The sequence below is a fragment of the Micrasema longulum genome, unplaced genomic scaffold (assembly GCF_059751315.1).
Source record: "Micrasema longulum isolate JH-2025_06_02 unplaced genomic scaffold, ASM5975131v1 h1tg003085l, whole genome shotgun sequence".
Taxonomy (NCBI): Eukaryota; Metazoa; Arthropoda; class Insecta; order Trichoptera; family Brachycentridae; genus Micrasema; species Micrasema longulum.
In genome coordinates, this window is record NW_028280186.1 from 17,445 (window position 1) to 78,719 (window position 61,275).

The 61,275-nt window shown below is 33.6% G+C and overlaps 1 protein-coding gene across 1 annotated transcript; it reads left to right on the plus strand.

The window, feature by feature from the left end:
- Positions 1 to 13,853: 13,853 nt before the first annotated feature.
- On the plus strand, positions 13,854 to 59,946 carry LOC148271122 (uncharacterized; the record flags this gene model as incomplete). Its single annotated transcript, XM_088241808.1, has 6 exons — positions 13,854 to 14,231; positions 46,966 to 47,153; positions 48,758 to 48,978; positions 55,043 to 55,520; positions 58,429 to 58,576; positions 59,723 to 59,946. Coding segments are annotated over exons 1-6 (1,365 nt in total), but the record flags the coding sequence as incomplete, so codon positions are not given.
- Between the last annotated feature and the right edge of the window lie 1,329 nt (positions 59,947 to 61,275).

Consider the following 61,275-nt stretch of genomic DNA (forward strand, 5'->3'; position numbering starts at 1 on the left):
GTTAGGACTTTGAAGTACATTGAACAGAAGTGAGAGGGAGTGATAGTCTCTCCGCTGTCTAATTTTTAGCCATTTCAGTTGCCTACGATAATCAGAAATGTGGCCATATTTCCTAAGACCAAAAATGTACCTTATGCATGTATTTTGAAGTCGTTCAAGTTTATTGAGTTGCTCACAGCTAAAATCAGCGAAATCTAGAATGGGTAGTAGTAATGCTTGTACAAGAGAGCATTTAGTATTAATGGGTAAGAATTTTTGCAACCTTCTAAGTGAGTGTAGACCGAAAAATATTTTGCGGCTCAATTCATTAGTATGAGCTCGCCAGCATAAATATTCATCCATTAGTACTCCTAGATTTTTTTAACGGATTTCCTGTATTGAATATTGGTACTATTGACATTAAGAGTATTGTTAAGTGAAGATACGTCTAGCTTACTAAGCAATATTTGACTACCCACATAATTTGTGTTTTAGATGGGTTTATAAGTAAACCATACTCTTTTGTCCATGTTGACACGCAATTTAGTGTATTAGACATCGATTCTATTGCTTCGCTGGTGCTTTCAGATCTGCAATGAAGATATAGTTGTAAATCATCTGCATAGAGATTTTTTTATTATAATTAATTTTCATAAAGAGTACGTGTTTTTGTAAAATTCTAAACATATCTACTTTTACACATCTAGCAATTGTTTTCACTGTAACTCTCCAAAAAAAGAGACTAACTCTTGTGCTTGGAGAGTGACTTACACTGTTTTAGTTGTTTATTTATAAGAGTTTATATAAATTTAAATACGAGTACATAAAAAATAAAAATAAAAACATAGGATATATAAAGAAAAAACATAAAACAATAATACATTCATACTAATTAAAATTTAATGTTGTTTTTACACGAGTTCAAAAAATTCCTTGGATTAACTTTAAATTTATTTATTGATATATTATTTTCAACAGTTTTTAGTTCATTAGGAAGATTATTATAATTTTTTACACCTTTGAAGACAAAGCTATTTTGACTATGACTTGTATGGAATTTTAATATTATGTTGGTATCTGAAAGACTTCTTCATTTCAAATTCTTTTATTTTTTCTTTTTTATATATTTGTATAATATAATTTATTTTATAAAGAGTGTCTACTGAATGAACCTTAAATATTTTTAAATAGTCTTTCCGTGTTGAATACTGAGGGTTTCTTTAAAATTCCTTTAATAATTAATCTTTGTACTATTTTAAGACGGTTTACTATATTGGCATATGTACCACCCCATCCTACAATACCGTAATTGCAACGAAGATTGTACAATTGAGTAATAATCTATTTTTAAATGATTGATTTTAAAATATTCCTTAATCTAATAAATATGTATTATAGGTATATTTCAGTGGCGAGCCGTGATTTATTTTTTAGGTAATTAAAAAAAATGTTTATTAATTTGTATCAACATCTTCACCAACATCTTTTTTATGTTATTTAATCACATTTGACTGTTTGTTTCTATAAAATAAATAAATAAATATAAAATATTCCAAGTTCCTGTGAAGCTAAAAACATGTTTTGCATTCGAACTCTTATCGAATCTTATCTACATAAACGGAAGGTACCTACTTGAGTTATCAGGATCGTGATAAAAGTCGGGCTGATAAATTAAAAATATGTGTTACGTACCTTACGATGTAAAGTAAGCGAGTGCTCAGTATTTTCACCTACAAAGATTTTTTAAACAAGAAAGTAAATATTTACATTTTTATACCTTGACCGAATATTTGCTGGGCCTATTTATACTTAGAGACATAGAATTAAGAATAGTCCAGAAGGAGCGTAGAATCATATTTGAATACATCGGACTGTGTCCAAAAATTCCCCCACTCCGGCTTACTTTCGCCGCGCGTATTCGTAAAGTCACCGGGTTATGTTGCTTGATGGAAAAAAAAAATCATAACACAAATGTAAAGTAAAAAAAAGTAATCTGTTAATTTCTCTAAAATTTTATTGTGCAGATAAGTAAAGGGTCATTTAATAAGAGTAATAGAATTATTGAACTTTGAACTTAAAATATAAAACAAATTTTATTTGACATAAAACGGATATTTTTATATCATGTTAAATAATATTTGATGTTTTAAAGATATGTCGTTCAAATATCACCCACGGCGTTGTTTAATCCGAGGTCTAATTTTCATTAGTTCTTTTATTAGATGAGCAAAGAAGAGTAAAAAAAAATTCTACCCTGGCAACACTAACGAAATATCCGTTTTGTTTCTTCGACAATCTGACAGATGGAAAAAAAATAATTTAAGTAATGCATTTGTTATATACTTATTAATTTAGGACCTCGTGCAAACGCGCGAATCTTTGACCACGTCGGAGATCAGAATAATTAAAGTCCTTAAAATGTAACATGATTAGAATGACAGTTGTCAGAAAAAGTGACGACATAACTTTGTAGTAACGTCAAAGGAGTTATTTATATTGACACACGAAAAATCCTTTGTATCTGGCGTGTTAATTTATTTATTTATAACGATGCTTGAAACATAAATCAACATTAATATATAAAATCAGTTTTAAAACTAAAAAAAAAAACGAAAATAAACCTAATTATTAACGACGTTCTTACAAGGTTACATCATTTTGCAAAAACGTTAGAGATGGGAGAAATTGATCAATGTAAACTAATCGAATAAAAAAATTATTCGTTTGATGTTGTTGAAATGAAAAAGTAAAAATGTCTCATTTTTTGGTGAACAATTATGTTAAACACACTATAATAGGCTTGTTTTTTCGTTTTTTATATAAATTTTCGGAAACAGAGTTTCATGATTGCATGAAATAACTGATAAAATCGATTTGATCAGTGATCAGTAATTTTACATCACTAATGAAATTAGTTTGACGGCTGTCATTCTAATCAAGCTACATTTTAAGGACTATATAGAGAGGGTAATTATTCATTGGTCCATACTGGAGATGGATTATTCCGGGGAGAAAAAAAATAGAAATGGATGTGAACGTTCACACGCTGCAATAACATTCCCGGGCCTGGTTGACCTTGGGATAAGAGTTAGGTTGGAGTGTGTAGAGTGTATATACTGTGTACGGTATAAATGTATTTATGTATGTCGCTCTGTCTGGAGGTCGCGATACAATCAAATCTACCGTGAATATTGCTAAACAACGCAAAAGCCTTCTTTTCCATTATTATTTATTTTTCACGCCCATACGGCTTTTACATGCATAGAAGTTATTTACAACACGAGTATAGAAACAACATCAAATTTAAAAAATACAATATAAAGAAATCAAAGATAGAAAAAGGGTTTTTTTTTTTTTGAAAAAGAAATATTTGCGTTCTTATGATTTACCCAAATATTTAATTTTGAGGGCCATTTTCAACGAGTTGTAAATAACTCACTATTTGAAAATGGAATCAAGTTGGGGTAGAGTGGGATTCGAACCACAGATCTTTGGTCCGTGAGTCCGAGACACTAGCCACAGGACCACACAACCCGTTTAGAAGTATAGTTGGTATAAAAAAAGAAGCTGTAAGAGATAGAAAAATTTGAATGACATATCAACAAAAAAAATGGATAAACAAATAAAATACAAACATATGAAAGGAATACAGTTTAAAGCAGCTAGGTATATAATAATAATAATAATAATCATGGTTTATTATCAAAAAATTACAACGTCTTTATCTACTACATACATACTTATAGTCCTTAAAATATACCTGGATTAAAATGACAGTTGCCAAACTAATGTCACTAGTGATGGGAAATTACTGATCACCGATTATGTATCGATCATATCGATTTTATCAGTTTTTTTAATGAAAACATGAAACTCTGTTTCCGAAAATTGATATAAAAACGCAAAAACAAGCCTATTTTAGTGTGTTTAAGACAATTATTCACCAAAAAATAAGACATTTATACTTTTTTTCATGAACAACATCAAATGCATTCTTTTTTTATTCGATCAATTTACATTGATCGATTTGTCCATCTCGAACGTTTTTGCCAAAATGATGTAACTTTGTAAGAACGTCGTTAATAATTGAGTTTATTTTATAGTTTTAAAGCTAATTTTATATATTAATGTTGATTTATATGTCAATCATTGTATTAAAAAAATAAATTAACATGCCAGATACGAATGATTTTTCGTGTGTCAAAATAAATCACTCCTTAGACGTTATTACAAAGTTATGTCGTCACTTTTGCTGACAACTGTTATTCTAATCAAGCTATATTTTAAGGACTATAGGATCCTCTGAATTATGTCTAGTCTGCCTAATTAGATACAACCGGTAAGGCAGACATTTTTATGGAAAAATGAACAATAACATGACTACCTATTAGATGTTTTTTTATAGTTATAAAATATTTCAATATACCATTTATTATTTTAGAATGTTTTTGAGTAAGTTTTTCGATTTTTCTCTACCTAAATCCAGTGACCATTTTTTTGCAAATTTATTTAATTGAATTCGGGTCATGGTTTTGTAATGTTCGGGTAACATATTGAATATTTTGGGGCCCGGAAACCTGAAATTTCCTTGCCCGAATTCAGAGTTTGTGGTAGACCCCATGACCCATCCTTTAGTTTGACTTCTGGTAGTGTGGGAGTGTTCGTTTTTGGATTTGGTAGAATAATTTGCTTTCACAAACTTAATTATTCTAGATATATATAATTGCCTTAAGTACAACTAATATATAGAATTTCTCGAACAACCATGCTGGGGTACCTGAAAGGCTTTTTAAATTTATTTTTTTTACTTGAAAATTTATTTATTTACCCTTGCGGATTATTACATTAATTTTACAAAAATGATATAAACGTGTTCAAAATAATATATTTTTTATCTCTTTTGAAAAGTTTGTCTGAGTCTTTTGTTTAGTTTTGTCGGGTGGTTTATTAGTCTGGATTGTCCTTGTCTTGTTTTAGAAAGTTGTATATGATATTTTTCTGATATTCTCGTATTATGTCCATGTTGACCACATTTTTTTACAAATTTTAGTTCTTCGTCTACAATTACATTAGTGGATAATTTATGGATAAATTTTAATGATTCTAGTTGAAAGAGTTCAGTTATATTTAATTGCTTAGTTTGTTGAAAAAGTTCTCTAGTTGCAGTTAGATAGGGAAGGTCATGTAATAACTTTAATATTTTATTTTGTTGTCTTTGTAGTCTGTTTGTCATTTTGAAATCCTGTTCCCCGTAGTAGTTGCGTATAACATATTTTAGTTTTTACATATGCTTCATACGTTAGAATTTTTTGTTTTTGAAACAAAGTTTTTGATTTTTTTTAAATAGACTCGATAATGTCGCCACTTTGCTAATCAAATTGTTGATATAAATTGTCCATGTCAATTGTCTGTCTATTGTTAGTCCTAAGTATTTTAATAATCGATTTTTAAGCAGATTTGAGAGGTTTTAATATTGATTTATTAGTGCCTCTCCATTTTATTATGCCATAAGTTATAATTGAGTTACATAAAATATAATATAGTATCGACTTGAAGATGTGGGAAAGTTTTTTTACCTTTTTGTGTTATATATTCTATGTGTTATGTCCATTTCCAAATATTTTATATGGTGTACTATTCAAGTATTTCAGAGCATATTTTTAATTGAAGGATTTGTTTAGGCTGTCCCACTATACATAATAATATATATATACGATGCTTAAACTTATTAGAAATATCATTATGTCAACTCATTAGTTAGCCTAAAACATAATGATCCTGAAGAAAAAATCATCATCATCATCATCATCAGACCTCTTGCATGGTAGGCAAATGCGCTGACCATTACACCACGAGGCCGACAAAAAAAAATAATTTAATTTAATTTACTCGCATATAATTTTTAATTCTTTTCCCTTCCTCTGTTTTGTATAAATACATGAATTTCTTAATAAAGATACCAGTCTCGAAGATGTCGCGAAAACGATGAAATTGGTTACTGGATATTCTAAATTTGTGGAAAGTATCACTCGTCTTTTATTTATTTAAAAAATGTGTACCCACTTACTTTTATGAAGCATTTTTTTATTTATTTATGTATATCTATAAATCACAGTGGAATTTGATAAATAAAATTATTAAAAAAAAACATCCGTTTATTAGATAAGAACCAACATATTGGCATGCTATACCATGAAATGCTTGAATTTAAATTTTGCGCCTGCATGTAAAAGCCCTCTGGGCGTATATAATAATAAATACATCAATTGAACATAACCATTTTTATGATATACAATTGTTATGGTACAAAGCGTCTTAACTTGTAAAAATTTGAATGTGCCATGTTTATATTGAAGTGAAAGGTGTTGGCATCGTGCCACAAACAAATGCAACAAAAAACATAATATGTAATGAATGCAAATTAAAAATATGAAGAGAAAAAAACAAGGAACGCACGCGTTTAAAAATAGACGCGCTCCAATCGCTGTTTCAAATCGCTTTTAAATTTGTTTCAATATGGTAAGTATAACAGTATTTTTGTGAATGGAGGTTATTTTTAGATTAATATTATAGAATTTTTAAACATTTTTTAAGCTTTGTGACCTCTGGCAATGACGTTTGAACTGTGCAAGTAAACAATCTTCAATACCCACGCAATGAATACATTCGGATCACCTGTCAAATTGCCATACGTGATCGAAATACTCGACTCCGATACTCGTTACAATGTTCTAGACATTAGAACTAAATATAGATAAGCGTATGGATCTGTTTACCGTGCAATATATTTAGAAACACCGCATCCAGATTGGAGAATTTCTAAGCCAGTCGGACGATAACAAGTCAGAATGTCTTCGGGGAACGCGGTCTAATTTCGACCTAGACGTACGCAACACACGACTATATTGAGTAATTTAAACTATGCACAAATGTTGGACTTACCTCTCACGCATCAACGTCTTTGCCGAAGACTTCACTATCATACTGGATACGAAAGCCACCGTCGGACAAAGGGTCCTTCAAACCACAGCCATCTTGAAAGTTAATACCGTCGTGCCAAAAAGTATTTACCACTGCGTCATACCCGAATTCTGTTATATAACTACACGATAAAATGTTATAGGAAACATGTTTGCACTTGTTTCATGCATTCACACTTAAAACTAAACACATTAAATACACTTTTCCGACATTTTTCACTCCATTCTATTTCACACGCACACTACACGGATTTATTACGTACACCGTCGGACCCGCGGCTGCTCTCGTCTAGTGCTACAATCTGCCACGAAGCGCGTAGCGCTGCCGAGCTCGACAGCTCCGCGAAGCGATTTCGAAATAAATGTGTTGCCATACGCACGAGAATATATTCCCGAATCACATTTGTTTGATGTCTGGTAAAATGAAATATTGTGTTGTTTTCTTTTATAGCATTAAAATATGATGAACAATAGTTTTTTTTTTTAGAACGAAATTAAGAAAAAATAAACGAAAAGTAACTAACTTGAGATAAAAATAATAATAATTTGCTTGCTAATGATTTTGAAAATGCTCTCTACTTATGAATATATATCATACTCTAGTTACATTAACAAATTAACGATAAAAAACAAGACTAACAATACTAAAAAACAACCTAAGGAGTACCGCTTTTCCCAGTGATAAACTACTGGTAGTCTTTCTTAATTCTGACCTTTCTCTTCAACAACAACAACAAACCATCACGCCGTTTCCCCGTAGGGGTAGGCAGAGAGGATAGAACGCCATAACACTATATCTTGGCATCCAGACCTCGCTTCCTCTACATTCATGCATCTTCTCATGCACGCACGCCGATTATTCCTACTTTTGACATGTCCATCTTCAAGTATTTGATGGACTCGATTGTGCCATGTATTTCTCGGTCTTCCTCGTTTTCTGCATTCATCAACATTAACTTTCTCTTGACGCTCAAATTAGCAGAACAATCAGCTGAGACAAATTAAATGGGCTGTAGTATAAGTTATCTACAATAATAATAACAATAAGAATACAAAGTTAGTAAATAATACAATTTACCCTTTTCAATAACTATATTATAAAACGCAATACTTTCATAAACAGTACTTGCGTTTTAAATTAAACGTAATAAATTTAATCCAAAAAAAAATATCGGCAAAACACAATGTATTCAATTTTAATGTATTTTAAAATTGTTGTTTCAGTCAACAAAAAGTTGAAACTGGTAATATTTATGCTGCAACGAACTTGTACAGTTGTGAAAACTCTGTTAGTTTGTCACTCCAGAACTCTGCTCTGAATATTTTAAAGAAGTGTACATTCCAGATTGACTATCTGACGGATGTCTTATGCTTAGATCAGATTCATCTATCATAATTCCATGTCCGTTCCCTAATTAAGGCATATGTTGGTCACAAAAACCTCCAGGGCTATCCCAGCTGACAATCCTTACGCATCCTCCTAAGTAAGGTTCGCGTCCCGCAGGGGAGAGCTCTCCCAATAATCGATTATTTGCAGCTTACCATATTTTTTGTCATCGAAAGTAATGTTTTATATTACAATATTATTAGTTAAAAATATATCACAAATATAGTAATAATAATCATACATTGTATTTCTTGAGTTAATCAATTTACATCAATGGAATATGATGTATGGAATAATAGCGAGCAAGCTACACCTCTATAAGCCAAAATTATTACTACCGGATTACAGAAGCTTGCGTGCTCAAAGATAATACATGAAATAAATTGCATCTCCAAACTTCAAATTTCAGATTTACCTTAGAAAAGTTAAGCTTACGATTACAGTAAAATCTTGCAGCTTCCCTAAATCCAATTTAGTATTTGAACACTTATTTATAAGGGCTATTTTTCTTTAAAATAAAACTGCTTCACTTAAGACAGTGCAAGTGAGATAGTATTATACGCACCCGTATAATGTGAAAAGGAGATAACGAGAATTTAGGGATTTTAATTGAATTTTTAAATTTAAATTTTTTTTCTGTTTATTAAATGTTTGTGTTAAATTAGAAAATATTTCAACTGAAACTATTAGCCGCTAGTGTCATTTGTTATTATAAATTATTTATCAAATATAAAATAGTCCAGTTTTTTGCAATTATGTTTATTTTTAAATTATTTTTTTTGTTAATTAAATGTTTGTGTTAAATTAAAAATATTACAACTGAAACTATCAGTAGCTAGTTTCATTTTTTATAGATTATTTATCAAACATAAAATAGTCCAGTTTTTTGCAATTACGGTTTTTAATGCATTTTTTTCAAAATTGATAGTGCGGATTAAATTAGAATATATTTTAACTGAAACAATTAGCCGCAGGTGCCATTTGTTATATTTTATTTATCAAATATAAAATAGATCTTTTTTTATGTGCCAAACTACCGCTATAGACATTTTATCAGAATTTTTGCAGCTTACCAATCTAAAAACTCACCGCTCGCTTTTGGCGTCCCGTAGTTTAGACATAAGCCACCGACAAATTGTCATCAGTGGATGGCCAGGAAATAGAGTTTGTGTGTTAAAATAAATTATTTTTCTTGTTTTAATTATGACAATTTTAGTCTCCAATAATGATAGCCACAACTTATAAATCTAAATTTACAAAGTTAATAGTAATGAAGCTAGTGTGTAACAATGTTCGTAATTTATTCAGTTTTAGATTATAGTTTAATAATGCAACGAAAAAAACGATTTTATTGTTAATTTTATTATTTAAACGATCGGGGAAAACTTTTTAAATACACACCTTAGGGTTTTTATACTACATTTATAATGTAAACGTTCTCTTTCCTAAAAACTATAAACTACAAATTTACTTATATGTGCCAAATTTTTCGTACTTTGGCAACATTATTATCTTTACCTGGAAAACGGGTCGGATAAATATATTCTTTCTCTGTCTACCGAGACAATTCAAAACTATCTTCATCTCTTTTTGTCCCCGTATGGTTTGATTCATATTCGTAATGTGCAACTGAGAAAGAAAATAGTATTTAAATTTCCATCTCTCTCAAGTTAAGTCAAGAGTGCAATTGTAAAAAGGTGTTATTAAGTTTCATATTTCTTAGAAAGAAATAATAAATATGTTGTTAACTTTGCCACTCGGTGTATCATTATTTTGTTGTCGATCCAAGGGTTTACGGGCAGGTGTTAAATAGAAGCGATGAATGAAAGAAACGGCGTATTCAAACATCCTAACCGACGAAAGTTAGAAAAGGAGGTCAAATTTCCAATTTTAAAGATGTACCAACGGAAAAATAACAGAGTTCTATTTTTGGAAACATAAAATGGCGTTTGTTCCTTATAAACGCATTAATTTTATGTCATTGTTTTAGCGATATTTTCACATTTTTTATTTATTTAAAGCAAATAAATCATCAAGCCATTTCCCCCTAGTAGTAGGCAGAGATGAAAGATCTCCAAATCACTCTGTCTTTGCGTACATACCTACTCTGCTTCCTTCACATTCATACACCTCATGCACGCGCGACGATTATTTCGACTTTTGAAATGTCAATCTTTCATTGTTGGATATTTATGGTGATGTCTTTCTCGGTCTTCCTCGATTTCTGCATCCATCAACCTTCGCGTCGTAAATCTTTTCACTCGTTCATCACATTTAAACCAAAATGACAAAAATCCTTACTTGATTATGTCGATAATGCTTAATCTCAGCCTTGCAAAATGCACGAATCTCGACATTTTTTCACCTATCGAATCTACATAGTTTTACAACACATTCGCCTGAGATATCGCATTCCGACAGAATTCAACTTCAATTCATCCTTGTGATTCCAATTCCGCATTATCTTTGTTATTTATTTACTAGTAAATAAACATTTTTGCGACACTTTAACTAAAAAAAAATACCTAATAAAAAATATAATCAAACATTTAAAATATGATCAATTCCATCGCCGTCGCACTTTTAACTGCTACAGATGGTGTATGGGTCACTGGATTGTTATATCAATACTTTTTGTTCAAAATTGTAATTCTTTTCCAGCAATTCTTTTTTGTAATTTTATTATCACCACAAATTGAGAATGGTTAGGCAGAATGTTGAATGTCACACGGTGTGTAAAGCGATCTCTTTGACTAGCCAATAACTGGTCATAAGCCATGTAAATGCGTAGATTTTCACATCCCCAATAATTGCCTTATCTCTGTTGAGGTAATCAATGTTTTTTCTTTCGTGTTGAGAAAAAAACTCAAATCGATCAATTGAAATAAATCGAAATCTACTTGAGTGTAAATAAGTGAAATACATTACGAGAAATAATGTCCGTTCATGTCTGGGTATACTGAAGAACACAGTTCTGTGTGTGAAATACATAGAACAACAAGACAAGAGTTTTCAACTCGATGGGTAAAAAAAAACTTGTATAAAAAATAAAAATCGAATGAATTTTTTTATTCGGTGCTGCAGAATAGCTTTAATTTCAACAGAGAGGGAAAACATTTTGAGAAAGGAATATGGAAGTCTAGGCATTCACAGGGCTGTATGACCTGTCATTGGCTGGTTTAAGTGGCCACTTTTCACACCCCTCTCTGTTGAAATTAATTTAAATATGAATAACTCCCTAGTGAGGAAATCCAGCCAGCATTTGGACATACTCAAACATTGTTGAATTACCTGCTAAAAGAAGAAGTAAAAAAAATGGATAATTGTTTTCAGGCGTTGCTTAGTAGGTGATTTGGTTCAGCCGGATGAATCTAACCCACGTGATAAAGGTTTCAGCTCTTTTACTTTACAAAAGTCAATAGATGGAAGAGTTGAGGAAATGTGGATGTTCAAACATGGGCAGAATGGTGAATGTTACACAGTGTGTAAAGTGGCCACTTAAACCCGCCAATGATAGGTCATAAGCTCTGTAAATGCCTTGACTTCCATATTCCCTTATCAAAATGTTTTCCCTCTCTGTTGAAATTAATTTAAATATGAATAACTCCCTAGGGAGGAAATCTAGCCAGTCTGCAAGCATTTGGACATACTCAAACATTGTTGTAGCTTTACTTTCATTTAAGTAGTAACATTTTTGGAGACACAATTTTTTTTAAATGTTTTTTGTTTTTGTTTTATTTATTCTTATTTTTTCATTTTAAACAATGATTCATAGTAAAAATAATGTCACTTCACTGGGGTTACCCGTGCCGATGACACTTACCAATTAATAAACTTTTTTTTCATATATTTTTACATGTGAGAATATACAAAGAAGACTCAATATGCAGAGATAATAAAAAAATGTTTGACAGTTTTAAACACTGCGTATTTATGTTTATTTTTAATTTATGTGTACCTATATAATTTTTAAATTATAAAACGCACATTAAAAGAACAAAAAAACAACACAAACTACACATTTGTGGAGCAGTTGATTTAATTTTGGGTTGGGCGAATGAAACAATCCATTTTACTTCTTCCCAGCTCCGCTATCCATTTTTTATAGCCTTTTTTACCATTTTCTCGTTTGGACAGTGGAATAAGGTTATAGATATTAATAGCATAATACTCAAAATCCCTTTGTCCGAAAGTGGAATTAGTTTGTATTTGTTTAAGTTGTCTTTGTGTTGAGGATCTAGATCCACTAGTGATTTCGTTATTTGTATGTGTTGTATTGTTGGGGTTATGTCTTTCGTTTGAGTAAGAATAGTTTTTGAATTTGTAAACGAGTATTATTTTAGCGTAATTGCTTTGGTGTCAAAGTTGTGATTTGTGGAATATTTCTTTAGTAGATGTCTGTAGAAATGATAATATGCACACATAAAAAATAATAATATATATTGACATATTACAACAGAGATGAAGAACATTTTAGAGAAGGTTATATAGAAGTCTAGGCATATACAGGGCTTATTACCTGTCATTGGCTGGTTTAAGTGGCCTCTTTACACACGGTATAACATTCACCATTCCGCTTATATTTGACTATCCATATTCCTTCATTTCTTTCATCTGTTGATGTTTGTGAAGTCAAAGAGCTGAAACCTTTATTTATGCGGGTGAGATTCATCTAATTGAATTATTTCACCTACATACTAGGCAACGCCTGAAAAATTTATTTTTTCAATTTCTATACTTCTTCATGGACCAGGTGGATTTATCAACAATATTTTGAGTTTCATACAGACATGACATACATGCATGACAAATCGTAAGCCTTGTAGATGCTTAGATTTCTATATTATATACTATATATTTCTCTAAAATGCTCTTCATCTCTGTTGGAATATGTTAATATTAACAGCTCCCCAGGGAGTTGAATCCAGTCCTCGTCTACAAAAATTTTGACAAACTCAAAATATTGTTGATAATACATATTGGTATGTATTATTTATTGATTCGTTATTAATATGTTTCTTTTTTGGGTGATACCGTGTGTGTTGGATTTGTTCCGACGTTTCAACTCAGTTTACCCTTAAGATGGCTCCTGCAATGGTAGCCGAAACGTCGGAAAAAATCCAACACACGGTATCACCCTAAAAATAAACATATTGATAACAGTGACCGTGAAAACCATCTCACCAATTGATTGGTTATTGTTCGCATGAACTTGTGACGTTTCAAAGCAGTTCATTTTTATTAAAAAAAGTTTTTTTCAGACATTTTTCAGAAACTTTGCTTCAATTTAATGTTCTAATTTTTACCGCGTGCAAGAAAGCATTTTTTCATATCCCTTTTCCCTAGGTACTGAACTTTTATTCAAGGAATAATATCATGTCGAATTCCAAAACTCGAAAAACTCCAGGTAGAAACATCATTGATAAACATGTTATATTGAGCTACGAAGCGTTTCTAAGGATAAAAGCTTTTGGTGGTAAACAATGGGAAATTGAAAATATTTTTTCAGTCAAACGCAGGCCGCCGTCATGGACGCCTGATTTCCCGCGCACTTATACGCCTGCGCACTTCACCGAAAATGGCATTCAAAATGGAACGCTGTCAGTGACATTATAGGTTAAGTCGGCCACCAAAATCATCGAAACATGTCGGCAATTTATTTATTTAACGTCGCAATGACAGTTGTTAAGTGATCCAGTTAAAATTAAATGCTAGTGCATCGCGCGCTGCGGCGAATTTGAACAAATTCATGGGGCTTTTGTGATGTAAATATAATATTATGTGGGGCTGTCATTGTTTCCAAGCGTTTTTTGTTGTGATTCTAGTTTGTTTTCGGCTCTTCCTGAATCCAGTTTCCGCCATTGGGCCCCCGAAGAAACATAAAGGTCTGTCGTTGTTAGTTTATTTGATGTTTTAGCGTTTTGTTGCATGCGTGTCGCGCTAAATAATACCCCATTTCTGTACACGAAAAAATATACGAATCCCTAACTGGAACATTTTTTTTACTTGGGATACATTCCACACAGTACGTAAAAAAAACCGTGTCAAAAAAGTTTAATTCCAGATAGGTTTCCTTGTATAAAAATCAATTCGGGATTAAAAAATAAATTAATTCTTTACTATTATTAATATTCAAAGCATTAACTTTGTGGTCAAATGTTTTACTAAATGTTATTAAATATTTGTTGACGACGAAGAGACTGGTACGTCTCGAAACCGGTAAACATAGAAAAGTCGGTAAGTAGTTGTATACAAATATTGAAAAACATTTAGTCAACTATTTATTGTACCTTTTCGGCCTCGTGATGTCCTGGTCAGCGCGTTTGCCTACCATGCAAGAGGTCTCTGGTTCGATTCCCGATAGAGTTGATATGAAATATTTATTTTTGCTTGTATATGTATTTTTTAATACTTTTGAATTGATTTTTATGCTTTTTCATACTTTTTTAGCTTGTATTGTGTATATGTAATTTTAATACTTTTTTAACCTGTATTGGGTACATATATTTTGTTAATTTTAAAAACTTATTCATTCTTGTAATATTTTAACATTTGCACTCTCATACTCGTTCAGCTTGTATATATACATACAATTAATTTTTAAACTTTTTATATCATTTAATTTTTCTTTTATAAATTGTATTATGTTTATATCATTTTGAATTCATTTCCATGCCTTGCACTATGTTTATTTTGTAATTTTTTAAAACTTTTCATACCCTTTTAATTTGTAGTAAATATAATTTTAATTCTGCTTTTGTAAATAATGTTATACATAGTTTAAAATATAAAATCGTCTGTAAATAAATATTGTTATTTGCATGTCTCTAAATTAGTTTTTTACAAAAACTCTTTGCGAAAATTATATAAAACTATGTATAATATGTTTTCAATTTAAATAAAAAAAAATAAAAAAGGAGTTTTTACACTAGAATAATATTTCAAAGTACCTGAACTGGCACCTGAAGCGTAAGACCGATCATCTTACCTTAAAAAAATGATCAAGGTACTCTGCGATTGGTAAACCAATGTAGTGCTCTATGCATCATTAGGTGCAGAAAAGTAATAATGATGATGATGTTTTTTGTACCTTAGTTTGAAACACTTGAAAATACTATAAAACTCTAACTATCCGGATTAATAAATGCTAGATTTTATTGCTTTTGAAATAATAAAGCTAATTGGAATCACTTTTAAAACTTACTTAAACATGTCCTAAAAAGTTAATTGCACAATAAAATTAAAATTAAAAACTTCTTTATTTTTCATTTCCCTATACCGATCCGGAAATATTGTTAATTCGGATTATTGGAGTGCGGATAAATGGAGTTCTACTGTACTCTAATCCGCAAGAAAGTTTTTTTTTCATTCTACCGTCATAAGCAAAAAGGCAGTTATTTGTGAAAGTCATATTTTAAGATACGACACTTTTCAGTATTCATTAACTTTAATCAAATAAAAAAAAACTGTAAATAATCTAATAATTTTTGTGTACTCACCGGGAATCGAACCCAGAACCTTCCGTGCGTAAATCAAGCGTCTTGACCACTACACCACGGAGGCCGCCATAAATTAAATGATAAATGATAATTTTTTAAAAATAATGCAATAAATTAAAAAAGAAAATTAAGAAAAGCGATTTACAAATGAATGTTGATAAATCGAAAATGTTGGTTTTTGAATGGAATGAAAATATAACTAAATGTGAGATCAGTGTGAACGGAGATATTCTGAATCAGGTAGAAGAATTTGTGTATCTGTTTACTAGGGATGGAAAGACCGAGAAAGATATTGAAAGGAGGGTGAGCGCTGGGAACAGGGTGAACGGTGCTCTGAAATCTACTTTAGCAAACAAATGTTTATCACAGGAGGCTAGGCTAAACTAGCAGTTCAGGTTAAATGCTGTCGAAATGCGATTCTTCAGGCGATTGTGTGGTAAAACAATGTATGAAAGGTGCACAAATGTCGAGATCCGTGAACTGGGTAAGACTGAGATATGCAATATCGACAGAATCAAGAAAGGGGTGCTGCGTTGGTTTGGACATGTAGAGCGAATGGACAACGAAAGAACGGCTAAAAGGATCTACGATGCAAATGTTTATGGATGCAGAAAATGAGGAAGACCGAGAAAGACATGACACGATCAAGTAGATCAATTACTTGAAGATGGACATGTCAAGAGTAGGAAAAATCGGCGCGCGTGCATGAGAAGATGTATGAATGTAGAGGAAGCGAGGTATGTATGCAAAGACAGAGTGATATGGTATTCTATCATCTCTGCCTACCTCTACGGGTAAACGGCGTGATGGTTTGTTTGTTTTAAAAAAAAACAGTTGGTAGCTTGTCTCATATATACACCGCAAGACAAATAAATTTACGAGTTCTCAAAAAAAACTAAAATTGACATATAATGAATTATTCTTGATATTTAATTAGTTTTTTTTATATTGTTTGACATATGTGATGACTACTCGTTATTTCAAGGTTAAAATAAAAAATCTTACTCATGAATTGTACTTAGAAATTGCCATTATATATCAGGTATCAGATTACCCGAACCTTAGAGACCCATAACGGTTCATTTATGGTCGAGTGTTTGTGATGGAATAATAAAAGACATGTTATTTTTTAATTCATATTTAAGAAGTAGGTTCTTATCGCTTTATTTTAAATTAAAGTATTTTACATTTAAACATATTTATAACATTTAAAAATATTTAGTACTTAGTGAATTCACCTTTATTTTTTATAACATGTAAAATTCTATTATTTAGAGAAGCGTAAAGCGAATCTAAAATTTCTGATGTTATTTCTTCTTCCCAAACTTGAATTAAGTTTTTTTTTAATTCCTCAATGTTTTTTGATTTTTTTTTCCCGACTTTTTTTTTCATAATCGCCCATAAATTTTCTATCGGGTTCAAATCAGGGCTATTCCCGGGCCACGTCAACGATTTTAAGCCAATTTTCTCCTTGAATTCATTGATCTATAAAAAAACAATAAATTATTTATCATGTGGTCACAAAATGCATTTAAAAATATATATATTTGTACTCACAGTGCGGGCTCTATGGCACGGCGCAGAATCGTCCTGAAAAATTGGGTCCGCGGTATACTGCGTAATGTCCTCGATTGTTGGAATAATATGTTTTTTTAACACTTTTTTGTACTGAATGGCATTCATCGTACCCTGTACAAAATTTAGAGGTCCTAAACCGTATGCTGTCATGCACCCCCAAATCATCACGTAGGGTGAATGTTTAACGGTTCGAGTGACGCACGACGGATGATATCTTTCCCCACGTTTTCGTCGAACTATCTTTCTGCCGTCTGGACCAAAAAGGTTGAATTTTGATTCATCAGAGAAAACAACATTTTGCCAATCCTCCAAGGTCCAATTCTGGTGCTCTTTCGCCCAATCCAGTCTAGCCTTCTTCATTTTGTCCGTGAGTAATGGTTTCTTGGCGGGACTCCGTGCTTGGAAACCATGCTCTAACAGCCGCCTGGACACTGTTTTTACTGAAAATGTTGATGTGCTGGTAGACTGCACCTCTGCGTGTATTTCAGGTGCCGTTAAAAATCGATCGCGCATAACAATTTTTTTTATTAAGCGATCATCTCGGGCAGATGTCACGCGCCCCCGTCCGCTTCCTTTTTTCCGTTCTATGGATCCAGTTTCTTGGATTTTTTAAAATAAAAACCTCACTGCACCTTCTGAATACCCAACTCGACGAGATATTTCACAATTAGATATGTTTTCTTGCGACAATGTGATTATTTTGGATTTTATCGCAATCGACATTTGCTTTGCACTTTCCATGATTGTTGTGTTATGTTCACTCAAACGCGGGTAAAACAAGACTGTTGAGACATTTTAAAATGTAAATATTGTAGAAAGGTGACACATAGTGTCCTTAATTTTTTAAACAAAAGAAAGAGGTATCGATAAAGGATTTCTTAGAAAAAGGGTTCAGTAAAGTCAAGGGGCGCGGTAGCAGGTAAACTCGTAATTTTTTTTGTCTTGCGGTGTATATTATATTATATCTAAGACTTTTAAATCGATCCGCGGATCCACAGCTCTTCCTACCTCTATCACATCATGGGCTATCTCTTCGTTCAAGTAACGTAACAACCCTTTCAATACCCATTAAACCCATTGAACGCACACCGTGTAACATTCGCCATTCTGCCCATGTTTGAACATCCACATTTCCTCAACTCTTCCATCTGTTGACTTTTGTGAAGTAAAAGAGCTGAAACCTTTATCACGTGGGTGAGATTCATCCGGCCGAACCAAATCACACGAGATGAAAATGTTTTCTACGGCCGCGAGGACGGTTCAGAATAGCACCGCAGGTGTGTGTAAGCGTGGGCATCATTAAAAAGCAAGTGGAAGTTATTATAAATTATCCATCTATGTTGAAATTTTTTGTCAAATATAATAACGCCATGCATATTTCACGAATGTAACTATATGCCGACCTTGCCAACAGTTATTTTTAACCGATTTTCATTGCTGACATTAATCAATTTTCATGGTCACAGCATACTATCCAATTTGGACAATTTCCCATGGCGAAATAACTCATTTTACAATTGGTTTATTGCATTGATTTATTTTTAAAACACTTTTTAAAAAGGGGATATGGGAGTCTAGGCATTTACAGAGTTCATGATCTGTCACTAGCTCAGTTATGCCTAGACTTCTTCTAAAATTGAGGTTTTACCGGTTGTTGCATAAAAAAAACGAAGAGTGATTTTTCAAAGGGTCCTAAGTCGAAATTTATGAATTTCAAAAAAAGAATGCTATTGTAATCACAATTGAACGTAGTTATGCAGAAATCAGCCAATTTACACAACAGTTGAAATGTGTTTGACTTTGCCAAATGTTAAACAATTAATACATTGGTTTATTATATTACAAACAAGAATCTTATTATGTATTTGACCAATTTTGGAAATTTGGAAAAACAATGTATGATAGGTGCCCTAATGTCGAAATTAGAGCAGAATGCAAGGCTGAGTTAAGCATTATCGACAAAATTAAGAAAGGTCTTTTGCGATGGTTCGGTCATGTGGAGCGAATGAATGATGAAAGAACGGCTAAAAAGATTTATGATGCGAATGTGTCTGGTTGTAGAAGTCGAGGAAGGCCGAGAAAGACATGGCATGATCAAGTACAACAAATTCTTGAAAGTGGTCATGTGAAAAGTCGGAATAATCGTTCATGTCCAATTTCTCGTAGCCCATCTAGTAAAAAGGATTCTAAAAGGCGTGATTTCTGTATCGAAATATACGTCCCTTTCATAAGCATCATTAAAAAAAAACAAATTAATTAAAAAAACAGACGAGACCCACCCTATCCTGAACTCCATATAGTGGAAAATTATTTATATTTATAGTTATTATTATGTTAACTTTGTTAAATAGCTAATCTTAGGCATGTTTCACATTTTGTGAAATGTTTCCCTCGGCACGGGACACCCCAGTGTTCTGTATAAATAAATAAAAACAAACCTGCCAGAAGTTAGCTATCAAACTAAAACGTTTTTATTGTAATGCTGACTACCAACATGACCAGAAAAAAATTAGACGCACTTGGGGATACTAGTGATAAATTGTACGATAAACTCGCCGATTTATTTCGGCAGATATGTGAGTAATGTATGAATATAATAATATTGAATAAACACCCGGTCTGAAAGCGTCAAACTGCCATTATTCGCCGTACGACAAAATGTTGTCATAGGACAATAACAGACACCGTCGGATGTCCGACATAATACCGACCGCAGAGTGGACAGTCGGCTTGTTTGGGAGTGGAGGTTTCCCGTTGATGGGATTGATTATAATGTCCATTGTCCGTTGAATAATTACATGCGTAGGTACACAACTTGGGCGACATTTAAAAGCCGTCCTTTATAGTAGTACGCACCAGTAAACCTCAATAGTCTCTCTGCATAATGACATAGATAAATATAGGTGTAACGTTATGCAGAAATTAGTCAAATCCAACAAATATCTCTTAATGTTTCTTCAGGTAGACTCAGAAATAATGAAATTCTGTTCCTCGGTCATCATAAGACTAATGATGGTTTCCATGCGCCTCTACCCGGAATTATTAGATTTGTAAATGAAAATCAAGATCCAAATTAAAATTGTTTATAAAATAACTTCTACATGCGTAGGTACACAACTTGGGCGACATTTAAAAGCCGTCCTTTATAGTAGTACGCACCAGTAAACCTCAATAGTCTCTCTGCATAATGACATAGATAAATATAGGTGTAACGTTATGCAGAAATTAGTCAAATCCAACAAATATCTCTTAATGTTTCTTCAGGTAGACTCAGAAATAATGAAATTCTGTTCCTTGGTCATCATAAGACTAATGATGGTTTCCATGCGCCTCTACCCGGAATTATTAGATTTGTAAATGAAAATCAAGATCCAAATTTAAATTGTTTATAAAATAAATTCTATTATTCAAATTTATGAAGAAGAAAAAATAAAATAATTTGAGATGAATAAGTCAATCAGATACAAACATAATATTAAAATTTCTAAATTCCACACAAGTCATGGTCAAAATAGCTTTGTCTTTAAAGGTGTAATAAATTATAATAATCTTCCTAATGAATTAAAAACTATTAAAAATAATATATCAATAAATAAATTTAAAGTAAATCTAAAGAAATTATTTGAACACGTGTAAAAACTACATTAAATTTTAATTAGTATGAATGTATGATTTTTTTATGATTTTTCTTTATATATCCTATGTTTTTAATTTTTTCTCTTGTACTCGTATTTAAAACTATATAAACTCTTATAAATAAACAACTACAACAGTGTAAGTCACTCTCCAAGCACAAGAGTTGGTCTCTTTTTTTGGTGAGTTACAGTGATAACATTTAGATGTGAAAAAGTAGATATGTAAAGAATTTTATAAAAATATGTACCTTTTATGAAATTTATTAATGACAAAATTAAAAAAAAAATTAAAAAAATATTTTGATTGTAAATGGAGTTTTTTTACAAATAGACTGAAGAAATATTCCCAATAATTTGACCGTATATTTGTAGAATGAACCTGGATTCCATAATGCCTGTCTAATGTATTAACTTGTCTTTGCTTTTCTTTGTTGTATTCCTTCTACTATTGCATGTAATTTTTTTTTTGCACAACAAAAGGCCAGGAGGCCCAATTACAGTTGTGAATTACATCACAGAACTTGAGAAAAATCACATTTATTTTTTTTGTGTTCTCACCGGGAATCGAACTCGGAACCTTTCGTGTGTGTCAAGCGTCTTGACCACTACACCACGGAGGCCGCCTGTATTATTGTTTTTTGTTATATGATTTTTAAAATTGGACATTGTCCGTAAATTTGTTAAATAAATTTATCAACGTTTTTATAATGTGCTAGCATAATGCTAGAAAATTCAGCCCTTCGGGTCTCATGCGATCGACCCTCCGCGGCTGTTTTATCGGCCCAGCGGACCTTAGTTGATTAGGTTCTCGGTTCTCGGACACTTACCGGACGAATACCGATAAAAATTATCTGAAATGGATTTAGAATAATTAATTGTATTTTCAAAATCAATATGGATATTGTGGAGAAATGTTTTCATACATAAATGTAAAAAAGAAATTCAATAAAAATACGTTCGTAGAAAAACGCGACGTGTTTGGTTTTGGTTGTTGTGACAGTATAAAAATAATATCAACTTCTATTTGATATGAAGCGTGTACTTGATTTTTTTTAATTTACAAGACTTACGCTTAAGACATCGATGTTGTTAGCATATTGGTTCGCAAGTACATGCATCCGTCTACTGGCGAATAGGGAAATATCACATACTACGATAAAAGTATATAAAATGGATTATATAATAGAATAATTAATTGTATTTTTAAAATCAATACGGATATTGTGGAGAAATTTTTTCGTCCATTTTTTTTAAAATACGTCACTAGAAAAACGCGACATGTTTGGCCTTGGTTGTTGTGACGTCAAGATTCGTGATAATGTTTTTTTATTTTTTATTTTTATTTTTTTAAATTTTTATTTATTTATAAATCATAGAGCACAAAGTATTTTACAAATATAATACGATGAATTACATTCCCAGAAGTTACAACAACTCAATTCGGGACATAAATAATATTAACATTTAGAAAATAACACATATTGAGAACAACAAAGAAACAAAGCAAGTTTAGCACCTTTATAACTAAATATACAACAACAATATATACGCCTAAAACCTTTTCTTACACAAGCAGAATAAATATATATAAAAAAAGCGCTTTTAAGAATAAAAAAAGTAGTGAATCTACTAAGGGAGATAAGGTCATTAACATCACATGCCATGCAGATGATGCTGCCATAGTGATGATGAGAACATATCCATCTCAGTTAGTAAACATCTGGATGCCTAAGAAATGTCGTATAGTACAATGAACACATTATTATTAGAAAAATAATTCGGATATACAAAACGTGTGTCAGACCCAATCATAAGTGTATGCAATAGAGGTGAGGATAGATAGAGAGAAAATAAAAAATACGAAAAACCAAGTAGAAAAACTAAATAGAAAAACTGAATAGAAAAACCAAATAACCACTCAGAACGTCAGAGATGAAAGTAATAAAGGCAATCGCAGGGAAACCCAAAAGAGGCATGTTCTAAACAAAATTCAATGGCTAAGAACAAATACACATGAATCGTGACGTATTAGGGGCGTGGTCGAAGGAATGACCGTTTTTGCGGGAATTCAAAATTACAAATTTAAAAATATCTTTTATGCTACTAATAATTAGCAAAAAGAATATTTTTTACGTTAAAATATTTTATGGAACTTTATTACTTTGAATATGTAAAAAAAGTGATATTTCGCTATTATCGCGGCCTCGTCAAAAAATTCATTCCACAATCATGCAAATAATTTGAAATATGCTGTGCTAACACCGCTTAAGTTAGTCCCTCCTTTAATTTAATCTAGTCGTAGTGCAAGGGTTATTATTACTTAATTTAACTATCAGCCGGGGCATTTTTCATTTCCTTGAAGTTCTTCCAAGGACAAGAATAAATATATTTTTTTGCAGCAACTATGGTGAAGGTGTATAGTGGGTTTAGCATGTTGGTTAAATTGGTGTCCTGGCGAAGAGACGGGTACGTCTTGAAACCGATAGACATAGAAAAGCCGGCAAGTGGTTATATACAAATATTTAATAACATTTTATATACTTTTTATTATTTATGTGGGTTGAAAAAATGTTGCGTAACACCGTGCGCCGTCGATTTAATGAGTTTTGGGTATCATCCATGTATAGTCTGTAAGTACTCGTACCACTTATAACTTTGAATTATTGTGTTCCTGGTTGTATTTTTTATCTGTTATTTCTCAATTAATTTCTCGTGATCATGTTTTATTTAAATATTCTTACCCTTTCAAAAGAAAAAATTAATTACAAAAAATTAAAGGTGGTAGATATAGTGAAAATAAAGTGAATAGCGTAGTAAAAAAATATAGTAAAAAATGTAGTAAAATACATATTAAAAAACTTATTTAAAAACCTAGTAAAATACCTAGTGAAAACAAAGTACACAATAAGAAACAAAGTAAAATATTTATAGCAAAAAACATATTATAAAAATAACACAGTAAAAGATATAATAAAAAAAACATGCATATGTTTAGTTGTATAGTAAAAAAACATAGTAAAAACTTAGTAAAAATTAATGAGTTTGTCGAAAATGAAATCAATAAAAAAGTAAAAATATATAAACACAATTCGAATAAGAACATGTTGTGTTAGCTAGACAGCGGAGTTACCAAGAATAAAAGGGGTAAGTTGGGCTGTTTTCGACAAACTAAAATATCTTTTTGTAAATAAAGAAGTCCCTATATGTTTAAAAGGACAAGTATATGAATCGTGCATATTGCCAGTGACAACATGCGGACTAGAAACCACGTCTGTAACAAAAAAGTAGCCAGAAATTTAAATGCACGAAATGATCCATGAAAAGACAGATGCTCGGTGTATGTCTAAGAGACAGAGTAAGAAATTAAGAAATAAGGCGCCGAACCGGAGTCGTGGATATCATGGATCGTGCAGCAACATTGAATTGGCAGTGGGCAGGACACTTGGCGAGGCAAAATGATGGCAGGTGGACACCCAGAATAATAAAGTGGAGATCATGGGCAAACAAAAGAAGTGTTGGAAGGCCACAGATAATATGGGTCGATGATATCGCCTCTATTGCCGGTAAAACATGGATGATGAAAGCGGGTGGTAGGAAGGAATGGAGACGTTTGAAAGAGGCCTTCATCGAGCAGTGGAGAGAATAAGGCTAAAGAAAAAGAAGAAAAAGTTAGCCACCTAACCATCAACCCCTCAGACTCTCTGCGACCAATTTTACTGAGGAAAGTAGTCAGTAATTTCTTTAGCTTGTGACTCTTACAACATTTCCATGATATTATATTCTATAGCCTTTGTCTCATGTAGGAGTATTGTCTCTGTGCTAAAGAAGTTCTAACCGTTTATCGAGAAATCAGATCGCTACTAGATCTCCTAGTCTCATAATGATAAAAAACTTATGGGTGTGTGTCTCTGTTAGTTAGACCAGCACTCCCCTCAGTTAATATTGCTGTCTGGTATCAAGCACAGCAAACTAAGTAAGGTTTTTTCATAGTGGTTCTTATCAACGACTTTTGTGTTTTTGCTGAAGGGTCCAACTCTGTCTTGGTACAGCTACCTCAAGCAATGACACTGTACATCGTGATAAAGTTGCCAGTGCAAAGAAGAAGGATTTTAATTTTTGAGCCGTGGAGAACCTGTAACATCTCAGGCGGAGTAATTTAAAAAAAATAACCACTCATTAAAAAATCAATGAGCGATTAAAATATAAATATTTACAAACATTTTTTGAAATAAAGCTTATTTGAAAGTCACGAATATTTTGAAACCTATTTTAAAGTTTAAAAGCGCATTGAAAGTTTGAAGCTCATTCCAACGTTTAAAGCACAGTAAAGGTAATAACATAAACTTGGTATAAAGTTACGCCTAGGCATAATGGTAGAATAAAGATGAGAATACATTTACTTGCATTTAAGTTTCTTCATGTAACTGTTGTAATTGGATTAGGCCGTATATATATAATAAATACATAAGTAATACCATCCTAATTTTACCACTAGAATAAGGATGGCGTTCCCATTCGTATTCCATGACTATGCCTAGGTGTAACTTTATACCAGGTTTATAAGTAAGACCCTTAGAAAATATTGAAACCACCTAGAACTGACGTATCATGATTCATGTAGGCGGAGAATAGTGTTCTTACGCCTGTGTATAGGCAATGGGCTTGGCAAAAAAACTGTAGTAGTATTATAAACTTAGGTAATAAACACTACAGTTTTTACCAGCAATAATTCGCTCCCGGCCTCGGTTTGGGTTTGCAATTCCTCGACCTGAGTACATACGGCCCTTGTATTGGAATTAAAAATATATGAAATGGATTAAGAATAATTTATTGTATTTTCAAAATCAATATGGATATTGTGAAGAAATGTTTTCGTAAATAAATGCAAAATATAAATTTAATAAAAATACGTTACCAGAAAAACGCGACGTGTTTGGCCTTGGTTGTTGTGATGTCAAGATTCGTGATAATGTTTTAAACAAATTTAAATGGCCAGGAACAAAAAAACGTCAATCGTGACGTATTGGGGGCGTGGCCAATGGAATGACGTTTTTGCGGGAATTCAAAATTACAAATTTAAAAATATTTTTTATGCTACTAATTAGCAAAAAAGATATTTTTTTACTGGACAGTATTTCATAGACGTTTATTACTTTTTTTTATTTTTTTAAAGTGATATAAAATACGATATATTTTCAAAAAATTAACAACCAACAAACCAACATTATAATCAAACCACCAAAAACTATTATAATTATAATATTGAAGTTTAAGTAGAAATTTTACGCAACGAATCGAGTGACAGCTCTACGCAAAACTAATCCAGGAGTCACTTTTTAAATTCTTCTTCTTCTTTTGCCGCTCCTACCAGAGGTTGGCGACCATCTTTCTGAATTCATCACTATCCTGGGCCAGTCTAATCAGCGCAGCTCCATCCGGCGCACCGAACCACTGTCTGACATTTCTGAGCCATGACGCTCTTTTCCTTCCCATACTCCGCCTGCCTTTTATCTCTCCATCCATAATAAGTTGGAGAAGGGCATACTTCTCACTGCGAAATATGTAACCAAAGTATGAGGCTTTTCTTCTTTTGACAGTGGTCAGTTACTCCCTCTCTTTGTCCATAATGCTTAAAACTGCTTCATTGGAGACACGATCAGTCCATGAGATTCGGAGCATTCTTGTGCACACCCAAAGTTCCAAAGCCTCAGTTTTGTTCATTGTTAAAACTTTAAGAGTCCAACCATCCACTCCATACAGCAGCACTGGCAATACATAAGCTTTTATTGCTCTCCATCCTGTGCTTAGTCGCAGATCTCGGTTGCGCAGGAGTTTTTGAATTTTATAGAAGGTTTATCTTGCAATATCTGGTCTTTATTTCAGAATCCGGATTCCACTCATCATTTAGCCAGAATCCTAAATATTTAAAACGGGTAACCTGTTCTATCCAACTACCATCTGTAGTGAGATGGATGTTAATGCCTCTCCGTTTGCTGGCCACCATAGATTTGGTTTTTAGGGCGTTCATTTTGAGTCCGAATTCCTTACTTGCATAATTTATTCAAATGAATGGTAAAGTAATCAATAATATAAGATACGCTGATAATACTGCCATTTTTGGAATTAATTACTTCAAAATGGCCGAAACTACGCAAAAACGTCCAAATATGTACCGACAGTGATTAGTTCACGAATTCTGTTGTTTGCTGATGATCTAAAATTGTTTTTGGAGATTTCCATCTTGGATGATTGCCGCCTTCTCGTCTGAAATAAATAATACATTTGATTGGGGAACTCAGAACCAACTCAATTTTAATGTTTCTAAATGTAATGTTTTGTCATATACAAGGACATTAAAAACTTTTTTTATACGGTACTGTATGGGAGTGGGTTCACTTAAACTGCCACTGTAAAAGATCTGGGAGTTATGTTTGATGCTAGACTGAAATTTCATACTCACATAGGCTCTGTCTAATGCGCGCAAAATGTTGGGATTTGTTCTCAGAACAGCTAAGGTGTTCTTGAATACTCGTCTTTTTAGGTTTCTTTATAACTCATTGGTGCAAAGCAGACTTGAGTGTGGATCTCTGATCTGGGCACCCCACGAATTGAAGTACTCTGTTACGCTGGAGATGGTTCAGAAGAAATTCCCGAGGTATCTTTACATAAGGAAGTGCGGATACTATCCGTGGTTGAACCCGTCTGACTTCATACGGGAATGCTTGGCTACAATAGTTTGTAGAAAAGAAGAAATGCATACTTGCTTATGTACGGCATTTTAAAACAAACTAAATTTTCATGTCTTTTAAATTAATTAAACAATATTAAATATAGCAATTACAAAAGTATTGATTTTTACGATTCATTGCTTCCTTGTCACTTTACTTTTACAGCATAAAAAAACCTTCGAATCAGTTTGTAATAATTTCCGGTTCGATATATTGATCCCCAGCTCATCCAAATAATTTCGGCGTGACAAGGAGACATAACTGGATGGCGTTATGCAAAAATGTGTTAAGCCACACCAACCAACCTCAAACTCAGATGATTGATGTTTAACATCAGGTGCGAATTATAATCATTAAGCTTGACTGTTGTTAAGTTTAGTATTTAAAAAGTACTTAATATAACAAAAAAGGTGATAGAATTTTAGATTTTTTTTTTAAACTTTTTTTTTGAAAGTGAGATAACATATTTTTACAGAACACTTTAAAAACTATTAACTTTTTAATAGCAATAACGTAAAAATGTTTTAAACAGTGTTACTTACCAATATATCTATATATATATATTATTTTTATATATTTTTTTGTACGTGTGATGTCACTGAACTCCTCCTAAACAGCTTATCCGATTGACGTGCGGTTTTCAGCGAAATGTAGATCTTTGCGCTGCGCGTGTTAAAAAAAGTTTTTTTTTTTAATGTTTACAAACAGCATTCGCTATGGATCCCAATCAGATTTTTTCCTTGCACTCCTTATAATTTCTACCCATTTATTAATTTTTAATGGATTTTCAGTAATAGTAAAACAATATTTACTGATATTTATTACACTTTTGAAAATTGCATTCCTACCTAAAGTACACCGCTGATAGTAAAAAAGCGGAGTTTGACATTTGCATAAAGATTTCTGTATTTGAAAATGAATTATTTTAGGTTTTGGAATTCATCCATATACCTAGTTACTAGGTACCTAATTAATTTCAATATTTTAATATTAACAATTTTTAGTTGTGGAATTAAACTATCAATAAGTACCTAGGTATCCACTTATTAATGAAAAGGCTTTTTTCTTTTATCCGAACAGTTTTTGCACACTTTTATGACACAATCAGTAATTTTTCTTTTTATTTCTTTTGGTTTCGAATTAAATGTCAAGCTCATGCAAAACCTGGTTGGCGGTTAAAGAATGACTAAATTCGTGTTGGTCATGAGTTGAGTGACATAATTTTAGAGGGCTCAGGGTAAAACGAGGTCTGACTTTTCTTCATTAACACGTATTCCCGTATTTTTCCCTTAATTAGGGCAGTAATTTTTGCACGATTTTAGTTTAAGCACGACGAGGACTCTTAGCCAATAACATGAGGAGATAAAACAAAAAACTTACCCTTATTACGAATATATAAATATCTCAAAAAGGTAAAAATAAATAACGTGTGTCCTTATTTCTTTATTAATCTGGTTCTAGGAAAAAAATGTTATTTGACCAAAATTAAAAAAAAAAAGTTTTGTTGAAATTTTTTGAGTGGGCTCTGGATGGTTAAAATTCACAATTGGACCCGGTAGGTGGAAAATTCGAAAATCGAAAAAACGTTTGCGGAACCAGCTAATAACAGGCAAGCCAACGTTCGGGCAGAACAACGTCTGTCGAATCCACTAGTACATATATATATAATATATATAAATACTATATACATATAAATATGATAATCTTTATATTTTCTGCAAATGTAAAATTATCCAAATAATAATGATTATGTTTTATTTGAATCCTACTATGCCTTATATTATAAACATAATAAAATGTATGTATTATGTCTTAATAGTGTATTATGTTAACTATGTAACTTTATTTTTAAATTTTAAAAATATTTTTTTAAATTTTTTATGTTTAATTTTTTTTAAATTATGTTTAATGTGTAACTTTTTCTTATTATATGGTATGTATAATGTAAAAGCCCCATGGGCGTCAACAGAAAGAAAATGAAATGAAATGAAAAAAAATAATTTATTGAGATGGAAAATGTTGAATAAAAAAATTATGAAATTGAAATAAAAGCTTCATGTTCTTAACCAGACGTGAAGTATCTTAAAGCTGTGTTACATTGTTTTTAGTCCATTTGCATGGTTTTTTGGTTATGACGTCAAGGTATTACAGAGAATTTGTAAGTTTAAACTCATCAAACTATTTTTTCAAATTAAGAATATCACTTTTGGATCACGATTCTGAGACTAACTCATTTTTTCCATTTTGTGGCTTGACACATTTTTGCAGAACAACATTCAATTTTACTTCTAACTACATTGACAAACCTACTTAAATATTTATATAGACTATTTCGTCTAACTTCGATTGAATGATAATGGAAAAATATAAGGAAAATTAAACACGACTTCATTAAATTTAGCTTTAAACATGACGGATTGTTTAATAGAAGACGTAGAATTTTAATTATTGTAATAAAATTGGATAGAACCTATAAATCAAAATATTACCGCGTTTGTTAAATGCGGACGATAAGACGCATCGGACTATAATACGCAACCGAAAATTTATCTATCAATTTTTAGAAAAAAAAATGTTTTAGGAGTAAAAAAGTGCGTCTTATGGTCCTAAAAATACTTTCAGAAAAACATCTTCAACTTTCTTCTTAGTCGTTTGCTTTTGAGAGAGCAGTCTGACAGAACTATGCTAAAAAAATCCGCGGCTTCCGGTGCTGTGTAGTCAATGCACATACAAAAATGAAAGATTTAAAACCTGAAAAATGGAACATTCATAGGGTTCAATCGACTATATTTGAAGTCAAAAATAGCTAAAAGCATTTTAAACTATTTGCTAACGCTCATGGCATGAGCAAACGGTCCACCCTTATCGGAGCTCCGAGAGCAACTGAGCGTTTTGTGGCAGTGGTACAGGCTGGCCTGCGTCACGCATGAAATTGTCTCGCTTTTCGCGAGTATATCTATAGTATCGAGAGTATGACGTAAAGAGTGTTTGAGACAGTCGTATAATCGGTATTTTTTAATTCATCGCCGCGACAATGCGACACAGCAATAAGCTTTTGATTGTATAGATGATTCATCTTTAATTTCTGATAAAACACTTTTTCTGTGTCCAATGAGTATTTATCATTTACTTGTGAAATATTAGAATCGATGCGGAAATTAGATGCAATGTACACGAGGAACACATCAGCGGAAGGTACAGTCAACTAAAAGAGTTCGTGTGCCTAATGACGGAAGACTTACTGTGAATCAGTAAACAATTTTAATATGCAAAAGTTAGAAGTTAAGGGTTATTTAATATGCTCAGTGAAAGTAAACAACTGTCGTTACTTCCGGGTAGCAACAGTATCACGTTTACATAAATTTAATTACACAATAAACACAGAGTTTATTTTACAAGACAAGAATACAGCAACACGTCCCGCCCTAGCCTGTGTACGCCACTCACCCTTAAATCAAATATCAACAACTCCTGTACTATTCTGATACTGTATCATAGATAAAATAATTTAGAATTAAATTTATTCAAATTCAAATTAGGGATATTAATTCATATAAAGATAAAATGTTTGTTAAATATGCCTCAAGAACTTATCTTTTTTTTGTACAAAATATTCCCAATCAGCAAAAGTGCTGGTATGAGGGGATATAATATATTATTAATAGTCGACACTATTAATAGTCGATAAAATAACATCATATATCACTCGTCACATGGGCTGTAAGCTGTAAGAACAGTTATTTAAGGTGTGTTTTAAGTATGTATATATTTTGTATATCTTTTAAGTCATTAGAAAGTGAATTGTAAAACTTTATCGCTGTATACACAAAACTGTGCCGTGCCAATGCCAAAAACAGCCACTGCACACTCCACAGGTCCTATGTGATACATAATATATTATGTTAACGGTATCCTATTAAAGAAAATCAGTCCTTCGGAAATAATGATCGAAATACTAGTTTCCTAATAGAGAATCTTCAAATAATATTTGTAATCTGCAAGCTTGTTTTAGTACGAAAAAAGCTTACTGGGTTAAAGATGTAAAATACAGTGTACTTTTTTGTATGGAGCAATAAGCCAAGGTAATCGTCTAGTTTCATCGTTCACTGAGAACGGACTGGGCGCACTTTATAGATATTTTTTTTATAGGAAGATATAAACGGTGGTGGTGATTTAATAACAATTTTCCCATAAACACAGTTACTATAAAACATTATAACCGAAAGTCAAATATTATGGCAAGCTGTGCATAATCGCTTATTTTGACGATTCGCCCCTGGCAGCCAGCTATAGAAAAGTGAAATTGAGATAATAGCACTTTTGTAAAAATAATGAATAATTAAATCCACACAACAGTTTGTTGTTCGAATCCTCATAAATAAAAAGTGCATGCATTCGTTTTTGTATAGTACAAAAACGAATTTAATTACCTATGTATTTGACCAGTTTTAATGATTTTTAAAGTCTGGCTGACTAAAAAACCCAAATTGTGCATTTTGCAGAAAACAGTCAGCCCTAGTAAAACTCTGATGTATGTTGTGTCATTATGTATTGAATATATTATTTTATATTTTAATTTGTTGCAACAGAGGGAGAAAACATTTTTGAGGTGCGAATATGGGAGTCTAGGCATTTACAGGGCTTATGACCTGTCATTGGCTGGTTTGAGTGGCCACTTTACACACTGTATAACATTCACAATTCTGCCTATGTTTGAGAACATCCTCATTTCCTCAACTCTTCCATGTTGACTTTTGCGAAGTAAAAGAGCTGAAACCTTTACCATGTGGGAGAGATTCATCCGGCTGAATCAATTCACCTACTAGGCAACGCCTGAAAACAATTTTCCAATTTTTTATACTTCTTCTTTTACCAGGTAGTTAATTCAACAGTGTTTTGAGTATGTCCAAATGCTTGCAGACTGCTTGATATTATTTTATAATTGTATTAGGGTACTAAAATGTAAATAATCACTTAATTAATTTATTATATAAATAAAAGACGAGTGATTCTTTAATCCACAAATTTGGAATATCCAGTGACCAGTTTCATCGCTTTCACGACATCTACGAGACTGGTATTTTAAACAAAAATTTAAAAAAAATTGTAATGAACCTTAAGATAAAAATAACTTTATTTAATTTACTTTCATATAATTTTAAATTCTCTATCCTTACCTCTGTTTTGTATAAATACATTGCACTCCTTAATAAAGATACCAGTCTCGAAGATGTCGCGAAAGCGACGAAACCGGTCACTGGATATTCCAAATTTGTGGATTAAAGTATTTATTTATTTATTTCTGCACCACAACATGCCAGGAGGCCCAATTGCAGTGGTGAATTACATCACAGAACACCCAGGCTTGAGAAATCTCACATTTAAGTTTTTGTGTTCTCACCAGGAATTAAACTCGGAACCTTCCGCCTGTGAGTCAACCGTCTTGACCACTACACCACGGAGGCCGGCACTACTCGTCTTACTCGTCTTTTATTTATAAAATAAATTACAATGAACTTCCATCAAGAATTTTAAACTTAATTAATTGGTTATAATGAATCAATAATGCAATACGGTTTAAAATGAATTTTGGTGATTTTTTAAGCCTGGCTGACCGCACACCCTTAAATATGCATTTTGCAGAAACCAGTCAGATCTAATATCTCATACAACCCCTGAATGTATGAGGTGACATTTATTTTCATGACATTTTAAAATCATGACATTTTCAGAAGGCGATTATTGCAGTTTTTTGTTTGAAAGTGGCCTGGCTGTTTTAGCAGAACATTTAATTTACCTTCCTGTGATGGCATTCTAGAACTTCTCTACCCCCTAGAGCAGTGGTCGGCAAACCGCGGCTCGCGAGCCGCATGTTGCTGTTTATCCACTTAAGCGCGGCTCGCACAATCCAAGTGTCACTCTTCCCTTATTTTGTCAACGGGTCCCAATGAACTTTTAGGATTATTACTACTGAAAGATCAAACACGTGGCGAGGATAAATATGTATATTTTTAGTTGCAAATTATTTGTACCTTGCTTTTGTTAAATGCAAGGTTTTTTCGAATATATTTATCTTGAAGTTATATTCAGTTGACTTAAACCTTTTTTTCCCACTATAGATAACAATACTTAAAGTATGTAAAAGCAGAATAATAATTTAAAAAAGAAAAAATAACACTTAAAATATTACATAAACAAATAATAAAAATAAAAAAATTATAATGGTTGGACACAAAAAAAATAATACAAAAGGAGCTAAATACCGCCATCAAATAATTTAACCTGCTTGATCGTCCCTGTAATAAATTGAACAGTCTCTCTTCTTGTATCATTACAGTTCAGAAGCTCAGCTAGGTTATTAGTCGCAGCAATCCGAGTGTTTACTTTGCATTCAAGCTCCCACCTTGGCCCATCAAACATTGGACAGTATATTGGAAGATGTTCTACAGTCTGCTCAGTGATGCCATCACATGGACAGCAATTATCGTCTCGCAACCCGAAGCGATGCAGATATTCCCTCATGCATCCAGCACCGAGAGAGCCTGAGTTAGTTCGTATGTAGGCGTTTCATGCATCCAAAATGTTTTGGCCTCATCTGCGCTTCTCAAAAGTTGCTTGATCCACTTATTGGCAGTTTCTTCTTCGTATATGTTCCTCCACTCATTGGATTTATCATTTGAAAGGGACCACCTTACATGGCTTATTGGGACTTCATCAAAGTGGCGAGGATATTGCAAACGCTGTCATCAAATGCACAAAGAAACAGCATAAATAAAATTGTTTGAATTTCAAAAGAAGGGACAAAAAGTGTGATCGGAGAGAGAAAGGGTTTTGGTTTTATTTTGAAGGCCACAATTGATCACGAGATACTTGTTTATCGTTGCATCATTCACCAATAAGCTCTTTGTGCGGAGAAATTTCCAGAAGAAATTCAATATTTTGGAACTGGTTAAAGACTGTCAACACAATTAGTCAATTATCGCCAATTCAAAGAATGTTTAGTTGAAATAGAGAGTAAATACGCAGACCTTCTACTACATAATAAGGTCCGTTGGCTTTTCTTCTTCTTCTTCTTATGGTTCCTCTCCCCGTTGGAGGTTGGAAATCATCGTTGCAATTCTTACTTTATTTGCAGCTGCCCTGAACAAGGACTGAGCGCTGCAATAGAACCAGTCGCGCAAGTTCTTAAGCCAAGAGATGCGCCTTCTACCTGCACTGCGTCTTCCTTCGTTGGAAACCTTTTCATACGAAAATAAAATTGGCTCGCAAAACAAATTTTAATTATTGTACCGCTGATATTTGGCTCGGTTGACTAATGAGTTTGCCGACCACTGCCCTAGAGAGTGATTATTTTGAAGATTTTTATTTTTGTAATGCGACGACATTTTGCTTCATATAATGATTGGTTATAATGGCCACACTGATGATTAAACGTAAAATAGTGTATAAAACTGCTTCAAAAACGTAAATAAAACTAATACGGTTTGTTAAGTGTTTTGGGTAATGCTTAAGGTCGCCGACCATTAGGTCTAAATGAAAATCATCATGTTTGATTTCACATGTTCATATTTTTTGACATTTAATCATCAGTGTGGCCATTAGTGAAGTAAAAATTAGTTGCACGGAAAAAATAAATATCCCCAACTTAACTACTCTCTAGAGGACAGAAAAGATTCCTAATTGCACCCCTGAACCCGAAAACACCAATATCCCAATTTTTCAAATTTTCACTATAACTCGATGCTCCGGAATTTCGATAAAATCAAATAATTTTAATTTACATAGGTCAATACAGGTACTTTTTTATTATGGATAACTTATAAAGCGCCATTTTCGTAATATAATACCTCAAGGGCGCTTTACATAGTGATTCTATAGTTAAATTAATTTAACTGAAGCTTTCAAATTTGTAATTTAATTAAAACAATTTATTTTGTTGTCACATGCTACGGATTCATTGAAATGATTTAGAGAACAAGTGGGTTTTTAGCTTTTTCCGAAACATCACTTCACTTTCACAGCCTCGCGCCTCTGCTGGGAGAGCATTCCATGCCAGAGGGCCGGCGACCGCAAATGCGCGTTCACTAAATTTAGTGCGCTGTTTGCGTAGATATATAATTACTTTTCCTCTCGCCGTAGACGTAGCTGATCTAAGCGTGAGACGCCTGTTAGCTAGTTCATCTGGAATGCATAGTTCCCTTAGATATTCCGGAGCAGAGATGTGCAGTGATTTATACATAAGCCGAGGTGCTGCACAAAAGGACTATTATTTTAGAGGGTTAATTAATTTTAAAGCAGCACATTTATTATTGTCTTCCACATAAATGTTTTGTCGACTGTTATCCGGATTCATCGTTTTCGCGACATCGTCAGACTGATATGAATTTCAGGGCGGTTAAACTATCCATTATGATACAAAAATGCTGCAATTTTAAACCCATTACTACCCTCTAACCACTAATCATGCAGTCATTAGCCCAAGTACCCTAGTAAACCACGTGCCTGTGGCCTAGACCAGGTGTCGTCAAATGTTTACGTTCATTTTAAATCAAAATAATAAACTATGTTTTGAGTATGTCCAAATGTTTGCAGACTTGCTGGATTTCCTCCCTAGTTATTTAGATCTAACCTGGTCCATGTAGAAGTATAGAAATTGAAAAAATAAAATTTTCAAGCGTTGCCTAGTATGTCGGTGAAATAATTCAATTAGATTAATCTCACCCGCATAAATAAAGGTTTCAGCTCTTTAACTTCACAAACATCAACAGATGAAAGGATTGAAGGAATATAGATGTTCAAATATGGGCAGAATGGTGAATGTTTGTAAAGTGGCCACTTAAACCAGCCAATGACAGGTCATAAGCCCTGTAGATGCCTAGACTTCTATATTACCTTCTCTAAAATGTTCTTCATCTCTGTTGTAATATGTTAATAGATCTAACTTTGTTGCAACAGAAAGGAAAAACATTTTTGAGAAGGGAGTATGGAAGTCTAGGCATTTACGGGGCTTATGACCTGTCATTGGCTGGTGTAAGTGGTCAATTTACACACTGTGTAACATTTACCATGTTTCCTCAACTCTTCCATCCCTTGACTTTTGCGGTAAAAGTAAAATAGCTAAAACTTCACCCACATGATGAAGGTTTTAGCTCTTTTACTTTTTACTAAAAAGCTTTTCGTAAAAGTGTTTTCTACGGGCGCGAGAGCGTTCGGAATAGCAGCGCTGGTTAGGATAGTCTCCATCTAACATGGCTCAGCCTGTGTGTGCCTGGAGGATCACCCCCTATTTTCCATTCTCTTTTTTCCTTTTTCCCATTTTGACTATGGAATTATCTCGTTTCGTTTCTTCAGGCGTTTTTAAACTGAGCTACTGTAGAAACATATTTGATAGTGGATAGGATGGACACTATATGAGTTAGAGTGGAAGGAGGAATTGTAGATGGGAATTAAGATGGTGCTTTGAGAATAAGTACATAGACATGCCTTGAGCCCGCAGAAATGATGACACTTAACTCATGCCCAAACGCTCAGTCATACCCGATGCGTATTTAGTCGATAGAATCGAAACAAAAATGCCGACTTGTGTCATAAAAATGTGTAAAAACCTTTCGGATAAACATTGTAAAAAGGTTTGTTTAACTTTTTATTGGTAAATATTTGTTCGTGAGAGATTAACAAAGCTTAAAACAATTAATATTCACAAAAAAATATTTATCGAATTATGAATAGTCCAGAAACCGCATACGAGCAAAAAACAGAAGGCGACTAAACTACTTATAAATGATTAGTTTTACGTTTTGATCCATTATTTATTTTGATAATTATTATTTTTCTACATTCTTCTAATTTTAAGATTCTTTTGATATAACCGATGGGAAAAATGAACTTCTGTTCTCTCTACTAGAATATATGTATGTATATATGTACTACATGTAAGATTAGTTTTTATATATATTTTTTTTCTTATTCTTATTACTTCATTTCAATTGTTTGCTACTTTTGAGTAAAATATATATCTGTTCTTTATATATAAATAAAAAAACTTATTTTATCTTGGGTTATGATTTTTTTTAAAAAAAAGGTCTGTAACAGGCGCACGGAGCATGACAGAAAAGGTATTTTCTCATGGGATTTTTAATATTTCAATTTAAGATTTCAATCACAGTACAAACTGTACATATACCTTAGATACCTAACTATTCCCATAGAATTAACAGTTCAATCATCAGTAATATTCTTATTTTCAAAATATCGTCACAATAGATCTTCACAAGAGATCTTCACAGGTCGCAGTGACGTCAGGAGTTTGCATAGCACTGACCCCCACCACTGAGAATCAGTAATATTGCATCTGTTTTTAATATCTGACCCTTAACATACTTTTTCTAAACTAGTAAACTCTCAGAACTACGATATTTTGATTCAATTATTTTTTCCACCAAGATGGATAGTATATTTAAAAAATTGAAAAGTAGTACCGCGGGCCGCACAAAAAAAGCTTCACCTTAGACCAGCTTAGCCTAGAATATTCTAGAATATCTTTTTTTCTAGTGGCTTCTCTTCCCGATTAGTCTTCCGCCTTCGTTCCTTTGCCGTGTTTCCCGGGTGCCAGGACGTGCCAGGATCCGAATATCGGGAAATTTATTTGGGAATATCTCTCGAGTAGGGAAAATGATTGATTTTTTTCGGGAATAGGGATTTGTCGCAGTCTGGCACCGGAACGCATTTGAATAATTTATACAGTTTTCCGGAAGTTAAATACTAAAGGAAAACTACACGGTAAACTGACAAATGAAAAGTTTTCTGTAGTCTGATAAAAAGTAAGGAAACAATATGATTTTCCCATTTAAAAACGCTGTTTTTTTTAAATCACGCAATTAAAAAAATAAATTAAATAAACCTAAAATATAAATAATATTTCTTTAAGGGTTTTTTGATAAAAAAATATACTTTTTTAAATAAATGTTTACGTGTATTATTTATTTATTGATGGACTTATGCAGTCCATTATAACAATGGTAAATACAATTTCTTATAATAAATACAGGTACTAATCAAATAAAATATAACTAAATAAAATTAAAACTAGGACAAAAAAAATACTACCTCAAGACAAATCATATCATGTAAATGTTATCAACTATCAAATATCTAAATTAAGTAAATTCGGTCTAGAATTCCAACCGTCCATGCGCTCAGTAGCTGCAAGACCTGTTGTAATCTAACTTCTATTTTTATAAATTTGTTTTTTCTTTCGTTTCTTAAAATATCACTTAAACTCTATACTTCATTGTCAAATAAAAAAATAAATAAATAGGGGCTATATTTCTTACTATCCATGCGCTCTGGAGCTGCAAGACGTGCTGTAATCTAGCTCCTATGTATCATAATTTATATAAATCATAATTGGAGACGAGGAACTAGAATCCTAACCGTCCATGCGCTCTGTAGCTGCAAAACGTGCTGGGATATTTAATTATTGTACAGCGCCCTTGAGGTGATTTTTACAAAAATAGCGCTATACAAATTATCCAAACATTTATTTATTTAACGGACTTATGCAGTCCATTCTAACAATAGTAAATACAATTTCTTATAATAAATACAGGTACTAATCAAATAAAATACAACTAAATAAAATTAAAGCTAGGACAAAAAAAATACTACCTCAAGACAAGATCCGGTCTATCTAAGTGATTTTTTAAATCTATAAGGACTTACACCTTAAAAGTCCAGATCTTGTCTCGAGTTTACAATACAACACAATCGGGACATTGGTGCATGCAAGCCATAGTTTGTGCTGTGTTGATCAATCAACAGCGCATTAGTATTTCGCAACCGGCAGATATTAAAATATAATAACTTTTCGACCAGTAGATAACGCGTTTTGAAATTTAGACGAAACTTACTTACATTGATGTGTTTGGTAGATATTTCTTGATAAAACTTTATAGTTTACGATTTAGATAAAATAATGAGTTAGTTCGAGCCTCAGATATCATAATTGTTATTTTATTTATTTACAAGGAAATAATAAATTATTAACAAAATAGTAATTTATTCAGTTCGAAAACAAAAATATAATAATTATGTATGTTTCTCAAAAATATGTTAATGGGTATTGATTTATTTAAAAATAAATCAATACTCATTCTTTCTGGCTGCGATACGCTCCTATTTGCTATTTAATGATGCTCACGCTTACACACACCTGAACACTTACCCAATACCTATACATTCTATAACTTTCATACAGTTGTCCATGTATAGATTCAACAACCACGGTGACATTACACATCCCTGTTTCACGCCTTTTGAGATCGCAAACCATGATGTAAATCCCCCATTAACTCTTACACACGCTGAACTCTCCTCATATAGAGAGGATACTGCACGTCATAGAATTAAGAATAGTCCAGAAACCGCATACGAGCATCAAACTGAAGGCGACTATACTACACATAAATGAGTAGTTTTACGTTTTGACCCATTAGTTTCTTTGTAGACGTCGCTCAGTACGCATCTCCTGATTTGAATTCAACTATGCCGTGTTGTGTCCTTTTAAAGTGTAGAAATACTGCTAGGATCTTAATGAACGTGTAAGTAGCAAATGCATTACATAAAAATTGAATTATTTTTCCATCTGTCAGTTTGTCGAAGAAATCAAAATAGAAATTTCGTTAGTGTTGCTAGGGTAGTAATTTTTTTTTACCCTGCTTTGCTCATCTAATGAGAGAACTAATGAAAATTGGACCTCGGATTAAACAACTCTGCGGTGGACATTTGACCGACATTATCTTTAAAACATCAAATATTATTTAACATGATATAAAAATATCCGTTTTATGTAAAATAAAATTTATTTTATATTTTAAGTTCAAAGTTCTTTAATTCAATTACTCTTATTAAATGACTCTTTACTTATCTACTCTGTTGTGTCCATCAATATTTCCGCGTGCACAATAAAATTTTAGAGAAATTAGCAAATTGCTTTTTGTACTTTACATTTGTACTATGATTATATTTTTTCCCATCGTGCAACATTACGCAGCGACATCACGAATGCGCGCGGCGAAAGTGGGTGGATTTTTGGACACAGTTCGATGTATTCAAATAGATTCTACGCTCCTTCTTAATTCTATGCTGCACGTATAAGTTTATCATTTACTCCATACTTTTCCAACACGCCCCACATTTTCATTCTATCTACTTTATCATACGCTTTTTGCAAATTAACAAATGCACAGAATAGTTTCTGACTTTTTGCCAAAAACACTCCGTTAAAGAAAGGAAATATAAATCAATTTCTGAAAAGTAGTTGTCATAATTATTTAGGATTCTGGAAAAAGATGCAATCATAAACATAATGTACTTAGTCTTGAGGATCCTTGTTAGGTATTGGATATGGGGATTTTACATGACTTTCTTAATGGACGTTTTGATAGTCCTGTTCTGGTTTCTGAGTTGGCCCTTAATGTACCTGGCTACCTACAGTTCGCACCAACTATGCACAGAACTCTCCTCTGATTCGCTTGGCGCGTAATTAAAATGTATTTTTGAAATTACACACATATTTAACTGCAGTAAACTCACTTTTAAAATAAGAATAAAAAACTACCATTTGAAAAAAAATTATTTTTCTATATAAAAAAAAATAATATTTTTACATTATAAATTTAAGATATTTCTATTCACTCATTTCAAACACACACTCACCCTGTCCATAAACCCACCCTCACACCCATATACACTCACACACATATTCACATACCTACCTAAACCACACTCCACTCACTTACCCACGCATCCTCACTCCTCACACACAAAAACTCCCTCACATGCACTTCTACATGTATAAATATCTAACTGAACTGAATTTTTTAAATTGTATTTATGTGGAAAACTGATTTGGGTTTATTTTATGTTTTTATAATGATGTGTATATTTTTTTTGTATTGCTGTTGTTTTTCTGAATAAACAAAATTAAAATCATTGTTATCTGTGCTTGAAATACCAACATGAGTTTTTAATATGATACCAATTCGCTGTATTATTTTCAAAAGCAATCAAATCTGACACTCGTGAATCCGGATAATTTGAGTTTTACTCTAGTTTGTTTTTATTTAAAAAAAATATTAATTTTTTCATAGATTTTAGTGAATTTTCGCCGTACAATTAAATGTTCTAATTTTTACTGCGTGTAAGAAAATATTTTTATATCCAATTTCCCATAGCACTGAACTTTCTCATTATGAACATTGAACTTCTACCATGAACGTTCGCTTACTAATTTGAATGTTTCTTTGAAGTTCATACCGGTATTAATCATAGATTAAACTGATCCCTAAATTAACTATGAATACGCATGTAGGTGTTTGTGTTCCGTGTTTGAAAGGAGTTAAATTGCTTCTAGTTATTAGTGTCAGGGATGGTACCATGTACAGGCGTTGACCAAATTACACGAACACTTTTTATTTTAATAAATGTTAGCAAATCATTTGTGAACATAATCACTTGTAGACTTTTTCATGTCAACCGGATTCGAGATGTAACCTTTTCTTCGTCAGGACACTAATAACCTAGATGGCTCTAAAAAAGAAGGACATTCAGGTGCTGGAATACACAGTGTTAGACCCTCTAAAAGATTTTCAATTGGCATAGAGCTTTATCTCACTATCTTCCAAACGACAATACAAAAACAAACAAACAAAAAAATATAATAAAATACATTTTTAAAAATGTTGTGGTGTAATGGTCAGCGCGTTTGTCTACCATCCAAGAGGTCTCAGGTTCGATTCCCGACATGGTTGATTTGAAATATTTATTTAAAAGAGTGTTCTCACACTAGAATATTTCATTTTAATTTTTCATTTATTAAATTAAATTTATAACAGGACAGAATTTTATAAATTATAGAAATGTTTATTTTTATAAAGTATGGAAAAGGAATAATTAAACAGTACGTCTCAACTTTCGGTTTCGAGTTGTAATGATCTCGAGGTCTCGAGTTCGATTCCCAACATGGTTGACACGAAATACTTATTTTAAAGGTGTCTTTACACTAGAATATTTCAGTCTCTGAAACTGGTACCTGAAGCGTAAGACTGATCATCTTACCTTCATGTAACAATTTTTTTTATCAAGATACGCTGCGATTGGTTTACCAATGCAGTACCCTATGCACCATTAGGTGCGGAAAGGGAATAATATGATGATTGTTTTTAACCACTACTTTATATTTTTTTCCCACCGACCGGTTTTAAAGCAAACAAGCTTCTTCGTCAAGGTTTACGTAACTAATGAATTACTTCCTTTTATTTTATCCGTGTTTACTTAATACTGCACGTTAAGCTTATAAACCAAGTCTTTTTTTTTTCCTAAAAGGGTGGTAATTAGAGATGCATATTTTCGAAACTCGACAGGAGTGGACTAAAAGTAATATTGTTTATTTGGTTATTGATTATTTTTTTCTTATGAATCGCTTTTTTAATTTCTAAGATTTCCTAGTTGTCTAATTTTAATATTTTATTTTCTAAATGAAGTACTTTTAATCATACAACATAAATTAGTATTTAGTAAACATGGATAAAATAGAATAGGAAATAATTCTTTTGTTACGTAAACCTTGACGAAGAATCTTGTTAGCTTTGAAACCGGTCGGTGTAAAAAAAAAAAAAAATAGTGATAAAAACAAATTCGTTTTATTTATTTTATTATAATGAATAACTACAAAGTTAGTGCTTCAAATATAAAATTTATAAAAAAAAATATATGTTGAAAGCATTAAATTTTTGGTCAAACATTTTAATTAATGTTAGTAAATATTAGCACATAACCACTTAGCGCCTTTTTACGTCGAACGAATTTTTATGACTGCATGTTCGGACATGGTGATGTTTGCATCCCCTTTAACTCTGCGTGTAATTCTTGTATTTTTTTACGATTTTGTCCAAATGTTTGTAGACAAAAGACTGGATTTCACCCCCTCGGGAGTCATTTAGATTCACAAATTACAACAGGGATAGAGATACCTTAAATAAGGGAATATGGAAGTCTAGGCATTTACAGGGCTTATAACCTGACAGTGGCTGGTTTGAGTGGCCACTTTACACACAGTGTAACATTCACCATTTTGCCTACGTTTGAACATCCACATTTCAGTGAAGGTAAAGAGCTGAAACCTTTTTTGTTGTGAAGAGATTCATCTGACTGAATTATTTCACATACTAGGTTTACGTAAAGTGTCCACTTAAACCAGCCAATGTCAGGTCATAAGCCCTGTAAATGCCTAGACATCCATTTTTCCTTTTTTAACGTATTCTCCATCCCTGTTGTAATTTGTTAAACTTGTATTTTTTTGTAAATACTTTGGATACGACGGTGACGGTAAAGGTAGCTTAGTATTTGCATGTTGGTGTAGTAAGTGTCCTGACGAAGATACGGGTACGTCTCGAAACCGGTAGACATAAAAAGTCGGTATGTGGTTATATTCTACTATTTACTAACTAATTGTCGGCCTCGTGGTATAGTGGACAGCGCATTCGCCTACCATGCAAGAGATCTCGGGTTCGATTCCCGACATGGTTGACATGAAGTATTTATTTAAAAAGGCGTTTTTGAGTCCCTGGACTGGCACCTGAAGCGTAAGACTGATCATCTTGCCCGCAGACAACAAAAATGATCAAGATAGGCTTCGATTGGTTTACCAATGCAGTGCCCTATGCACCATAAGGTGCGGAAAGGTAATGATGATTTAGTAACATTAATTAAAATATTGTTTATTCTCCCAGATTGTCGGGCAGCTCTAAAAGCACTGAGTTTTGTTGAGATCGATTCTAAATTAACCCTGGAATGCCTATGGACGCTAAATTGTGTCGGTGAGTGTAAAGCTAGGGTTTCCTAGGACAGCGGTGCCCGCATCTTACCGGCCGTAGAGAACGGCGATGCGGTGGACAGCCGTTGTAACGTCGACTAGAGGGTGGTTTCCTATGGAAACAGTGTTAAATAGTGTTGATAACACCGTTTTCCTAGGAAACTACACTCTAGTCACCGTTACGACGGCTGTCAACCGCATTACCGTTCACTACGGCCGTTAAAATACGGGCACCGCTGTCCTAGGAAACCCTAGCTTTACAGTATAACATCGATTTGGGAACCTGGATACTCAAACATCGACGGTAATGAGGCAGTGATGAATTAGCAAGGATGGAAGCTGAGACAGCCCCGATAGACCCTGAGCCAAACTGTGGGTTGCCCAAATGTTCTTCTCGTAACGGGCTTAGGTCATGGGCCAGGAAACGGAGCATGATGCTCTGGCAAAAAGTACCTGGTCAGTGCCATGCGAAGGAATTGATAAAGGGGTACTAGCGAAGGTTTGCTTTCGATCTAATGAATCTCAGCCGAAATCAAGGGAGGGTTATCACTAGAGCCCGCCCAGGACACTGCGGATTGAACAAACACCCTGCTAGAATAAAAAATAAATCTTTCCGAAACTTGTAGATGTCTTGCAGTGCAGGCGAGGAACCACCTATACACATTATATGTGAATGAGATGCTTTAAATCATAAAAGGAGCCTCATCATCGGGGGACCACTGGTTAAACCTGAGGATGTTTAAGAGCTCGCCTCCTATTTAATAGCCCGATTCTTTACGAATCTGGGATTGAAGGGGGAGATTTAGCAAATTGAGAACTCTCGCCTTCCACACAGTAGCCAGACTCTTTAAAGACCTGGGCGAGAACTTTTCGCGGGGACCAGTCACAATAGATCTTCACAGGTCGCAGTGACGTCAGGAGCTTGCATAGCACTGACCCCCAACTTAATGAATAATAATAAGATGATGTGGTTTTATTCAAATATTTACTAACATTTATTGAAATATTTGGACATAAAGTTAACGCTTCAAATATTAATACTAGCTTACTGCTAGCCACATTCATTCCAAACTCTTTCAATATCTCTGATTTGGTCCATCTGCTACCGTTTACGACCCGTTAGTTGGACAATTTCATCTGTCCGCCTTACAAACCGGGTACAAAACCCCGCCCTAGCACAACTTGATTCACATTTTCCAATAGGGAGACAGTTACAACTCGTTAAAAATGGTACCAAAAATTTAAGTATGTGCGTAGATCACGAGAAACCCAAATATTACGATTTTTTTAAATTACAGAAAGTTCGCTTCATGGTCTAATTGGACAGAGCGTTTGCCTACCATGCAAAAGGTGTCAGGATTGACTTCTGACAAAGTTAACACGAAATATTTATTTTACAGAGTGTTTTCACTTTAAAATATATTATAGTCTTTGGACTGGCGTCTAAAGCGTAAGACCGATCATCTAACCTTCATATAGAATAAAATACTGCAATTATAGTCCTTAAAATATAGCTTGATTAGAATGACAGCTGTCAAACTAATTTCATTAGTAATGGGAAATTACTGATCACTGATCAAATCGATTTTATCAGTTATTTCATGCAATCATGAAACTCTGTTTTCGAAAATTGATATAAAAAACGCAAAAACAAGCCTATTATAGTGTGTTTAACACAATTATTCACCAAAAAATGAGACATTTATACTTTTTTCGTGAACAACATCAAATGAATTATTTTTTTATTCGATCAATTTACATTGATCAATTTGTCCCATCTCTAACGATTTTGTAACCTTGTAAAAATGTCGTTAATAATTAGGTTTATTTTAGTTTTAAAGCTGATTTTATGCATTTATGTTGATTTATGTGTCAAGCATTGTATAAAAAAAAATAACACGCCAGATACAAATGATTTTCGTGTGTCAATATAAATAACTCCTCTGACGTTACTACAAAGTTATGTCGTCACTTTTTCTGACAACTGTCATTCTAATCATGTTACATTTTAAGGCCTATAGTTTACCGATGTAGTGCCTAACGTACCACTTTGTGCAGATATAAGATTAACGATGACAGACACCGTGGCGCAGTCGGTTAGACGGCCAACTGTGAAACTGCCATCGCGGGTTTGAATCCCGCCAGTTGCAAGAGAGATTTTTCCTCAATTGGTCTGTGTGTTGCGGTGTATTTTTCATAACGTCCTTCCATATTCTCTCTTTTCCACCTGCTGACAGCCTTATAAGCGGGGGCTTGGCGAGTTATTCCTTTTTTGTATGTTCAATTCCATTTTTTTATAATTCTAGTACACATATACGACGAAGATGTGGTCGACTTGGAGCAGCAAATGCTGTCAGTGCGGAGCTTCGCCCTCGAAGACTTCTTTTGGACAGGCTCGGGGGACGGGGCTCCGCCGCCGCAGGCCCCACCAGCCCGGGGCCCCCCTGGAGCTACTACCACCCTACTGGCCACTGTGTTTCTGGACGCACCCGGAGTAAGTAAAACTTTGTCTATAAAGACTTCTTCTATATTTAATTTATTTCTTGATTTAGTTTATAATAGCGCATCTTTAAGATTTCCAAATAATTTGAAATTACCAAAATGTTATACTTAACAATTCCAGGAAAATTACGACTATAATTATGCATAAAAATCTAAATTGTTCACCGATCAGCATAGAACAAACTATGGCCTTAATTCTACAATGCCCCCGTCTTTGTCGTATTGTTAACTCAAGACAAGTGGACTTTTTTGGTTGAAGTTTACAATGGTTTAAACGAGCACTAAATAAATAGGGGAAGTTAACAGAGTTATCTTCGACTGTCTATAAAGAAAAATCGATATTTGTGTACGAAAATGAGTATATTCGCATGAACATTTAAAGTATCTTTATCGGTAACCTATAATTGAACATGTTTGAAAGAAAAAAATGTATTCATATGCTGCTTTTTACACAGAAAACTTAATTTTACTTTGTAGATAAAATTGAAGATAATTGGGGCCCAGATGTTGTCTCGATGTCTCTTTTGTTTGTCAATGCTTCATTTATTATTTTTTATTGTTTTTAACTTTTTTATATTGTGATTCATCCCTATAAATAGTATAAATGGAGAATGTCCGTAAATAAATAAAACTTATGGCACCCGCTTTTTCTCTATACATTTTATTTCGCATATTGTTATCCTTTTCTTACGAGATAGTTACGTATTAACAACTCCTCTAACATATGGTATAGGTTTGCATATTCTACCGCATTATAATGCGATGCCCTCCAGCCACCCGCGCTTCCCTCATGCCCCGTGAGACCCCTGAATTTCTCATCCCCCCCAATTTTGGTCTTTATAAGGTGGATTTCTAGCTCCAGAAGTCAGAGTAATCCGGGTCGTCTTCAGTCCTTTCTGCTTACCTATCTTCTTGGTACTTTTGGAAAGACACCTACTCAGGGCTCTCCTAGCGGACCAGCTCGCTTTCCTTATCTGGAACTCTTTGGTACTAGGCTACGCCTTGGCTTTTTTCTGTGCAGTCATATTATACTGTTGACCCTTGCTAACCTAGTCTCTTGCCTTATTTGGCTCTACCGGGTTCTTTAGTTAGACATATAATTAGATTATTCCAGACCAATGTAGGACAGGGTTACGAATGATGAAATCAGGCGAGAGTGTAAATCTGAGTCAAGTATAATTGATAAGATTAAGAAAGGGTCTCTGAGATGGTTTGATCACGTAGAACGAATGAACGACGAAAGAATGGTAAAACAAGTATATATGGCGAAAATAAACGGTAACGTGAGACGAGGACGACCAGGGAAGACGTGGCATGATCAGATAAACCAAAATCTTAAGTCTGGTCGTGTCAAAAGCTGGCAGAACCGAAGGGCTTGTATGACAATTTATGAATGTGGAAGAAGCTAGGAATATGTGCCAGGATAGACGTTGTGGCGGTCCATTCTCTCTGCCTAAATGGCGTGATGGTAGAAGTAGTAGTAGTAGTAGTAAACCTAGAAATAACAGTGCGCCATATATACTTGTTTTACCATTCTTTCGTCGTCCATTCGTTCTACATGACCGTGATTCTTAATACTTATTGTATCCATTGCAGAGAACCCCCTCGTCATCGGAGGAGGGAGAAGACGAGGACTGTGTCTCTGAGTGCCCCATTTCTCCCGGGGCCCACGGGATCAGCCCCACGGGCGTGGGGGGCGGCCTGCCCCCGCCCGACCAGCGCTACTGGCTGCTCACGGTCCTCAGGGCACCGGCCACGCCGGCTATGCCGGATCTGGACTCCCGCCTAGCCAACCTGTACCGGAAGGCTTTTCTAAGGTTGACCAATGAATTTGTATGAACCTGATAATGCGGTGTCCAGACTACCTTACACCCACTAACAATCATTTCACCGTGACTTGATCAAATTGATATAGTTAACAACCTTCAAATAAGCGGTGCTAGATGCAAGATTATGGAATTAATATTTTGGTGACTTGCACGAAGGGCGTCGGGCTTAAGTAATTTAAAAAATAATTATAATAATATTTGTTGCACAAAAATCTATAATTAAAATAATACTTAGAGTCGCGATACAGACATCTACTGAAGAAATATTCCACAAATCACTACTTATGACACCAAAAGAAATTATAGGCTAAAACAATACTCGCTTACAGATTCAAAAAATTTTTTTATCATTTATTTATTTAAAGCATACAAAAAATAACTTATAAATTATCAAGTCCTACTGAACTGCATAAAATGTAGTTCGTCAGCCTCCTTCTCTATGGGTTGACGCATTATTACTCTGAGATTGATGCATACTTATAAATTAGAAAATATACCGATAATAATATAAATTGAAGAATCAATATAAATTAGAAAACATACCGTTTATACTTTAAAAATGAAAGATAAATGTAAATAGTCTTGTAAATAGTGTAAATAGTTAGTCTTTTTTTACTCTACTACGCGTTTTGCGCGGCAATGTTGACGCGACAACGCTCATTTTTCAGAACATGATTTCAAAATATCGTTCTATGAAGCATCAACTTTATTTAATTATACCTCAGTGATGGTCAGTAGGTACGGTATATTTTAATTTATTTTTATTTTTTCAGGAATTAACGGTACAAGTACCTTTTACATTACATACATGCATAAGTATTTACAGTGGAGTATATACAGTAAAAACTTTTTCAATGCATACATAGAAAGAACATAATTAAAATATTGATTCCACACTAAAATGTTTTACAAGTAATTGTTTATAAGCTGGAAATTTCAATAAAAATATGTCACCTAAATCCGAATGTTTATTACTCAGCGCATGTAGACGATTCAGTACTGAATTGCTAGAATATATTGAGATATGATTGTTGCAGTGATAAAGTTGAACTAGCCTAGTCACTCTAACTGGTACTTTAAAACCAATGAGGGCCAAAATTTCAGGGCTGTCCAAAACGATTTTAAATAGAACTAATAAATCATTAATAGTTTTCCTGTCCCTTAATTTAATCAAATTTAATATATTTAATAAATAATCATAATTACGAAATACATTACGTATTCCTAATTTAAAATTAACATATCTCAAAAACTTATTCTGAACTCTTTCTATGGTAATTTACGAGAGACATAATAAGGGCTCCATACTGTAGAATTATACTCCAAGATGCTTCTCACCAAGGAGGTGTATAAAATTTTTAAAGTGTTTATATTTTTAAAGTCCTTAGTAATGCGCAAAATAAACCCAAGCGTCTTCAAAGATCTACTACTAATATCATTCATGTGACTGATAAAAGACAATTTCTGATCAAAAATCACACCCAAATCCCGCATCTCAGTAACTGAATCCAATGCAGTATTACCGATTGAGTAGTCAAATAAAATAGGATTTTTCATCCTGAAAAATCTCATGATATGGCATTTTTTATATGCAATTGAAGGTTGTTAATAGAACACCATACAGATAACTTATCTAAATTATTTTTCAATATAGCACAATCATCAACATTGTTAATAGTCCTAAAAATATTCACATTATTCTAGTTTCCCCGTATGCGTAGTTCAAGATAGGGACCACAGTCATGGCCCTCCAGATTGTGTTAATTCAGTTATATTTTAAGTCGGAATAACAAGCCTAATTCTTGTGTTGGAAATCCTTATCACGATGTATTTGCATTGTGCATATCAAGCCTGGCCTACTTTTCCCAATTTCGCTGTGTACTTCTGTTCATGTACCTTCAGCAAAGTTTTGTCAATATCAGCTACTCTCACACTGAATTGATGAAATCAGAAAGTAAATGACTCGACATGCATCTGTTTTCATGTTTATTTTTCACAAATTAAGTTAACTTACTAAAGAAAGAAAAATCACATTAAAACAAATTAATAATGTTTTGAGTTCGTCCAAATTCTTGAAGAGAATGGTGGATTTAACTCCCCAGGGAGCTGTTTATTTTATTTATAATTTACATAAAATATTACACTTAAAAAAAAAACTTTTTTTTATTTTTTTATTACAGAACTCATCAAGCCAATTTATATGGCTTGGCGGCATAGAATTAAGGATAGTCCAGAAACCGCATACGCACATCAAACAGAAGGCGACTAAACTACTCATAAATTAGTAGGTTTACGTTTTGACCCATTAGTTTCTTTGTAAACGTCGCGCAGTACGCAACTCCTGATTCGAATTTAACCATGCCCTGTTGTATCCTTTTAAAGTTTAGAAATACTGGTAGGATCTTAAAGAAACACAATGCAATCACATTTCATGTGTAATTATCAAATGAATGTGTTTGTCACAAATGCATTACTTAAAAATTAAATTATTTTTCCGTCTGTCAGATTGTCGAAGAAACAAAATGGAAATTTCGTCAGTGTTGCCAGGGTAGTAAATTTTTTTACCCTACTTTGCTCATCTAATGAAAATTAGACCTCGGATTAAACAATACCGTGGGGGACATTTGAACGACATTATCTTTTAAAAAAATATCCTTTTTATGTAAAATAAAATTTGTTTTATATTTTAAGTTCAAAGTTCATTTCTCCATTCAATTACTCTTATTAAATGACCCTTTACTTATCTACTCTGTTGTGTCAATCAATGTTTCCGAGTGCACAATAAAATTTTAGAGAAATTAACAGATTGCTTCTTTTTTACCTTACATTTGTGTTATAATTATATTTTTTCCCATCGTGCAACATCACGCGGCGACATCACGAATGCATGCAGCGAAAGTGTGGCATAGTGGGGGAATTATTGGACACAGTCCGATGTATTCAAATATAATTCTACGCTCCTTCTGGACTATTCTTAATTCTATGCTTGGGTGTAAAGATCCTTTACATGAAAACATATGATTACACTACATAATTGTATAATTATAATCACGACTAACTTAAATATAAAGAGCGAACAGCGAGCGACAGGCGCCGTGGCGCAGTTGGTTAGACGGCCAACCGTAAACTGGCGTCGCGGGTTCGATTCCCGCCAGTTGCAAGAAATAAATCAAAGAAAGATTTTTTCTCAATTGGTCTGGGTGTTGTGGTGTATATTTCATTACCCCCTTTCATATCCCCTCTATCCCACCTGCTGACAAGCCTCAAAATAGAGGCTTAGCGGGTTATTCTTTTTTTAAAAAAAAACATCAAATTATTACAAGAGACAAATATTTTTTTTGAGAAGGGAATGTAGAAGTCTTGACATCCACAGGGCTTATGACCTGTCGTTGGCCGGTTTAACTGTCCACTTTACACACTGTGTGACATTCACCATTCTGCGTGTATTTGAACATCTATATTCCTTCGATTCTTCCATCTGTTGACGTTTGTGAATATATATCTTTTCATTTCATTTTTTTGCACCACAACAGGCCAGGAGGCCCAATTACAGCGGTGAATTACATTACAGAACAACCAGGCTTGAGAAAAATCACATTTTAATTTTTGTGTTCTCACCGGGAGTCGAACCCGGAACCTTCCGTGCGTGAGTCAAGCGTCTTGACCACTACACCACGGAGGCCGGCATATAAAGAGCATGCCTAGACTTCTATATTTCCTTCTCTAAAATGCTCTTCATCTCTGTTGTAATATGTTCAAATTAAAAAACATGCTTTTCGATGGAACATATGAGGGTATTTAAAGCAAACTTAGAAATCTCCATTGAAGGAGTTCTGAGATATTTGCGAAAAAAATGTGAGATTTGTAATTATGCTTCACCAACTCAATGGAGAATGCTAAGTTTGCGGTGTCAAGTAGTATGATCGAAATCTGTTTTTGCTAGATTTAGAGACGGTTTTGAATTACGCTATTATTTTGGTAGGTACGTTTTAATTTATAGTTAATTTTGGCATCAATAACTAATTTTCCCTTTTTGGTGGAGATTTCAAAGTTTGCTTCTAATAACCATTAACTTTGTGTTCAAACGTTTCAATTAATGGTAGTAAAAAATAGTATTTAACCACTTACCTACTTTTTATGTCTACCGGTTTCGAGACGTACTCATCTCTTCGTCAGGACACTCACTACACCAACATGCAAATACTAAAATACGCTTTTACCATAGTATCCACAGTATTTACGAAAATATACATAAATTACATACAGAGTTGAAGGGGATGCAAACACCACCATGTCCGAACATGCACTTAAATTAGGTTGATCATATTAAGCGATATGTTGGTGAATGTGTGGGGGTGGGGGTTAGGAAGGGGAGTGGCTAAGAGGTTAAATGTTACATGATTGATTTATTTTTAAATAAAAAGTGGGCTTTATTTTTATTTTTATTTTATTAGGGTACACGGCACAAATGCCTTTTATAAACATAAATACATTTAACATAACAGTGTTCTATTACAAAATTATGAAATAATATAATAACAATATATCTATACATATTTCACAGTTGTTAAACATAAAACATATTTAAGATTAACAAATTACAACAGGGATGGAGAATACCTTAAATAAGGGAATATGGAAGTCAAGGCATTTACAGGGCTTATGACTTGTCATTGGCTGGTTTAAGTGGCCACTTTACACACTGTGTAACATTCACCATTTTGCCTATATTTGAACATCCATATTTCTTCAATTCTTCCATCTGTTGATTTTACTGAAGTTCCCTTCCATATTCCCTTATTTAAGGTATTCTCCATCCCTGTTGTAATTTGTTAATGTTAATGACCCCCGAGGGGGTGAAATCCAGTCTTTTGTCTATGAACATTTGGACAAACTTAAATATTGTAATAAAACATATTTGTTTAATATTTTTTTTCACTATTCCCTTTTCGCATCTAATGGTGCATAGGGCACTTTATTGGTATTACAAACGCAGCGTATCTAGATCATTGTTTGCCACAGAAGGTAAGATGATCAGCCTTACGCTTCAGACACCAGTCATATTCTAGTGTGAAAGCACCGTTTTAAATAAGTATTTCATATTAAACATGTCGGGAATCGAACCCGAGACCTCTTGCATGGTAGACAAACGCTCTGACCATAACGCCATGAGGCCGATTATTTATTAGGGGAATTATATTTTTTAATGCTTTTTTATTGTGAAACACCTCCATGTTGTTTAATTTCAGTCCTTTTTTTATTATTTGAATGTAAAATTTTAACTCTCGTTTCCTTATTAAAATAATTGGTAGGCATAAAAAGTCGGTAATTGGTTAAATAAATACTAATGTTTACTAATTTAAATGTTTGTACGCAAAGTTAATGCTTTGAACATAAAAAATAATATACACGGTTGTCAAGGCCAGACCGCGAAACTTCAGAGGAGCATTCTTCATGGTAAGCTTTAAAAAAAATCCTAGTAAATTTTTTCCAAAAAGTCATTTAAAAAAATAAAAAAACATGATCTCAAAATGGAGTAAATCTTTTATTTCTCGGACTAGCATCCCTTCCGCAAACCACTACCCCTCCCCGACAAAAAAAAATGCGATTAAAACGTATTTGACCAACGAAGCGATACGCACCAGACGCGGACAAGAGAAGCGGCTGGGTAGGAGAGAGGTAGGGGTTTGTGGAGGGACCGCTTGTCCAAGAAATTAAGGATTTACTACATTTTGAGAATACAATTTATTTATTTTTTAAATGGCTTTGGAAAAATTTTAAAAGCTTACCACGAGGAATGTTCCTTTGAAGTTTCGTGTATAATATTTTTCGAGCTAGATGCGGTTGATGTGACTGGTGTATGAAGTGCACATTATAACTAATCGCTGTAGTAGCTTTGAAACTGGTCGGTAGAAAGAAAAAAAAAGTGGTTAAAAATAATGTTATTTTATATTTATTTTATTAAAATAAATTACTACAAAGTTAGTGCTTTGAATATATATTTTTTATGTAATGTAAAATAATTCATTTGTGTAAAACTTATTTCTTACAGGCAGCAAGAGCGGCATTTAGGAATAATACCGACTCCATCTCCCGGTGTCAGGAAGAAACATCACACATCGAACCACAGCATACTCGACAAAAATAATAACAAGACTGGTGAAAATGACGAAACATCAAAGACCAGTAATCCCTCACTGGATACCGTCTTTACAACAAGTCCTTCAATCCCCCGGGACTCCCAAGAAACCTACGCCTTTGAAGACATAGAAGAGACATCCATGCCTACAAATAGCGATCCAGATTATTCCGTCGACGTTCCATTCGAGTATGTGACGAATTACTTCAACACAACGCCATCTAGCGAGTTAAGGTTGAGGCGGTCTGCGAACGACTGGAAAAAGAAGTTTGACGAAATCATGTCAAGTAACGCGAGTGCAGAAAGTAACGATACAAGCGAAATTGTGAAGAGAGAGGTAATGGAAAATGGGCAGCCAATGGTTGAAGTCTTTCTTCAGAACATAACAAAGGTAAGGAAAACCTCGTACGAGCATTCTGCTGGGATCTCCTCTTGTAACCGCATGACCAGAAATGTGTCAGTGACTCTTTGAAAAAAATGTCTAATGTCCCGTATCTTCATAAATTGATACAGTGTCTCAGATAGGAAAGTTGGGGGGCATCGAAGCATCATTCTAGAATTAATTTTTGAACATTTATTAGGGGTCCGCACATGACATACGCCGCGCAACCTCCCCAGCCCACTATAAGCTAAGATTTACGCTGCAATTGTCTGATAAACTTTATTGACTTCAGAATACATGCAATAGATAGATACATTGTGAAATAGACATTTTTAATACGACAATTATCAATTTTAAAACGTTCTTAAATGCACTGTTTGAAACAAATTATTAATGTCGTAATGAAACTTTCTTTTTCATACAATTCTTTCTCTGTTTTTGATGTGTATTATTATTATCTTATCTCTTTCTGATATTAATTTATCAAATATTTTTGTGTACCGTATATTATATTATTTTCACATATATACTTACTGTTAACTAATTTTCATTATTTGTTTTTAAGATTAATTTGTTAATAACATTTTTTTTATACGTATATATGTGTATATATGTGTGTATATATATATTTAGAATTCTTAACAAGTTATTTACAATTTGTTTTTTAATTTTAACATTGTTCTTATATTCATATTTTTAATCTTTTTTTTATGCAAAGTTTCGCTTTTTATTTTGCATTGCAGTTTGCTTTTTATTGTTTCTACATGTATATAAAATCTTTTTTTATTTCTTTTAATGTGTTGTGTATTTATAAAATTATTACTTTCTTTGTTTGTAGTTACCTGTATATTTATTTTTATACTTATAAGTATATGAAAATGTATTTATTTTTTTGTTTGAATTCTTTACAAGTTACTTACAATTTGCTTTTTAATTCAATTACTTTTATTATATCCATATAAAATTATTATTTTCTTTTTTACTATATAAAGTTTCACTTTTTATTTTGCATGGCAGTATGCTTCTTTTTGTTTCTAAATGTATTGTTTATCTTTTAAATTTTTACGCACTATGTTTGTACTTAACTGTATATTTTTTGTAAATGCCCCATGGGCGTATTGTAAAATTAAATAAATAAATAAATAAATAAATATTAGAGATAGAGTATTACATCGGGTAACTCGACCAGGCACTCGCACACTAATCAAATGTATGAGTTGACAACAATCGAACATTGATGTTATTATTCTAAATAAAAAAGCGAGTCATTTAATTTTCGTCTGTTTTCTAATGATTGTATTTTTAAATAATCATTTAAGTATGTGTAATTAATATATTCAATCGGTATATTTAGTTTGAAATTTATGAAACGAAATAATTTATGCTGAACTCTTTCGATGTCCTTAACATGAACCATACCATATAACGGAGTTATATTCGAGTTGACTTCGCACTAGGACAATATACGAGGCATATCCAGAAAGTAAGAGTACTCAATTTTCGTATTTAAATTAAATACAGTACATTGTTTGCATATATATTACTTATTTTTCCACGTAGTCGCCTTCCCGTTCTATGGAGGTTGTAAGTCGTGGCACAAGCTTTTTGATGCCCTCCTCATAGAACTCTCCTGCCATCTCCTTCGTCCACTCAAGACCTCTTGTTTCACCTCCTAATCGGTTACAATTTTTTTCCCCATGGGAGTCTTCAGGAAGGTGAAAAGATGAAAATCTAAAGGCGCTAAGTCAGAAAGTATGCAGGGTGGTTCAAAATGTCCCAACCAAACGAGTTTAATCGCGTCATGGTTGCGTTAGCCGAGTGCGGGCGGGCGTTGTTGTGCAACAAACACGCTCCCTTTGTCAACATTCCCCTCCGTTTGTTTTAAATGGCTCTTTTGAACTTTTTTAGGGTCTCACAGTATCGTGCTGCAGTAACTGTCTCTCCACGAGGCAAATAATCAGTCAAAATTTTTCCTTTTCGGTCCAAAAACACGGATGCCATGATTTTTTTTGGCCGAAATTAAGGTTTTGAATTTTTTGGCAGATGGGGAACTAGTGGTGACTATCTCTTTGTTTCAGGGGTGTAATGAGCCACCCATGTTTCATCACCAGTCACAATGGAGCTCAGAAAATCCTCACCTTCCAATTCAAATTGTTTAAGGAACTCGCGAGTGCTAGCGACCCGATTCAATTTGTGCTACTCTGTCAGTTGTTATGGGACCCATCTTGAGTACATTTTTTTATATTCCAGCGTTTCTGTAACTGTTTCGTATAACATTTCATTAATTTCATCTACTGTCAATCGGCGGTCTTGACAAACCTTTTCATCAATTTTTTGTACCGACCCATCGGTCACAATTGAAGGTTTTCCACTCCTTTGCTCGTCATGAATATTTGTTCTTCCTTGATTAAACTCACGACACCTTCAGCACCTTCGTCATAAACAGTTTTTACCCGTGCAAAAATTTCAGTCGGGGTTTTTCCTTCCGCGAGAAGCAACCTTATGACAGCGCGCACCTCGCACTTGGCGGGATTTCTTATTGACATCATTCACAGAAACGAACACTACAAGGCAAGTTTTGGTACTAACCAGGGTCGCTGGTGCTCGTTGTGTTCAGGAGATCCCCACTACCAATCAGTGTCGCCAACTTTTGGAGAAAAAAAATCTCACAGCACGAGAGCCAAACAGTACTCTTACTTTCCGGATATGCTTCATACAATGTTTCATTATTTTTATAGACTCGAAATCCCGTATTGTCCGCAGCAAAAATTTCAAGGTGATGCTCTAATTAGTTTGTAATGTTTTGTATACGATGTAAAAGTATGATTAAATGAAATTTTCTGTTGATTCATTTAAAGACAAACATGGACGTTTACGATAAGAATGCAATTAATATTTTAGTTGTTCTCGATTTTAGGAGGGCAGCGAAGAGTTGAAGGTGATTTATTGGGTGTCAGTAGGAGGGAGGCCAGTTCCTGCGAGGACAGCCGCCAAGGATATGAAACTTCTGGCTGATTCTGAAGTAGTGGCCGAGCTCGGATATCCCATCACTACGAAAGCTGAACGTAATACACATTCAGATTCATTTCTCCTCATTAATACTAATTAATAATTTTATCTACGTCCAGGTAGATGAAATAGAACCAGACCCCTGGATGGGTGTTTGGGACTCGATGGATCAGATAAAACTCCCGAATAAGGAAATCGAGTGGGTTTCGGTTTCGATTCTTGGGAGGGTCAAAATGAAATATTTAATTTTACACTGCTAGATTTCAATGTTCTTGAATATGTAAATATATATTTTTTCAAACATTTTTAAAGTAATTAAGGCCTATGAAATACGGTCCAGTAAATTTTTTATATTTTTTTTTGCTAATTATTAGTAGGATAAAAAATAATTTTAAATTTCTAATTTTGAATTCCCGCATAAACGGTCCTTCTGTTGGCCACGCCCCTAACACGACACGATTCATGTTTATTTGTTCCTGGCCATTGAAATTAGTTTAAAACATTATCACGAATCTTGATGTCAAAATACAAAAATTAGACACTTTTAAGCAAGTATGTAAGCATTAAATAAAAAACTAACTAAAATGAATAGGAAGCTACTGTCGCTACTGACGCTACTGACGCTAGTGACGGAGTTTCGCTGAACGAAATCAGCATTCTGATTTCTGATTGGTTGAATGAGCGGAATGACGTATGGCGTGACAAAGAATCACGTTTGAATTTTAAAACTTTCAAAAAAGATTTTTTTTTTTAAAACCCATCTAATAAGTCGATATTGGTGTTTTCAATATTGCGTTTTTGGACCGAGATTCCGGTTTTTCGATTTTATCGAAAATTGGTATTTATGCTCTAATCCGGATGACTGGAGCTCGGATAGTCGGAGTTCTACTTTATTGGGAATGTTTACATCTGTTCAGAGCACAGGACTCATAACTCATCATTGATTAAACGTTATTTTAATTTTTTTTTATATATAAAAATAAATATTAGCGTTCTTATAATTTATCCAAATATTTCAATTTTGGTGACCATTTTCAACGAGTTGTAAATAACATACTATTAGAAAATGGAAATCAAGTTGGGGTAGAGTGGCTTTGATCCGTGAGTCCGCAACACCAGCCACGGTACCACAGCCCGATTTAAGTTTCTATATTTTTTTCATTCGTTTTTACTTTCAATCATCTCACGATTTGTTTCGATAGCGTATCTGAAATCTCCGGAGTACTTGGCGGGCACCTCCGGGGGGCGCGACACGTGGCTGATCGTCGGCTCCGCGACCCTGGCGGCCATACTGCTGCTGGTGCTGGTGGCGCTGCTGGCTTGCCGCCTCTCCGGGCGCCGCAAGGCCTCGGGCACCAGCCGCGTCCTGCGGGAAGAGAGATCCGGGAGGGAGAATACGGCCTACGTGGGAGAGAAGGATGGAAAGGTAAAGTGACTTGTGTAGCTTGTGGGCCTAAGGGGGGTATCTAGGACCCCCCGGGTAACATATTTTTTTAATAACTGTTTTATTAATCATATTGATTTCATTTTTTACATAAAACCTACCCCATAATGTTAACAATGTATCAAATTATTTGGTCAAATTCTTTCAATAATAATTTACATTTGTCTGTGCTTTCCCTCCGTGCAAACAGCAAACATTACGATTCATCACTCTACAGTTGAATAATCTTTGATATGTTGGTCAGTTTGCATGTGTGTTTTTTGCTATTTGGTGTCTTTTTTCCAGCCATAACCACAAAAATCCGGATTTTGTGTTTTTTTCATTTTGAGTGCATTACACTTTCCAACTCCCCGCTGGTACCACCAGTGCAGTTCAAGGTGTGACCGTGAGAGCAGTGCGATGTCATAGCATCCTCTTGCAACAGGATTTTATGATAAAATTTATGAATTTCGAAGAGAACTAGAAATATTATGAAACAGTTTTAAAAACACTACCATCACGTTGTATGTACAGCATTTTAGCAGAGGTATTCCTGGTACCCCCTCAGGAACTCTCGTATGTTTTTCATATTCAGGCTTCGTTTACATTTGGACCCATTGTAGGCGTAGTGAAGTGAAGTAAACTCATTGCTTATATTACATTTCTGTAATCAGTATAATCTAAAAACCCCTTTCTCTGGTTTTTTTAGCACAAAACATCCATTTTAATTCAAAATATCAAAACAGTTTGAGTTTCAGTCGCAAGAGGTCTTTATCCAGCTATGGAGAGATCAACGTCGAAGAAGAAAAAGTTGTTGGCGTGTTTACCATGCTAGAGATCCCAGATTCTATTTTTGACAGGGTCGATGTGAAAACTTTGTTTTAAAGATGGCTCTACACTGCAATATTCCATTATTCTTGGGATGACATCTGAACCGTAAGACAGATCACCTTCTTCATCAATTCCCTTCCTGCACCCAGCGGTTCGTAGGGCTCTACAATCCAGGCGCACTATTAATTACACGAAGGTGAGGTGATCCAGTCTCACGCTTCAAGTGCCAGTCCCGAGCCAGTGAAGTATTGAAATGAACCACCTTTAAAATACATATTTGACATTGACCCTACGAGGAATCGAACCTGGGACCTCAAGCATGGTGTGCGTATGCGCCAATCACTACACTACGAGGTGGACTTGTCTCCACTCGATTTCCTTATTCAGGATTTTTAGCTGAGAGTAACCATCGCATCGAAAACAATTCTGAACACCTTATCATCCATGTTACAAAATGATCCAGATACGCTTCAAGGAACGAGTTAGTGCTGACAAGGAAAA